The sequence below is a fragment of the Aythya marila genome, assembly GCF_965140915.1.
Source record: "Aythya marila genome assembly, chromosome: Z".
Classification (NCBI taxonomy): Eukaryota; Metazoa; Chordata; class Aves; order Anseriformes; family Anatidae; genus Aythya; species Aythya marila.
Window position 1 is genome coordinate 39008903 of NC_139080.1, and position 72089 is coordinate 39080991.

General features: G+C 36.5%; 1 protein-coding gene and 1 long non-coding RNA gene across 3 annotated transcripts; one reads left to right on the forward strand and one right to left on the reverse strand.

Annotated features, from left to right (window-relative positions):
- Positions 1-14898: 14898 nt before the first annotated feature.
- On the reverse strand, positions 14899-35758 carry ANXA1 (annexin A1). Of its 2 annotated transcripts, none has more exons than XM_082783869.1 (13): positions 35689-35758; positions 30939-31017; positions 28369-28462; positions 27520-27614; positions 24097-24210; positions 23393-23483; positions 22167-22246; positions 21163-21219; positions 19649-19742; positions 18968-19063; positions 18132-18190; positions 16155-16277; positions 14899-15291 (listed from the first exon to the last, which is right to left on the reverse strand). In XM_082783869.1, exons 2-13 carry the CDS (start codon positions 31002-31004, stop codon positions 15235-15237), a joined length of 1026 nt encoding a protein of 341 aa, XP_082639995.1. In that variant the 5' UTR covers positions 31005-31017; positions 35689-35758; the 3' UTR covers positions 14899-15234. The 2 variants fall into 2 exon arrangements, with proteins under 2 accessions (XP_082639995.1, XP_082639994.1); XM_082783868.1 differs by lacking the exon at positions 35689-35758 and adding an exon at positions 34739-34848.
- A 31140-nt stretch (positions 35759-66898) lies between these two features.
- Positions 66899-70181, forward strand: LOC309889741. Its single transcript, XR_014319314.1, has 3 exons — positions 66899-66996; positions 69615-69675; positions 70093-70181. It is a non-coding gene; the product is annotated as an uncharacterized lncRNA (long non-coding RNA).
- The last annotated feature ends 1908 nt before the right edge of the window (positions 70182-72089 follow it).

Sequence of the window (72089 nt, forward strand, 5' to 3'; positions counted from 1 at the left end):
TACTTAGCAGTTGAAAATTAATTGTCTTTATGAATCACCATTGCATTAGGAAAAACAAACAAACAAACAAAACAAAACAAACAAACAAACAAAAAACAGCTGCTTTGAAAGAGCAGGTAGAATTTGAGATGGTGGAGAAGGTCTGAGGTCACTTTTTTTGTTGGCGGTGGTGGTGGTGTTTTTTTTTTTTCTCCTTTTTTTTCTTTCAGTGGATGATCTATCATGATACATTGTTTTAACATACAAGAGCATGTGAGATATTATATTTCACACAATATCTCAAAACATATTACAAATAGTTATATTGACTTTCTCACCAATGGAAAATTAAAAAAAATATATATATATGTTTGTCTTACGAGTGTTTTGAATCACCATATCAACTTTCTTTTGTTGTTCTGTTTTTTGTTTTGTTTTGTTTTGTTTTGTTTTTTCCTTCTGGGTCACTTTTACATATATAGAAAAGCAGACTTATAATGCAGCACAACTTTCTCTGAAGGGCACTACATATTATCTGTGGTCTTTTCTGGCATCCATTTGTCTTAAGCCTGCCTTCAAGAACATGCCCTCAAGAACAAGTTGTAGAAAGACAGAGATCCCTCCTAGTGGTTCTTGTATCCATTAGGTCATGTTTTATTTTTATTTTATTTTATTTTATTTTATTTTATTTTATTTTATTTTATTTTATTTTATTTTATTTTATTTTATTTTATTTTATTTTATTTTATTTTATTTTCCTCAAAAGAGAAAACAAATATCATCAGATGCATTTCATAAGTAATGATATTCAGTATCCTCATCTTGTTCATTTGTTGCCTCAGCTAAAAGACCATAGAGTTAAGGTTCTTAGCTAGAGGGACAGAATTAAATGAAAATGAATTTGGAACATTTTCTCTATTCATTAACACCTGCTGAATGAGTTATGGAAGTAGTCATATTTCTTGAGCAGCAAAATATTTAAAAAATGGTAAGACAGCTGTTGCCTCTAGAGTGTTTGTATGCAACAGAAATTAGCTCTTTAAATCTGACTTGATTTCTGGAAGTTGCTTCCCTGGAAGAAGCATGTAAATGTAAAGTCTGGGCACGATAACTGTGTAAAGAGGATTTGTGGAGAATTTCTCATGGATCCAGAAACAAATAGTAAATACATAGCCCTTGTCTGGAAAATAGCTTCAAATGGCTTCAGCACATGCTCCTAACTTGTCATCAGAACTACCATTTGGTTTGAAAAAGTATGAAGTGAAAGAGGAAGGTGAAACACACACCAACAGCCATTCTGGTCTCTTCTTAGTAATTGCATTTCCCTGTGGCATTGGCTTTAGCTGCTCCATTCTTTAGCAGGACTAAAGAGCATGCATTGTCGAGCATTTGTATTTTCTGGATTTGAGTGTGTCCTCATGTTTCCATGAAAACTTCCAATAAAATGAAAGCCATATATAAAATTCTTACATCATAAGGCAAGAAATGTTCTAAATTGTTTCATCACTAAAATAGTGAGATCTTTTAAAGTATGTTTATGAAGGCTGATGAAGGCCAATGCTCTGGGCTGGTGAGACATGTCTACTGGGGAAGTAAGGCTGACCAAACATGTTCTTTCAGATGTATCTTTGTGAACGTTTCCTTCCTGTGTTAAACGACAATGACCAGTCATTTCAGGGATGCAATTTGTACTGTGCAGTTATTGGAATAAATACAGCATGTACATACATCCTAAGATATATTATCTAAACATCTTGATACAGTGCTGTTGTGTTCATGTCTCAGTTTATTGGAATTGTTTATTTCAATGTAGGAAACCAGCAAACTGTGCTGGGAATACTTGATAATACTCATTAAACTGAACACTGTACTTTCAGTTCTGACAAGATAGTATTACTTGGAAAAAAATAGTATTGGGAAAAAAAAAAAAAAAAACACAACAACTACAAATAAACAAGCAAAAAAAAAGAATAAATAATAATAATAATAATAAAACATGTAAGGAAAAACATTCATTTATATTTTACTTAAAACTTCTCAGCCTTCTTGCTATTGGGATCAGTAACTGTGTACAAACAAGAGTCCATGAAGATCATTGACAACCTTGTGCTCTTATTAATGATTTTTGTCTGGTGAAGCATTTAAAAATTTCCAGGGTCTAAAAGTCATTTCACCTATCTGTACCTTATTAGGTCTAACCAAAGGGGATGCATGTGGCAACTTGAGACTATAACAAGGATAGCTCCTGTCACTTTTATTGAAAGTGTTAGTCTGGGCTTGTAATTTAGGACTGCTTTTTGAACCCTAGACTGATCTCATATTTCTATTTGGTGTTCCTGATTGAAAGCATTTATATTGATATGTACCTGACAAGCTTTTCATCACAGGTCAGGCTCACCACAGTGGGTCAGGCGCATGTAACTGTTAGACAAAATCACTTTGGTAGTCTCCACAATATCCTCAAAAGGCTATTGAAAGCTGTGATGCTGGATGCAGCTGCCCTTCTATTAAGCTGTGGCTGCTGTAAAGAGCATGTCACTCTACCTGCATCCTGCTTGTTTCCACCAGCAGTCCACCACAGTATTGACTGTGAGTGCTATATATATATATAAACACATCTAGGAATTCCAGTGTATCTTGCACATGTCATGAAGGAAAGAGGTTACCTACTCCAGTAAAAGTGCCAGAAAAATAGCAATGGGAAGAGAATGCCTTCAGCCATATTTATTGTTGTTTAGTGCCTTGTTTACATACACAGAGCAGATGTTCCTTGTTTTAAAGTGCCTAAAATACAGTGTAAAGAGCTCTTGGTGTCACAATGGTGGTGGGTGGCAGGCAGGAACAAGAAATTCCTGTTTTGAACTTGATCAATTCTTTCCAACCATAGACAAAAGCATGTAGGCATGTTTAGTCAGAGTGAGAACAGTTTAAACGAATACTAGTAAGGTATTTGCATTTCTTTTCCAAGTGTGCACATTTGTGTGGCAGCGAGAAACTCAGTTTCAGAATCACAATCATACTTTCTAACAATACATTTTAGATTCCATAATACAGGTACTTCAAGCAATAAATAAATACATAAATATAATTACATTTAATTGAATAAAATAGAGATTTAAATGTGTTTGGTTAAAATAAAAGTTCATTTAGCATGAAATGTATATTACTGTGTTTTTTAGCTTGCCTTTTTCCTCTTCCTCTACTCCCCCCCCCCTTTTTTTTTTAAATATCAAATATATCAGATGACTTAGTTCTTGTTGGAACTTTTAAACTGTAATGGTTGTTCTGATTGAGTTTGCAAGTATCTGATGAAAATGTGTAAATCAGCTACCTCAAAATTTGAATCTTCCTTTTAATTGTAGAAGAATGGTACATACACAGAAGACTTGTTTTTATATAATATAAACGTGCAAAGTAAAATTATTTTGTTGTATGTCTGTGACAGGCAGCCCAGAGTTCATGGCTCTAGAAAAGCAGATAGCTATTTAAAAGAATCATAAACTATATATAGTGTGGGAAGCAGCAGAAAAACGTTACTTTTCCTGGTTCATAACTATTGATTGACAGATATTTCTGAGGTAGTTTTTATCCACTCTTTGTTTAGCCTGTATATGAGATTCTTAGTGAAGCTCTTGTCTTGCAGGACCTAGACTTTCCAATGACAGCAACTATCTCGTGTATGATTTTAATTGTGAAAATCATATGACTACTTAACTTTGTTATACAGGTGATTAATGGCCCTCCAGGCTGGTTAATATAAGCAATAAAATGAGGCAAATGAAAAATAAATAAATAAATAAATCCCTAAACAGGTAGAACTAATGAGAATTTAAAAATAACTTCGTATGTACAAGTTATAATTTCTTAATAATATTATTAAGAATAAGAAGTAATTAATTTTAATAAATAATGGAGAATAAGAAGTAAATAATGAATACTTAATAAATAATAACCTAACTAAAATTTAATAATTTAATTTTCCATATTATCTTTCTGTAATTTCATGTTTTCCATGTGTAGTACAATGAACATCATAAAAGAGTACCAAAAATTACTGGAAAATATGTGAATATGTTCAGTGAAAATATGTCTGATTTGAACAAGTCTTTGATTCTCAGCAAGTCACTAGTGCTGACAACGTTATTTCTTATATAGTATCAGTATTTAGTCTTCACTTCATACAATTACCGATTAGATATAACAAGCTAGATTTTCACTTCCAGGAGAACAGCTTTGTTAGCTTAAGAGTTTCCTTAAAGAAAGTGCATAAAGTGAATTCTTGGCCGGTAAAAATCTACAGAAAAAAGATCTTTTCATTGTCTGGAAAGAAAAACAAACAAACAAACAAACAAACACATATTTGTGTCATAAGTTCATCACAGGATCCAGACAGCTCTAATAGATATGTTTGACAAACGTCATGTATTTGAAAGACAATTTTCACCCTGGCACAGAATTAAACTCAGATGTGCAGAATTTTGCAGTTAGAAATATTTGTAGTTTTCTCTATTTTGTATGCATATTTTAAGGCTTTAGGGGGTGCATGACATTGTGCCTTAAAAAAAAACTATTTGTATTCACATGACTCAACACCAGCTGAAAGGTTCAGCCTGAATGTAAAGCTCACAATTTATTTACCCATAAGACAAAGGAGAAACTTTGAAATTAAAATGCATTATGACTTCTCATGATACAGATCATCTTCTTATGTCATTTCCTGTGATTTTTTAAGTGACTGCACCTGGCAAGGGAGGAGAGGTATACAAGTGTAGAACAGCAGAATGAAATAGAAAAAGCAAGTTGTGGTGATGTAAAAATTAGTATCCAAGGACAATATTTTCCTTACGGATTAATGACCAACTGGTGGATACTAGTCAATAATGACAGGTAATTCCTGTTTGTCTATCTTTTATCTGTCTGCTTCTTTTGTAAGTGTGTATACACTGTGCCCTCATGCACTTAGTTCATTATAAAACATGGAATCAGGCAGGAGCAATATACTATTTATGGCAAGCACTGAAGAAACAGATTTGAAAAGAAAAATATGACCTAATAGTAGAAAGATCTGGCTGATTATGTGTCACTATAGTGTTTGCATTTCCAAAGGAAATGTTAAACAAATGCAGAAGGGGAAACAAAACTTTGCTGTATAACTGCCAGCTTTGCAGTATGATAGCAGAAAAACAAGTCTATGTGGCAAAACAAGGTGAGGAATAACAGAATGAAAATCATATAAAAGAAGTAAGGAAGAAGGAGGGCAAGACAGAAAACATATAGTTGCTAATGAAAGTCCTAGAGAAAGGACTTCAGAGAGAGAGGGTGAACAGGCAAAGATGAAAAGTGCCAGTTACTGTCAAAGTAAGAAGATCAGCAAGAAATCTGCAGCATGAAACAAAACAAATGACTGGTCTTTCAGCTAAGTGAGAGAGTGAAGCCAGAGCTGCAAGACAGGTGAAGAGATGAGACTGAAGATTTATGATAGTCATCAGCGTGAAAGGTGAAGTCCTCAGAGAGAAACATAGAAGACTCCAATGATAAAGAGAGATCCAGAAGCCGATGTCTGAATGGAAGGCTAACATAAGGAGGGCAAACAGACATACAGCAGTAAGATGTCAGTGAAGTACAGTCAAAAGCAGAAATGTCTTTCATAAAATGAAAAAGACTGAAAAAGGGGGAGAAGGAATAGAATTAAAAGGGGAATGGACACTAGGTTAGAAGCACTTGATTTTGATTCAGAGTGGGAAGGGGGAAGAGGTAGAAGGATTCTTCATGTGAAAGTGGCTTTAGAGACAGTGCTGGAGGAAAGGATAAGGGTTTCTACTATGGAAAGAGGTTGACAAAATGAGAAAACTAACTTCCAAGAAAGGAGTAAACATGCTAGAGATATCAATAAATGGAGGGAAAGAAAAAAGGAGAGAGGTATGACATTAGAAACCAAAGCAGCATGGATACTACCATAGGGGAAAACAAGATTTTTAATGTGAAATCTGGATTTGCACTGGATTTCTGCTCCAACACCTCCAGGCTTTGGCTTCTCCTCCCATATCCCTATGTGAGAAGGAAAAATCCATAAATTCAGGGGGAAGGGAAGGAAAAGGGCAAATAAAACAAGTAAAGCAAGGCAGAAGGCAAGAGGAAGGCAAGGGGAAAGGCAAGGGCAGGGGCAAGGCAAGGAAGTCCTACTGGGATGACTGATGGAATAAGAGATGTTTTGATGGAAGAGAGAAGAATGATGAAGAATTGTGAAAGCCAGAGGGGAACTGTAAATGAACATTTCCACAAACAATTCACAGATTAAAAAAAATAATAATAATAATTAAGTTAAATCATAAGTATTTTTTCCAGTAAAACAGAGAAAAGAATAGAGACAAGTAGACACAAGGGGAGCAAATGCTAGCTGTGAAGCCAACAGGATGACAGGTGGAAGAGAAGAAATAGTCTACCTCATGAGGACAAAAACATGTAAAAACACGTCAAACAGTGCAGCAGCATTGGACTAAGGATATGGAAACAGGAGTGAAACAGGTCTGAAACTGGGATGCAGGGGAAAAAAAAAAAAAAAAAAAAAAAAAAAAGTGGAGGGGTGGTATTTGAGAAACTCCTAAAGCATTAGACTATATTTATGTTGATTATCTGCTGCACTGCTGCCTGGACCTGGCATTTACCACATCTTGAAACCCAGATGCCTGGAAAACCTAGCAGTGCTTCCATGCAAATCAGCTGGGCATAAAGTTGGCAAAGAAACACATATTGATCTTCAAGTGTTGGCATAGGTGTATTTATTACACAGCAGTTCTTCTAAGGACTACTTAAAAACACAAGCACAACTATGAGAGGAAATCCAAGGACAAGTACACAAGGGAGTGGATGGCACTGTTCTGTGACAGCATATTTCTATGTTTAGGGTATTTTTTTTCATTCAAATTTGAGGTTAGATAACATTTTCCTACCAGTAGTTTGTATATATAACACTTCTCATGTTACCAACAACCAAAACTCTTTCACTAACAATAGTAAATTAAATCCAAACCTTCATGCATCTCTACCAGTAGCATAGCATTCAAAGATGTACTGCTAAATATGCTTCTCAACAATCAGACATTAATACTGCCCTATATCTACCACTTTATTACATTAATTGATCATTTTCATTTATAAGCTAGAAATGAAATGCAGCATCAGACCTCTAATTTCAATTCTTTTGAATTCACAATGAATCATGAAAAATAGGAAAGTGCATGACTGTCAAACACATATTCATACTTTTTCTCTCTCTCTCTAAATGCACATTTTACAGTTACACATTAGAAAAGCACCTAAACAAAAATACAGGAACCTGCAAAAATAATTCTCCTAACCATTATGGAGGAAAGTGATATTAAAAGTGATGTATATGTTTTTACACTGAAAAATACAATGCATTTTTGTTGATGAAGAAATTCATATTTCTACTTTGTACTTTTCTAATTAAACCGTTATAATAAAATATTGCAGAACAGCATTGTCAATACCATTTTTTATTCTATTATGACTGGAAAAAAAATATGTGACATAGAAAAATCAGATGTCCTTATAAATATACTTTGCATGAAAATGGCAGAACAAAATATGGAAGACTTCTAGATGTCCATGAAAATAAAACCTGGTGATATATTTTAAATCAGTTCTGCAAGCATTCTCTGATATATTGCCAAATGGTCACTGAATTAAATAATCTAGACAGATTACTAGAGGTCTTCTATTTTTAGGGATCCGTCTGGTATTGTAGCAATTGCAGCTGATCGGATTACTTCTATATCCTAGCTATGTAAAATGCATTGATGCTGCATGAGAAACCTGCACTACAGCACAGTAGTTATAATGTCAGGCCTACACAGGGAAGCACACATCCTGACTTTCAAACAGCTTTGCTTAATAATTAGTTCATAACAACGTATGTCATTCCTTAATTGGACTTTATCTTGTGGTATCATATTTAATGGAAGGACTGAGAATACGAGGTACTGCAAAAGAGGATCCCTAACATTCTAAGCAAAATCCAAGTGGAGACTTAAAGAAAAAAAAAAAAAAACAACAACAACAACAACAAAAAAACATATATATATATATATATATATATATATATATATATATATAAAGCAAACTCTTTTTTGGGGGGGAGGGGTTAGGAAAAGAGTCGTTCTTCTGCAAGTGTCAACAGCTACATCTAGTGGTTTTAGAAAGTATAGACAGTATCTCCTACATAGAAACTAATTTAGGACAGCATTTTCATATTCTGCATTAAGTGAAAAAGTAAAAATAATCTCTAGAGGTATGAAATTAACAGTACAGATGCTCTCGTGAAAGTACTTCACTCTCTTTCTATTTTTTTTAATTATTTTTTATTTTTTGGAATATATCTTGTGTGAACTACTCTATGGAGACAGGTGTCTTTAACATTGTGTGTTTTGAATTGTGTATTTGTAGGCATTTAATAAAGTGTATTTGTGCATTTTCCTCACTAAAATGCTAAATATATATATATATATATATATATATATGAAAATAGTTTGAAATTATATATTCCAAACTCTAAAATTTACATTTTGCAGAGTGGAATTAAGAAAGTTTGAGTGATATTGCATGTCTTCGTATCTGCATTTGGTAGAGAGAATCAGACCTGATTAATGTACCATAGGTAAAAACAAAAAACAAACAAAAATGAAACCCTCCCATTTTCCAAAAGGCCAAGTATCATGGTTTATACTTTCTAGAAGCTAATGACATTGTCTTCAGTCAAAAAGAAAACAACTTTTTCATACACTGTCACATATTGATAATTTCAAATAATGCAAAAAAAAATCTATCAATTTCCCCCAAGACTTTTCTGAAGAACAGAGTACTGTTTGCAAGAATAATAAATAATTTATGGTGTTTTTCATATGTGCTTATCTTTTAGAATAAACAAGTCTGGAAGTGAAACAGATTGTAAATCAGAAACATTTATCTGTAAACAACTTCACACTAACTGAAATGTAAGACACACAGAAAAATAAATTTTAAAAAATCTTCTCATCCTCATAATTAAAAATGAATTCACAAACAAAATGTTAAGCAACCGTCTTTGTTTTGTCCATAAAATAACAAAAATAGCAGAAGATATTTTCAATGTAGTTGGACTTTTTGAAGTCAGATGTAGCCTCCCAAAAAACTTTTAAGAAATTTAAATCATCAATATTAAGAAATTGAAATCGTCTAGAACCAGTAGCCAGGTTCTAGAATAGATTAGAATATGGTAAGAGATTGGGGGCGGGAGAGTGGTAATTGCTGAACTTTTAAATCAGATAAAATTGAGCAGTAAGCAGTTCAAGCCTTCTATTAATTCAACAATTTACATTCATCACTTATTTAGAAAAAAAAAATCAAATGGAAATTTATATGCATATAAATTAAATTATATATATATGTACATAGATAGATAGATATTTTTACATATGTAATGGTCCACAATCATTTAATGTACTTAAGAAGGAAAGAACATCAGGAATCTAAAATAAGCACTGAACATTTAATTGCATATGCAGGTTATTCTCACTGGAGTCATATAAATGAGTATTTGACAATATTAAATCACTGCAGCTGTTCAGGAAGCCTACTCTGCTATCACAGTTAACAATTTAATAAAAATCTCAACATAGTATGAAAAAAAAGAACAAACAAGATCTAATTTCTGCCCTGCTTTATCAGAAATAATCCAGAATTACCCTGATATACAAATGTGTAAAACATAGAAAAGAAAGTAATGCTAAAGATGGTGACGGTCACTTTTTCTATCTATGGTCACGCCTTCTGTAATATCTCAGTTCATCACAATGTTTGTTTAGCCTGACTATACTTGGACGTCCTGAAAGAAGAGACTTTAACAGATGGAACGGCAAGACACTGAAAAATTAAAGGTCAGATTTTCAAAAAACTTTTTTAGTATATATTATTCCAATGATTGTTCTGAAAAGAAGCAAAAAACTGAATGCAAATGGTAACTGAAAACATTTTACACAAGTCAAAAAGGATGGAAAAACAGTTTAATTTCCAAAAACTGTTAGATGTCTTTGTCTCCTTACACTCAGCAAGCACTCAGAGATGCTTAGCTGTATCACTTTGCCAGAGGACATTCTGCTATAGTAACTATTGGATGTCTGTCCTTATTCTGTGTCACGCAAATCTAAATCTACTGAATAATGATCTCATAAACATCTCAGCCTCCTGTGTCTTATGCAAACTGCAGAAAAACAGGCCATGGTAAGTCTCTCTCAAGTGTGGGACTTCCTGTAAGCAATCATTTTTCCTCTTCAGAAATAGAACTACAAATGTTTAGCACAAATTTTAGTCTATGTTCTGAGGTAGTTCTGTACATCTCTATAACAGTTCTATATTTAGTGCTATTTCCTTTTTTCCCTTTCTTTCCATTTGAAACCAGAACTCTTAAAAAAAAAAAAAAAAAAAAAAAAAAAAAGTCCCATTTTCCACCTTTTTCCACATTAATCATCAGGCCTTGTCATTGCAATGACGTGGAAAGCATTACCTCCTCTTGTTTGAGCATTCGTTCTCAAATTACACACAAGGTGGCACCAGAGGTCAAAATTTTGGAAACATGTCTGAAAAGTCCAGGCCTTTTCTAACATCCTCCAAATTTAATAATCGTTTCTTCAGGGCAAAATCGAAGGAATCACGAAAGCATTAACAATGAAGTAGAAACAAGAAACCTGTCCCGACTGATGCCGAAGGTTGCCAATCAAAACAAAACAAAATAGTAATAAGCTAAACGTTACATGTTTTGCATTTCCAGTGTAATTTATCAAACAATAATAAAAGAAATATCACTATCTGAAGGAATGATTTTCCAATAATTTCTAACAGATTAAAAATACCATTCTTTTAAGAATTTTTTCCCCATCCTGCATACCTGGAGATTGGGAGGGGGGGTTGGGAGTCATCTACATGATTACTATGTAGTTCCACATTTACAGTGTTTTCACACTTATAGGCTACCACCTATATATATAGGTGTATATACCACATATATATATATATGTGGTATACCACCTATACCACAGCAATGAGAAAATTCATATTTCAACCCAATTTTTGTTTCTCTTTTCTCTTTTTTTTTTTTTTTTTGGCACTCCTTGGCCTGTCTTCCACAAATTATGTGAACAAAGAAGCTTTCTCATGCATTTCAGGATGGACTTTTCTGAAATGTATTTACATAATATATTTTCTTTTGAATTCAGCTCTCGCCTCTACTTCATAAGTTTTAAGTAGCTGGACAGTCATTCACCATGAAGAGGCTTAGCCACCATTCCCTCAGAAGTCTTGGGTGAATGCAAAAAGCGCAAAGTTACTGCAATTCTAATACATGTTTTTCTGAGAAATCATGTCTGATTCTCTTTGAAACACAACCTCTATTATCCCCTGTTGATGCTAGATTAAAGGTTTCTATATTTTAATGAGTGACTTTCCCCACCTCAGTAGAGGTATTATAAAGTTCACGTGCTGTGTTTCACTAACATAGTGGTGTAAATTTAGGCACGCTAGTTACACCTGAGTGAGCTTTCTTCTAGACAACCTGAGTATTGCACAGTTCCTTACAGTCTAAATGTGCTTAACTTAGTGTGGTGGATTTTTGTTTAGTTTTGAGAGAATTTTGGAAAGACTTTAAAATATCTTTTTATTTTCTCATTTTTCCTGGTACCAGAACTTCATTTCTAATATTGATTGGAAAAAGAGTGGCAGAAAACATGCAAACATCCCTCCTTGGTAGAATTCTATGGACTAATCCCACACCTGAAGCTCACTACAGAGAAAATTATAGTATCATAGAATCGTAGTATGCCCTGGGTTGGAAGGGACCTCAAAGATCATGTAGTTCCAATGCCCCTGCCATAAGCAGGGGCACCACCTACTAGATCAAGCTGACCATGTCCTCATACAACTTGGTCTTGAACACCTCCAGGGATGGGACATGCACAGCTTCTCTGGACAACCTTTTCCAGTGCTTCACCACCCTCTGAGTGAAAAAATTTCCTTCTAACCTCTAATCTAAATCTCCCCTTTTACTTTAAAATCAATCCCCTTCATCCTGTCAATATATGATTGAGCAAAGAGTTGTTCCCCATCCTTTTTTATATAAGCCCCCTTCAAGTACTGAAAAGTTGCAATGAGTTCACCCCAGAGCCTTCTTTTCTCCAGGCTGAACAGCCCCAACTCTCTCAGCCTATCTTCACAGGAGAGGTGCTGCCATCTTTGTGGCCCTCCTCTGGACCCATTTTAACAGTTCCACATCCTTCTTGTGCTGAGGGCCCAGACCTGGATGCAGCACTACTAGTGGGGCCCCACAAGGGCTGAGTAGAAGGGGACAATCATGTCTCTCAACCTGCTGGCCACTCCTCTTTTAATGTAGACCAGGATGTAGTTCATCTTCTGGGCTGCAAGCACTCTAAGAAGCAAATTTCTTACTGGAGTCTTTAGGATTTATATTTCAGACTCCTCTGCAGAGATTTTGTTACATTTTGTCTTTTGATAGGCAGAAAGACAAGAGCAATAACCTCCATCTACTTTTCTTCAGCATGAACCCACCTGCTTCAAGAAATATTCTGACTAAAATGAATTATGTTTAATGGTTCTGTTAATTGGTCTTTTAATGCTCTTACTAATTTTCATAGAAAATATTGCCTTATATATGCTTGCGCATTTACTGTTTTATCTATGCTTGCTTGTGCAGCTTTGGACCGGGATTGTCCTTACTTAACCACTTAGCCTCTTAGGTGTTGCTATACAGAAAAAAAAAAAAAAAAGTATTATTTTATTTTGAGAAATATCCTCCTCCCACTCCCATTCTGCCTATCAAGGAGCCCTCTGGCAATGACATGAGTGGTGTAATCACTCTGTTCTGCAAGTATTAACCTAAGTTCTATATTTTGCAGTACTTAAAAAAAAAAAAAAAAAAAAAAAAAAAGACTTTAACAGCTGGCTGCAAATTTCCACTGTTAATAAGAAAGGGTAGAAATACATCTGATTCCTTATTGACACCCAACTCTACAGACCTCCAGAAATCAGTCCTCTTCAACACAAGCAGCATTTTGCAGAAATAGGTACAAACTAAATACAATCAAAATGGTGCCACCCTTGCCTCTGTTAGGAATACATATATAATTCTAGTGAAATATCCTACAATTAGGGGAGCTATTGGAATGCAGTAATATACTGTTATAATATCCTTCTCTTACCCAGTCCAGAAAAATTCATACTTATGTTACAAACATTTTCCTATTAATAACATGTTTGCCTATCTCCTCATTTAAGCTAAATGAGAATTCCAGGTGCTCACTTGTTCACATTTGGAAGTTGAGCAGTAAGGCTGGACTCTCAAAAAGAACATACTGCTTATAAGCCCCTCTTGAACTCAGCAAAAAGAGAATGGAAAGAGTTCATTTACCATAAAAATTATTTTCTTATCATTCCTTAAATTTTAATTTGGAGCAATTGTTAAAGATATTCTGTAAGTTTTTGTTGTTTTGGTTTTGGCACATTTTTGCTTCTTTTGGCTTCCCTGGTGAATATATATACTTACTGGGGAAAAACGAAAAAAAAAAAAAAAAGAAAAAAAAAAGAGAGAGAGAGAGAAATCTTTCCTATGCTGACGAAATCAGATTCTTTCCTTCTGCATAGCTGCAACACATGTAAATTTCAAAACAACTGAAATTTGAATAAAGAGTTTCCCCCCTTAGGCCTAATAATTTACTTCTTACAAGTTAACTATTTATGACCCATCCACAGCCTACAAGCTTGCTCTGTTTTCTGGGGTGGGAATATTGAATTCTCTGGACATCTGCCTCTTGAGAAAATGCCTATATTGCTAGTGCCACACTCAAATTATACTTTTTTTTTTTTTTTTTTTTTTTTCCTGAAGCTTGTCAGTTAATAAAACAGATGTCACAGAACATGTGTTTTACATACGTCTGCTTTTTTTTCCTGCTTTCATTGATGACTATTGTATTTATTTCCCATGAACTACTTTGGGCTGAATCTCTTTTACTTATCCTAAGATAAGTAAAAGAATAATCAACAGAGTGAACTACAGTAGTGCATGTAATATTTAGCATAGGTAAAAAATCCAGCCTGTGCAAAGCACATGGTTTCTATCTAGCTCTAGTCATTCCAATGGTTCTTGTAGAATAAGACTTCACCTTCTCTAGACAACAAGGTCTATTTCTTGGACCACTCCAATATGAACTGAAGAATGCCTGCAATGTTTAACAGAAATTAGCCAAGATGACCTCTGATATCCCAATAGCTTAACATGTTGTTCAAATGAGTAAGTGGAGGGCACCCTAACAATGTCTGTCAATGGTTGTATGAAGTGAAGAACCAACAACTATGCTTAATTCTACTACTGCACCTGGGGGTCTGCACTTCATTTATACAGGGTCTGGAACAACTGGAACAGTAATAGAAATCAGAAAATAGAGGTATTGAGAGCAGTTTTCTTCATTTTGGACAGATACAAAAATGCACACAAATCATCAGAGAAATAAAAAAAGAAAAAAAAGTCCTACATGGGCTATGAGGCTATGATGCTTTTTTTTTTCCCCCCTATATATGTAATAATAGAATTAATAACTCTAATTTAAATAAAAAAGAACAAGCCAGAGATATCATTAGCTGTTTCATATTGTTGACATTTTGAACATGTCATCTTTAGCTATTTTTCTAACATCCAATGTATATAAACTCTGGCTGATGTGAAATGGAAAGCCAGAGTTTCAGCTAGATTATGTGATACAGTTACATTCTTTTTTTCACTATTTAAATATTTCAGATTTTTCTTTCATTTACTGTGTATAGACAATTTGATGTTAATTGCAGAAAAGCAATGCAGGATGTACAAAGTTTCACAAAGTCTAATTTTATTTTTTAAAATTTATTTAATTTTCTTAGATGAAAACTTGTTTCATGATTAATCAAGCAAATAGAAACTTCAAAGCATTCATTGACTTTGGATAAATAATGGTAAAAAGATTATATTCATGCCATACAGAATAAAGATATTGAAAAAATACATTCCAGGTTCCAGGTTTTCTGCATAATACATGTAGACTAAATACCATTCCAGAGAAACCTCACTGTGTAAAGCCTGTATTTTATATAGACAGCTGAATCAAATATGAAGACCTTCAGCAACAGGGCTTGAGTGCATCATAGGAACATGAAACTTATTTAATCACTTCCACACAAAGCCACCAGGATGTTTTCATAATCCCCTTTGAGTTCATCCTGTCAATTTAAGTGAAAAGAGCACAATTGTTAGGATAATGGTGTCAAATCAATTTCAATAAGCATTCAATATACATTTACTAAACATTGGTCCTTCACCAAAATAAATGGTCATGGCAGAAAAAATGATTTTTAGAAACTAACTGAAAAAGCAGCTAACTGAAAAAGCAGCAGGTACATGCAAAACTCAAAAAGGTACTTTAGTACATTTAGAGATTATGTTTCTGCTCTAAGGTAGATTTTTTTTTAGTTATCTACTAGCTTCCACAAAGGTGATCTGAAGGTCTGGCTTTTTTCTAATAGCTCACTGGTTTCAATTTTCTAGAAGAATGCATTAGGTGGCTTGTCCCTTTCAAGAAAATATTTTGTTAGTTTATCTCATTTTCCTAAGTGACCTAAAAAGTAGGACAAATAAAAGCCAAGTTTACAAGGTATTTGTAGGAGTAACTCAAACATTAAAAAACAAAAGCCAGATGGAGCAAATATCTGTCAGACAGCTGTCAGTGCAACCATCTTCATTCTCTCACTAATGTACCTGCTAATGCTTAAGCACAGGAACTTGGGGATAGTCTCCATTCTTGGCATTTACTTTAAGATGACATTCTGAGACAACTACGAATCAACTATGCTAAATGTAGCAAAAATGCTACAGCTTTTGTGACAAAAAACATTCCCCTATAAAATAAATTAGTTCTACCAGCATGACACCTTGAGTTCTCACTGAAAACTTGAGTTACTCAACTACAATTCATTATTCAGGATGAACTGGTGACTGAGGAGCAGAAGAGTTAACAAAGCCTTACTGGCCTTCCTAAAACATCTAGTTGTTTTCCACTTCATTGTTAACTTCAGCGAAAACCTACCATAATGGCTTGGCGAAGAGAGATACCATACAGATTCTTATAATAGGCTTTGATCTCATTCATGTCTACTTCATGGCGTGAAACCATGATTCTGATGAGCTGTTTGTGCTGTGTCCCAAGGCCCTGTTAAAAGTAGTAAACAAACAAACAAAAATTGAGGCTACTTAAGTCATTGAAAGATCTTCCTCTATCAAAGTTCTTTGTACTGATTCATCAGACTTCTTTGTACTAACCCCCTTCTGGTCCCCTATGAGGACAAATTCAGTTGCAACTGGCTGTTTCCAATCCTGGATTTCTTTTTGCGGTTTCATAAAAATTGGCAGGTTGTTCACTGTGATTGCTGAACACCAGGGAAAACCTAAATTTCACTGTTGTTTGTTTGATTTTTTTTATTGTCCTGCAATGAGCTACTTTTTCATAATGAGCATATTCAGTTTACATGGCAAGATTTTGGTAGTGGGAGAGCTGCAGAGGTGACCGCTGCGTGAAGAGACAAGCAACTGCTGCATGTTACAGAAGGGCCAGTTTCAGCTTACTCCAACGGGGACCTACCGCTGGCCAGAGTTGATTCAACAGATATTGTTTGTGTCTCTGGGACAGCGGATTTCAAAAAAAAAAGGGAAATAAAAACTGCTGCACAACAGCAGCTGGGAGAGAGGAGTGAGAACCAGCCCTGCAGACACTTGCAGACAATGCAGAAGGAAAGGAAGGAGATTTTCCAGGTGCCAAAGAAAAAGTTCCCCTGCAGCCTGTGGAGAGGCCCCTGCTGGAGCAGGCTGTCCCCCTTCAGCCCATGGGTCCCACATGGAGCAGATCTCCATGCTGCAGCCCCCCCGTGGATGGAGGAGCCCCCGGTGGAACAGGTGGATGCGGCCTGGAGGAGGCTGCAGCCCATGGAGAGCCCCCACAAGATCAGGCCCTGGGCTGGAGCTGCAGCCCGCAGAGAGGAGCCCACGCAGGAGCAGGGAGTCTGGGGAGAGCTGCTGCCCACCCATGGGGGACCCATGCTGGAGCAGTTTGCTCCTGGATCCTGTGGTACAGAGCCATGTGGGAGCAGTTCTTGAAGAGCTGCTGCCTCTGGGCAGCCACTGCAGGCTCATTTCGGGAAGGATGGCATCCCGTGGGAGGGACCCCAAGGGGAGCAGGGGCAGAGAGTGACTGGGAAAGAGCAGCGGAGACAAAGCATTAGGGACTGACCGCAACCCCCATTCCCTATTAACCTGCAAAACTCAGGGGGAGGAGGTAGAAGAGGGTGGATGGAGGGGGAAGGTGTTTTTAGTTTTAGTTCTTACTGCTAGCTTGTTAGTAATAAGTAATAAATTATATTAATGCACTGAGTCCGTTTTGCCCATGATGATAACTGTAGAGTGATCTCCCTGTCCTTATCTCAGCTCCTGAGCCCTTTTCATCACATTTTCTCCCCTTCCTCTCTGAGGAGGTAGAGAGAGAGCAGTGTGGTGGAGTTCAGCTGCCCAGCTCGGTAAAACCACCACAAGTCACTCAGTACAGCTCCTAAACAAGTGACAGAAGTTAATGTAAATTTCTGCATACTATGTGATTTCATGAGTTCTCACCACCTCAGTCAGCTCAGATTTCAAATTTGCCTGCAGTTTTGTATGGGCTTTTACAAGGTTCTCATCCCAGTCTGTAAGTGCCTTCCTATTTACTTTTTTGTCAATATTTTAATGGTTTCATTAATATGAAAAGGTTCAGTTAGCTTTCTGTCACTACAAAGAGCATAATGTATATACATGTATGTGGATGGACAGGCACTTTCCCAAAAACTCTATAATAAATAGACAGGTCTTTCTATGGAAGGAAACAGTAGTTTCAAAGGAATGAAGGGGAGGAAAGAGAGAAATGAATTGGATTTCCTTCTGCAGTCCTTTTCATCACACAAAGTTCTTATTCTAGCCTAATTTGTTATTTTTCAGCTCATAAAGCACACTCTGTTCTCAAGTTCTTTCTTGAGGTTACCTTCATTGCCAAGTGGAGTTTTTCAGCAAAGAAAGCTGGCTTGCTTGTGGCACACTTCACTGTAATGAAACAATGAGATAAAGTCACACCTGTTAAAAATGTAACAAATAACAAAAGGCAAAAATCTGGAAAGAAAACACTGCAGAATAAGTCTCAGTGTTCCTACCAACATATCCTATTTATCTATTTCTCTATTACCTATCTTAAAAATATGGGAGAAGTAGCTGTTCCTTTCTTCTCTTTATTCAGTAGGCAATTCAGTCAGGGGAGAATACTCTAGTTACTGTAAAGACAAGACTGTACTCTCTAGTCCACTGCCATAAAATTGAGAATGATGTCACAGTTCCCAAGCAGAAAAATGTGAAAGTATTCGTGACCTCTACAGCAGATCTGGTAGTTATGATCTGACATATTTTAGCCAAGTTATGCTGTGTACTTGCCTACCATACCTGATACTAAGAGGGAACTGGTGAGTCTCTTTTTATCCAAAGTATACTTGACTGCAATACAAAAGTGAAAAGCAAAGATAGGGGTCTGGCTCCTGATTCTATCCTTGACAACACGGATGGCTCACCTTATTCTCACCTTACAAGGAACGGTCACTTTAAGGGTCTTAAGATACATCTTTATCATGAACATTAAAATAATATTTTCTCGAACACCGCAAGAGGAAATTTATTATATTTTTAATAATCTTACATCAGAACTGTTTTGCTTCTCAGTGAAGCAAAAAAGACCAGAATGTTGTCCTGTTAGAAAAAGTATTACAGAACTAAAAAGGTAGTTTTTCATACAGTTAACATATATACTAGGTTACTAGTTGTATAACCACTTACCAAGGGCAGTCAGGCAGTTCTCAATATCACCTTTCAGCTCCAAATCTAATACCTTATTCATGTCATGCTTGCTGTATTTGGTGTACTTCTGAAAGACTAAGCAAGAGAAGAAAATTCAGTGAAGAGTGATGGAAACATAGTATTCTCCCCGCATTTTTTTTCCCTACTCTGTCCCTGCTGCTGTGGCAGTGCACACACATGGCAGGCTATCTTTCTCATTTTCTTCAGCTAGCACAGTGTAGTAAAGAAAAGCAGTACTGTATGGAGTGATGGTATTGGCATAAGGAACAGACCCATGCTAGGATGGTGGGGCTCAATTTCCATTAACAGGGAAATAGTAGTACAGTTACTCCACTGGAAGCTATAGCATAAGGTGGTATCTCCCGTGCAGGGCAAACTGGTAGAGGAGCAAGACCATGTTGAGGAGTATTCAGAACCACACTGATTCATTGGCCTTGTTACCAGCGGCATTGTGAGACTTCATAGTAACAGTTCTGTTAACAACTTACCTGACACTGACACTTCACTAGTGTGGAGAGAACAGCAAAGTGGCCAACTGTGTGCTTAGGTCAGCATGCACAATGACCTCTGTAGCAGTCACATCTTGGAAATGTATATAATCTCTGAGCAAGCCATATTCAAATACAATTCCAGTGAGGAACAAAGTTTCACCCAGCCTACCTCTTCGGAGATGAGGGTAGCTTCTTGCAGTAAGAACAGTAACAAACACATTAATATCCGTTCCTTTCCTTCTCTCTCCTGCTTCATATAAGGCCTGTCATAAAAGAAAAAATAATAATAATAGTCAAGTTATCATCTGTATAGCAAAACACAAATAGAAGTACCTGAGACTCCTTGCCAAAGGTAGGTCACTGCTTGTCAGTAAAGAACTCTAAACCTTGACACAACCTGTAACAAGACACACAACTCTACACAGCCTCAAAATAACTCTAGGTGTACCAAGTAATACTTCATATTTCACTTACAGCATAATAGTACCAAGGGAGCACTGTACAGCTAAAAATAATATTTTTAGGCATTCTTGAATGAAGCTATTTTTTATGTATCTTCATATAGTATACATGGGAGCATAGGACTGGCAGGCTTATTGGCTTACCTTAGACCAAAAAAAAACACAATTCCAATATTAACTAGACAAATGTGAAGGAGAAGCTTATGTACCAGGTATTTCTTGTCTTTCCAAGAGTAACTTGAATAGAAAGTAAGAACCCCATCAATTTTGTTACTTTCCCTACCTTCTCAAACCTTTGTAAAAGTAATAATTAAAGATCTCCATGCTACAGCAAAAAAAGATCTAACATCCTTTCTAGGTGTTGGCAGTGAAGGTCTTTGGACCCAGGGAAACTGAACTGAGCTTAGACACAATATTGATTTACTAGCCTTTCATATCTATGTTTGATGACAAAACTAAACCTCTTATGTCACAGGAATAAAAATAGAATTGTTAAATGTCTTTTTCTCTGTTGGATTTAAAACAATAATTTAAAGTGAAAACTCAGGACAGACTGTTAAGGTTTACCAACACCTTAACAAAAATCCTACACAAATAGCAGAAGAAACAAGGGAAAAATCAGTTGCTTTTCTTAGAATCACTTAGAAAATGAATGTGGTGTTTACCAAATTCTCTTGAAAGGTATGACACTGAAACGCATTAGCTACAACCAACATACTGAATGGTTTACACTGGTCAACATAGGGTATCTGTTTCTGCACAATCACTAGTATAAATTTGTCCCTCAATTCAAGAACTGTATTTATTTTAAACAAACAGATTGAATCTAAGTTCTCCTGTTCCTGACCTCTACTTCAAATAGTAGAAGAGGGTTTGAAGCATTTTTGAAGTTGACTATTAGCATAAAAATTCCATTTCTTTCAGTGACCAAATAGTTCATGTGAACTTTGGAAAACATTATCTCCTCAGAAAAAGATTGTGTACATACACACTAATTGCCCCCCACCGTGTTCCCATGTCCTCCCATTCCCATGTCCCTATTGCCTCCCATGTCCCCATGACCTCAAAAAGATTATGTATATATACGTAATTGTATGTAATGTACAATTGTCTGTCATCTGAAATGTGCAAGATCCAGGTAGGTGAAACAGCACATTCACAGCCAGTCAGAGTTTGTAATAAAGTCAAATGAAGATCTGCAGGGTGCTAAGTATGGTCTTACTCTGGCATCACTATCAGCAAGCTCATCATTCACATGAGGATCTTCAGATCGGTCAGCCTACATAAATCAAATTAAAAAAAAAATAATAACCGATGTTACTCACAATCATACAGTTCACCAAAATTGAGTATTTTAGAGATCTGGCCTTCCACACTTATACATAGCTTAATACAGAATTGCAGACAAATACAGTTATATTAATTATTCTGTGGATAAAGCTGATGCATTTGTTAATTGATCAGAGCTCACATTTCTAGGGCCATCAAAGTATTTCTGAAGTTATACATTAAAATCCAGGGTTTCTTAATGTGAAGTTAAAGTCTTGGAAGCTATGATGTGCTCCCTGGTGAATAAACTCAATAAACTTCTTTCAAGGTGATTTGAAAGCAAAACTAAAAATAAAAACTATGCACATTGATATATCAAAAAAAATCCAATGTGCACATACAAACTGCATACAAATGTACTCAGCAGAGATGGAATAAAATATTAATGTATGTTAAAAAGGGTATTTTTACTTCTCAGCTCCAGTGTTTCAGCTGAACTGCTTTTGAGCAGTTCACAAAACACTTTGTCCACTTGCTAACTCCATGCCACTATCTACCTTACTACAAGAAACATATCTTAAGAAGTAGCCAAAATGTTTCTCTACATGTAAGCATTTCTTCTTTATACATTTGCAGTCAATTGACATTCCAGTTGTTTTCTTTTCAAGTGCTTTAAGACTGTTAGACACATAAAGACACATAAAAAAAGTCTTAAGAACCTAACTGGTAAACAGTAACAAATACCATTGCCTTTAAAAAAATGTTTTTGAGATAAATCTCATTATAGCTTGCTTAAGATATGGTCTAACGTAAGTAAGTAAAAAACAGTGCTAGGAAATAAATAATCCTAAAATTCTTATTTACTGTATGACTTCAACATAATCTTGAAGATTATTTAACATAATATTGTTTTTTAATTACTGATAACCTCACCGAAAATGTTTAAGCACAGCATACCTTGGCTAGAGCAACTAAAGCCTTCTGAAAGTCTCCAGATGTGTCAGAGATGATGTCTTGTGTCAGATCTCTCTTCAGTACTGAAATCAAATGAAAAAGGACTCATAATTCTTTTCTAAATTATCAGTTATATCATTTTTTCAGTCTTTTCTAAATTTCCAACTTAGTAGTAGAATGCCTAGTAGAATTGTACTTTTCTCTAATTTAGTTTTGCAAGAATGGGTACTTTTTCAACGTGTCTTCTAATCCCTGAGATGTGCTGAGAAATCTGAGGATTAATCCAAAATCTGCTGAAAAAGTTGTTCTTAAAAGTTGTATGGGTGGAAAAGTCTTGAGCTTTGAGTCTCAAGCAAAAGTCTTGTTTGTGAAATAGAGAAAAAGAAAAAAAAAAGTTTGAAATTTTGTGAGTCATTAGTCTTTCGTTCTTATTTTTGGCTGTTTTGTTCAGTCCTAAAACTCTTCCGGAAAAAAAAAAATAAAAATCAAACTACTATTCAAACTAATCAAACTTCTAACTGATTGGAAATCTCTTCCGAAAGTTAACTCTTAATCCCATAAAGCATAAATTAATTAGATAACACTGACTGACTGCAGTACTCTCCTTATATGAGAAATGCTATTATATTTTAGTTATTTCTAAATTGCTATTATATTTTAGTTATTTCTTCAAAGATCTTCTACTTCAGTTCGCTGGTTGTTCCTAATCTTGAAGTTATCTGTGTTGCTACAAGTAAACTTTTGACAAAGTCAAAAGAGCTCAGATAGGGCTTGGCAATGGGGGCAGCAAAGCAGCTGGATTTTGCTTTTAACTAAATCTAAATGCTTTCTAAACCTATTCCAAAAAATATTCACAGCTCTGGTTGGAATTGTGAGTCACTTCCTAGTGCAGCAGGATCTATGTAAGTCAGAAACGATCAGTATGACCTCCCTTTCCTACACCTCTTTCAGCTTTTCATGAAGCTTTACTTGCTTCCTAAAATGTCATCTCAGCTCCTTAAATTTAGAAGTAAGGCTGTAAGAGTAATGTGTTTGCTATGGAGTTTTGAAAAGACATGTACAATTCACACTAGATTCTTTTTCACCAGGAGTTAAGTTTGCATGGATCTATTCACTACAGGTGCTTGAAAAAAAAATCACAGGAACAAAGAAATGAATCACTGGAGGACAGGGTTTGGCTATCGTCCAATGTTTCATGCCATTAATACTTCTTTCCCACTCTGAGTTACCTTCTTTGTAGTATCTGCTGGCTTCTCTGATCTCTCTGTTGTTTCTTGAGGCCAGAATCTCAATTAAAGTATCTTCATCAGTTCCAAGGCCCTGTTAAAAATGATTTAAAAAAAAAAAAAAAGTTAGTTAATACAGCAAACTTAAAATTTACAACTGAAATAAGGTGAGAGTCATGGACAAGACTTTGAAGATGTCATACGAAACAGACAGAAAAAGGAAGAACGTTTTGCTTTCACCTGATATAATTATTTCAGAATTCATGTTTGCAGCATTTAGTGTCACTCTGGCACCCAACAAAAATATGAAGTGACCAAGCAACATACATAGAAGATAGGAATAAGAATTACGAAGAAAAATACATCTTTCCTTTTCTATTTTCTCTTAAATAAACGCATATGTAAACACTATGGCTTTCTAGCACTACATCTGCAAATAACCTCCAATTTTCAGAAGGCAGAGAGCTCTTTCTCATGTAAGAATAGCATTGGCAATCCATCTCCTTCAACCCTGAAATTCAACAGAGATTGCTGAGTCTTGTTCTTAGTAGCTGGTTCTGGATAACCACTACTGTTTTATTTTAATAAATAGGGAAAAAATAATATAATACATGAGCTTAAAAAAATTAAGTCCAGTGTCATTTAAAGAATCTGAGATTTATATACTTCTCTTTACTAAAGTTCCTCTCAGAAGATTTTTGACTTACTTTCATAGAGGCCCTTAATTCTTCAGCATCAAACTGAGCTGGAGTTTTAAGTAGAGCCACGGCAACATCTTCCAGGTGGCCTTTCAGAACCTTTTTCAGGTCTTCTTCCAGACTCTATGAAGAAGAAGGAAGAGTCATACACTCTGTGTCCTGGTTTCAGCTGGAATAGTTTTCCTCATAGTGGCTATTATGGTGCTGTGTTTTGGACTTAAGATCATAGAATCATAGAATCATAGAATATCCTGAGTTGGAAGGGACCCTTAAGGATCATCAAGTCCAACTCTTGACACCGCATGAGAATAACACTGTTAACACACTGATGTTTTAGTTATTGCAGAGACATGGTTACACCATAGTATCACAGAATCGTCTAAGTTGGAAGAAATCTCCAAGATCACCTCGTCCAACCTCTGACCTAACACTAACAAGTCCTCCACTAAACCATATCACTAAGTTCTACATCTAAACGTCTTTTAAAGACCTCCAGGAAAGGTGACTCTACCACTTCCCTGGGCAGCCATTCCAATGTCTATAAACCCTTCCTAGTTCTTCCTAATATCCAACATAAACCTCCCCTGGTGCAACTTTAGCCCATTCCCCCTCGTCCTGTCGCCAGATAATAGACCAACCACCACCTCGCTACAGCCTCCTTTAAGGTACCTAGAGAGAGCAATAAGGTCACCCCTGAGCCTCCTCTTCTCCAGCCTAAACAATCTCAGCTTCCTCAGCTGCTCCTCGTAGGACTTGTTCTCCAGACCCCTCACCAGCTTCGTTGCCCTTCTCTGGACTCGCTCAAGCACCTCGATGTCCTTCTTGTAGTGAGGGGCCCAAAACTGAACACAGTACTCAAGATGCGGCCTCACCAGAGCTGAGTAAAGGGGGACGATCACTTCCCTAGATCTGCTGGCCACACTGCTTTTTATACAAGCTAGGATGCTGTTGGCCTTCTTGGCCACCTGAGCACACTGCTGGCTCATACTCAGCCAACTATCAACCAGGACTCACAGGTCCTTCTCTGTCAGGCAGCTTTCTCATCTTCCAGCCTGCTTGGGGTTGTTGTGCCCCAGGTGCAGGACCCAGCACTTGGCCTTGTTGAACTTCATACAGTTGGCCTCAGCCCATTAGTCCAGCCTATCCAGATCCTCCTGCCCTCAAGCAGATCGACACACGCACCTAACTTCCTAACTTGGTGTCATCTGCAAACTTACTGAGGGTGCACTCTATCCCCTCATCCAGATCATCGATAAAGATATTAAAGAGGACTGGCCCCAGTCCACACCACTAGTGACTGGCCTCCAGCCGGCCTCCAGCTGGACCGTGTCAAGGACTTTTCAGCTTCTCATAATACACTGCCAGTGAAGAGACTGGGGGTGCAAAAGAAGATGGGAGGGAACAGAACCAGGACAGCTGGCCCAAACTTACCAAAGGAATATCCCGTACTGTATTATGTCATGCTGAACAATAAAACTGAGGGAAGTTGGCTAGGAGCACTACCACTGCTTAAGGAGTGTCTGGGCATCAGTTATTGGTGGTGAGCAATCTCACTGTGCATATTTTTTGGTGTTTTACTTCATTATTATTATTATTTTCATTTCCTTTTCTGCTTTATTAAGCTGTCTTTATCTCAACCTTTTTTTCTGATTCTCTTTTTCATCCCACTAAGGGAGAATGAGCAAACAGCTGAGTGGTGCTTAGCTGCCTGCTAGGATAAACCACAACACCCTGTAAGCTGGCAAAAAGATAAAAACTGCTGTTCAGGTACAGTCCAAAAACGAAGCCTAATGAAGCCAAGAATGACATTAGCCTTCTTAGCAGTAAGTGCACACTGCTGACTTACATTCAACTTCTTGTCCACCAGGACCCCCTGGTCCTTTTCTGCACAGCTGCTTTCCAGCTGGGTGGCCTGGTACCTGCAGTTGTTCCTCCCCATGTGCAGGAGTTTGCACTTCTTACTGAACTTCATGAAGTTCTTGTCAGCCCTGTTCACCCATTTACTGCATCAGAAGGCGGCTCAAAATAGGCTGCTTAATTCTCAAGAGAAGGTAACACTGTACTGCTGTTATGATAATTGAATGGCTTAAATGCACTTTATATATAACCTTATTTATTAGAAAATAAATATTAAAAAATAAAAAAGAAAAAAAAATGCAATGGAAATGCTGTGGATATACTGTAATAACACCCTATATAAATCTGCAAGACCTGAAGTTATAATCTGGATTATATTCTAATTTGACTAACATTTAGGTGTTTTTTTTTAATTAAGATTTTTTAATTATTTTTAGTTTAAAAAATAATTTCTGATTTATTCTTCCTCCTATTAGTAAATGTTCAGTACTGTATTTTGGTACAGTGAAGAGATACAGCTGTGTTCTTCACCAAATGCATGTCTAGGTAATTGCTGTAGGGGCGAGAAGATCAGTTTGCTTGGTCAGGATACCTAGGATAACTAATGAGATTATTTCAGAATCAAGAACTATGTTAGGAGTTAGGTCTCCTGCTTTTGACGGGAAGCCAACCGCCAGGGGGTCTAATGATATAACAGCATTAGCCTTCTTGTGCCTTTGAAGTTAAATTTTAATTTAGGACTTGAAAAAAAATATAATTGCGACACTGGAGCTTCCTCTGTGGGAGGACAGAGCTGTGAGAATCACAAGTGAGTTTCCTTATCAAAAACAGGAAATCCAGCCTAAAATGAGACATTAGACTTGTTTTCTTTCTTGCCCTTTAAAGGCACTTAAAATTACAAAGCCAGAAACTATAGGGAATCATTTCCCAAGGAGCAAAGGCTCATGAACTCTGGTATGTCAACTGTGCAGTTATAATTTCAGTTTAGAGTTACAGGTTGAACTAGAGAAAATTTTCTACAAGAAAAGGTGAAGGGCAATTAAAACGTCTTGAAGAAATATGCAGCAATTTCTAAACTTTTCAGGTTCAGGGACTAGCAGTTTTACCATTCAGAATTAGAATTTCACTGCTTCCTGTACACCTGTCCCCATTAGCATTGCTATAGTTGTGAAACAGCATTATTGTCCTACTTTCTGTCTTATATTCTATCTGGACAAAAAGATTTGTTTAGGTGTCCCCAAAGCCTCTTACTCTATTCCTCTCTTTTCCTCAACAGCCTGTCTCCCAGTGAAATTTCTGCATTCCCAGTGATCTTCTGGGCATTCAAAAACCCAGACAGATAGAATTTTGAAAGTTTTCTTTTTATTTCAAAATAAAATGCCACTGCATTCAAGAGATTATCTCAGGATACTACTATATTCAGGATACTACTACTACAGTAGTTTTCATAAACTACAGGTGACAGAATCACTATAATCTTCTGTTCTAGAAAGCTAAAGCTGAATGTACCATAAAACCCAGGAGCAACATTGCTATTTCAGATGCACAATTAAGATTGGCTTGGATATACTATACCTTCCCTTTAGCCTGCTGATAGGCAGCTTTAATCTGCTGACGCTGAGCATTTGTTCTTTTAGTCAAGATGTCAATAATGGTGGCTTCATCCACACCTACAAATCACCAAACAGTGTAATAGTGAATACATTGAAAATATAGTGATCTCTAGTGCATCATTTAACAAATTTTATTATTTGCATTGTGGCAGATTTTGAATGCTTGACATATCAAATTTTAACCAAAACTGTTATCATCTATAGACTTAAAATTAGTGATGCAGTGAAGAAACCAATAGGTTCCCATAGAACACAGAAACATGTTTCTACAGTATAATAAAGTCTCAAAGTGTGTATAATAAAATCTCAAAGTGCAGTACGTACACTACAGAATAACTAAGTGTATAGACAATGAGACAGCATAGTCAACCTAGCAAGTCAAAGTGAAAAGGGTTTCTAAGTACAAAGTGCCAAATGTGAAATTCATTAAATAGATAAATTTAAAGGAGCATACACTCCATTATCAGGATATTCACTACTTCTCGAATAGATTCTATGGAAATCAAATAAAAAAGACTTAGTATGGTATATTTTTTTATTCTCTAGAAACCAAATTTTTACAACCATTCCTTCAACAAAATCAATAAATTTAATGTAGTATTAAGGTCTGAAATTGTAATACAATGTCAGAATAACAAAGAGTATAGATTCTTTAACAAGTGGCATAATTAAATGTCTTGCCAGGCTTTTTAAAGCTGAGGTACCTCTCCTGTTTTCCATTGCCTCTGGCTCCGATACACTTTTCAGGTTATTCTTAAAATTTCCCAAGGAATAATTCTAATATAGTATGTTAAATATTTACTCCTCTTACCTTTTACCGTAATAGCTTTGTCCAAAGCAGCAACATCAGCTGATGGATCAAAGTTTGGGTATGACTGTACTGAATGACCACCTTTTGAACTTTTCTGTAGAAGGAATGATAAATAAATAAATAAATGCTATTTTCAAAGTATATTTATGCAAAGAAGAAGTTTCATATGCCTAAGTAAGCCATGTATTTGGAATTGACTATTATGGGTCTCTCAAAGAATAAATACTTGTTTTCTAACTACAGACAGCTAAACAGGCCCAGTACAGTATTAGTATTAGATCTATACCTTTCACACTTCTATTAAACAAAACGTACCTATTTTACACCCCTATTTGTCCAAGTAAATTAGATGCCACAGGAAAGTATTTCTCTCTCAAACCATATTTAAATCCTGAAGGTGCTTCCAGTAAAGTGCTAGTGATTTTCTTGCTCATCTTATACAAATTGATCGTGCATTATATCAAGTGAATTCTCAGCTACTTTACATATTTAATGTTACAAGTGCTTCAGTGCAAGATCTTGGAGAAAAGTTCAAGCCCGACACTACAAGGAGGCGGAGAACTATTACTCAACTTCTTTGAAACATAAGATATAAAACACACTTTCTTTAGCATTAGCTATTAGACAATAGTGAATTCTATGGTGAATCCACTCCTTTATGTTGGACACTCTCTAGGCAATGTCTGAAGTACTCTGGTAATAACTGGGGATGATAAATTCCACTACATCAACAATTACGTGGTTTGCCCTAAGCCAACATATGTGTTGATGTGACTAATCAATTTGCTGGTAGAGCCTGTAACACCACATTACTATCTCTAATGCCTTCTTCTCATTACCTTCTTCTATAGAACCTATAAAATGCCTTGAGATTCTCGGAGCAAATATTTATAATAAAGCTCCCTTTGGTACGATATGGTTGAGATTTTTTTTTGCAACAAAAGTGAAGTTTAACTAAACTTTTTTTTTTTTTTAGAATCAACTATAGTATTTTATCTTACCTTCGAGAACTCACTATTTTATTTATTTATTTAATCTTTTGCATGTACAAGACAGACAAATGGCAAGGTCTTATGGATATGTTTCACATACAGCATTCTGTATTGAATACTTGCATACCTGTAATGTCTGCTGGCTAAATAAGTCGGAGTTTTCTTAGAGCAGACTGTGTATTTATAAGTAGTGTCTTGTTTAATTCAAAGAAAAAAAAATCAGCGTGACCCGTGTAGCAAGCCAAGAGCTAAACAGGATGAGTTTAGTGTGTGTTTCTCAGGCATGCCAGGTTTAGTCTGTATACTGCTTTCCATTACAAACTTATCTACTACCTAAACAAAAACCTGTCTGTGACTTCCATAACTGGAATGGCTAAGGACCATGGGATTGCATGGGAAAAGAGATAAGGGATGGTGGATACAAAGTTTTATACATGAAATACTGTGTAGTGAAAATTACAAAATATACAGAGATCTACAGCAGAAAACTTTATTTACTGAAATTCCAAAGTTCTATTTTTTCAGAATTAAAGTTGCTTTAAAGATTTCCAGTGATTTTACAGTGTGCTACTTTGCCTTTGCTGACACTAATTTCAGTATCTTAATCAACTTAATTATTAAAAAGACTTTCCACATCTATTCCAATAACTCTTCTTACTGATCACCATGAGTCTTCCTTCTAATCAGTATAAACACTGATCATCTGAGATTTTTTACTACATACAGTGACTCTTCCCACATACTTTCGTCTTCTAATACAAATCATAGAATGGTTTAGGTTGGAAGGGATCTTAGGGATCTTTAAGGATCATCTAGTTCTAACCCCCCTAACACAGGCAGGGACACCTCCCACTAGACGAGGTTGCCCCTTCAACCTGGCCTTGAACACATTCAGATCTTCTCTAGGAAACATGTTTCAGTGCCTCACCACCCTCATACTAAACAATTTCTTCCTTATACCTAACCTAAATCTACCCTCTTTTAGTTTAAAGCCAGTAGTCCTTGTTTTATCACTGCACTCCCTGACAAAGAGTCCCTCCCCAATGGCTTTCTTGTAGGCCCCACTTAGGTACTGGAAGACAACTATAAGGTCTTCCCAGAGCCTCCTCTTCTCCAGACTGAATAAGAAATATACTAGTTACTTTAGTTCCTCCTTTACATTCCAGCGCTCCAACACATGGCTTCTTGTATCTCAGTCTAAGCATCCTTCTCAAATACATTATCTGAACAGGTTCTTACAGATTTGCATACTGTACATCAGATTACTACTTTAAAGAGGAAGACTTGAGTGAATCAATGCCTGGCCAGTAGGAATGACAATTTCATTGCAGCACTAGTTCGGCCTGAAACTGATATATACACATTACAGTATTTTTTAATCTGATACTAGATTTACTAGTTTATAAGAGCATATCAGATGATATGATGCAATAAAATTGGTTTCCAGTTTTAATCACCTGGATTTTTGCAACAGCTTTTCTGCCTTTCTGTGAAAGATGTGGGGTGGCCTATTGCTTTAAACACTCCTAAATCCACTAGAAAATAAATAAAATGATCTCAACAGGTGATTACACTTACAATACATTCCTGCTCCTGATTATCCATGAACCATGCCTGCTTCAGGAATTCCGATACCATAGCCATGTTGACAGAGAATCTGTGAAGAGATGCATCAAGTTTTTTTTTTATCATTTTAATCACCAATGAAATTCAAGGTTTCCCATTCATAAAACCCTTTCTCTTTAACTGTGACAATCGGGGCCATTTCCCAAATAGTAATTGACTTGTACTACTGGAAGCTGGCAACTTTTATGTTTGGCAGTTGGCTGCTCAACCATACACACTTAAACGACTTTTGGAAATTTCAGATTAGAAATAAAGCAGTAAACTAATTGGATTTTATATGTATTTGGTATGGCAATACCTAAGCATTAACACTGACTTTCAAAGGGATGTTACCAGAAACAAATTAAATATCTTTCCCCATTTTTAAGGTATTATGTATGTAAATTTAGCTTACTGACTACTTGATTCTTTTCAAATTCAGTGGTAAATAACTCTTCCTATCTGATCATCTTCCAAGGTTGGAGCTCTTGTGTGTTAAGGCAAATGATATTCCCTTTTTAAATACACTCCTGTGTAGTTTCTTCCAATAGCTCTTTCTTAAGAAAGATGAGTAAAAGCAGTCTCACATATACTGGTCCTTATTTCTTACATATTTCCCCCAATTTCTACAAAATAATGGACTTTTACCCCCCCCTTTTTTTTTTTTCTTTTCATCACTAGAAATGAAAATGAAAAATATTTTGGCATAAGATACCATGCAGAATAAGAAAAAAAAAGATCAATGGTGATGTGACTTGACAAAATAAATAGGTTGCTTCACAATGACCTCGGTATCAAGAATATTGTCTCCTAGTGGGAACAGTGTGGGAACTGTTCCTAGGAACAGCTCATAGAACTAGGAAACATATTTTATCAAATAAAGTATTTTTTGGTCTGTTCAAAATGGATGTTTTTTCATCAAAACATATTTGTCCATAGGACACTTTAGGGAAGGCTTGTTTTTAAAGCATACATATAAACAATAAGCTAAATGTTCTTGGTTAAACTGCTGTCTTTGAAGAACAGTTCACATATCGAGCATGAAGAGCCAAAGTGCTATTTGCAATGGTGTGCATTTTAATCTAATATAAAGATCATATCCACAAAATAAAAATAAACAATGCTTATGTTGCAAACACATTTACCTTATTTATGCCTTTTAGTCCACAGGAACAGTAATGAGCAGTATTTAAATCAACACACTCCTAGGACAAAGCAACGTGTCTGTAACCTAGCTGCTGTTATCCTCACAGAAAAACTGCACAAAGTACTTCCAGGTGTGACTGCCAACAAAGAAGCAGGTCCTCCAGTCCTCTTCAAGCTTTCAGCCCAGCTCCACCCTTTCCTCCTCTCTCCAAGTTGGATACACCTACATTCTCTCTTCCCCAGAGAACTCTTTGCTTCTCTACACTTCTTGTATCCCTGAGGGCATGAAATTCATGGAAAACTTGAACCTGACTCTGAATCTGTGTTTATGTTACCTAAAGCAAGTGTCAATTTGGCAAATGATGGTCAGAATATTGTGTAAGGACCAACTTTTAAGCACATCATTTACTGATTTACTGAGGATCAGAAAGCATACTTATGTTGCTCTTCAATAAAATATAATGAAATAAAATAAATCAGGCTGTTACGGTGACTCCTGTACTACCCTTGTATTGGCAGCTAAAGTAAGTGAGGCCATATGAATTGATGTCGTATTTGAAATTCTGCTGCATTTTTTAACAGCACACACAAAGGCCATGTGAAAAAGAATAAAATATGTTAGTCTCCATATGAGACTGAGACCTGTTTACCTAGTTACCTGCCCTGATGTGTACAGATCTGTATGCCTCCAATAGATTCACAGTGTCTCCCTGTTTAAAGCTACAAAACAAGATTCACACCAGTAGATCTGAGAAGAGGTGGGACCAAAACTGCATTTTGGCTTCTAGAGTAAAATATTTCAGAAATAAAGTTAGAGCTGGGTCCAGAGAAAACTGTTAATATCTGCATTTCTTCTGTCTGCCCACCCCACTCCAGTTCCAGGGGTTTTGATGCTCATTGGGATAACTATAGTAGAAGGCTTCTAGTCTACATTAAATTGGGTTTATTAAGTCTCTAAGCCTTTATGCCTGACATAATTTAAATTACAAATACAGTAAAATAATTTTGCATAAAATAAAATAAAATAAAACCTTTATTTTTGCTTTTATTTAAACAAAGATACTTTGACAGTTTGACCATATATTTCCATTTTGTAATCAAACAACATAATTTCAAAAGAAGCCAAAGTGGGCAACGGCTCTTGAAACAGCTAAAGACCTGACTTTGCTTGCATTGTCTCAGAAAGTTAAGAAACCTATTTACACACAAAATTGTTTGCCTGCTTTATAAGAATCTATGGGTAACTTTAAGGGGGAGAGGTGAGAGATGGGAGGAGAAGAGGGAGAAAGAAGAAGACGGAGGCCTGGAATTGAGGAAGACAGCGCTTTTACAGAGTAGAGGTTTTTACCAGAGCTTTGACTCTAAAATGCTAACAGCTCATGTAAGCAAAGCCTACATCCAGGACGGATACATTCAAAGTATTATTTTACTTCAGTAAGAAAAAAGTTTTAAAGAACCACTGATCTGACTGTTTAACTGAAAACCCAGTTAAAAAAAGATCATGTATTTAAAATGTGCTTGATTAAAAAAAAAAAAAAAAAAAAAAGAAAAGTTTTCTGTGCATCTTACCATTCCCAGCTGGAATGATTAACATTTAATTGGAATGCAAAATCAAGCAGTGATCCAGACTGAAAGGCCTAGCTCTTCCTTCACAAGAGTTACTGCAATGTTGTTTTCAGACTGGCTCCCAGTCCCCAGAATTGGGCAGACTCCAATTACCGAAAGTTTTGAGTAAATATGCAGTATCTTTAAAAATATTTTAAGGCAAACATTTACACACCTGCCTTACATTTAACCATAAGCTCTATCTGATATATTATCTCTGGTCCCGTCTTTGCAGGTGGCTTGAACAGTGAGATTGAGTGCACCCGCCGCAAATTTGCCAGATGACACCAAGCTATCTGGTGTGGTCAACATGTTTGAGGAATGGGACAGCATCCACAGGGACCTGCACAGGCTTGAGAGGTGCACCTCTGTGGACATCATGAAGTTCTGTAAGGTCTTGCACTTGGGCTCAGACAATCCTAAACATAAATACAGGCTGGGCAAAATATGCATTGAGAGCATCACTGTTGAACAGGACCCAGGAGCATTGATGATCCTTAAGGGTCCCTTCCAACTCAGGATATTCTATGATTCTATGATTCTATTATTCTAATGAGAAGCCCAACATGCACCAGCAATGTGCACTTGCAGCCCAGAAAGCCTGCCAAATCCTGCACTTCCAAAAAAGTACAGATTTTGTACTTTTTTGACCTGCCAGCAGGTCAAGGGAGGTGATTCTCCCCCTCTACTCTGCTCTTGTGAGACCCCACTTAGAGCACTGCATTCAGCCCTGGGGCCCCAAGCACATGAAGGACATGGACCTGTTATAGTAAGTCCCGATGATGAAGATGATCAAAGGTCTGGAGTGCCTCTCCTGTGAAGACAGGCTGAGGGAGTTGGGGTTGTTCAGCCTGGATAAGAGAAGGCTCCAGCGACACCTTATAGCTGCCTTCCAATACCTAAATGGGGCTTAAAGGAAAGTTGGGGAGGGACTCTGTGAGAGAGTACTGTGATAGAACAATTAATGGTTTTAAACTAAAAGAGGGTAGATTTAGATTAGATATAAAGAATAAATTATTTACTCTGAGAGGCACTGGAACATATGGTTCAGAGAAGCTGTGGATCCTCCATCCCTGGAAGTGTCCCAGCTCAGACTGATTGGGGCATTCAGCAAGCTGGTCCAGTTGAAGGTATCCCTGTCCATGGCAAGGCAGTTGGAATTAGATGATCTTTAAGAGCCCTTCCAACCCAAGCCATTCTATGATTCTATGATTCTGTGGTTTCTGTCCAACGCTAGTTACCAAGATCTTGATATAAATTGAGGCCATTAAACTGTATCGGAAAAGCAGACAGTAGACATAAAACAGTAATTTCCTTTATAGTAGGGAAGTCTACTGAATACAAAGGAAACATGAGAAAGAAAAACAACTTTACCAAAAAAAATTAAATGGAAAGTATTACCAGAACAAACCTCAAATGCTAGAGCCCTTACTTATGCCACATTTAGCCAAAGTTCTGCGTTATGGGTTAAGAGCATGGGGTTGCTCTTATGTCCCTTAGATTACTTTGCCTCATTTTCATCACTGTTTGAGTAAAGATTCCTCTACTGTTCAAAAGCAGCAAGCTTGTTGAAATAACAGCTGCTTTTTCTTTAGTTTCTGTGAACAGCACATTTGTTTTCCAGTAACTTCAGTTTTGCTGCAGATACAAAGCAAAAGCATTGGAACAGCCAAATCTAAATAAGTCTACTTTATTTAAGCTACTTTTCTGCAACCTATTGTGTAAAGAGGAAAAGAATGAGGAAAAAAAAAAAAAAAAAAAAGTAAAAATAAAAATGAAGTGATTGTCCAGGACCTTCTGTGTACATTATCCACGTTAAAATGAAAAGAATTTCTTCTGCCCACACCCATCTTTCTCTGTGCCAGCAAATCCAACCCACAGAAAATTACAACAGATCACATGAAAAACATACTGTGCAATTCTTAAAGTTTGTCAGGTCTAGGGAGAGCAATTAAGAACTACAAAAACCTACCTTCCTTTTCACAAATACTAGTCCTCAGGATGGCACAGTCAGGATAAGAAAGCAGAGAGCTGGCAATGCTTTTATAGTGTTGTGCAGGAGGCCCCACCTAGCAACCCAAGTGTTTCCACAGCCACAACAACTGGCTGCTCTTTGCTAGCAGCTAAATTTGGGTGCTCTCCAAAACACGGAACCACAGAAAAAAAGAAAAAAAAAAAAAAAAGAAAGAAAAAAAAAAGTCATTGTGAAACTATGTACTGGAGACAGAAGGAGCACATTTCAGAAGGAAAAAGATGACTAATGGTCAGTCTTTGGTAGCTGTTCTCCCCTAGCCTACTACATCCCTCACTGTAGTAAATTAATTTAAATCTTTCAGGATCATAAGATTAACATGTTAAATAGAAAAATCAAATTTGAGTTACTCCCTTCACATTTTGACATGTCTGATACAACTCTGAAGTGAACATACTAAGATACCTCATTCCTCAGTGAAACTTTGAAAGAAAAAAAGTGGAGAAGAGTTGATGTAAGTCTGACTCTTCACTGACCTTGATGGCTATGAGCTCTGTTTCTTATGCCCGTGAATTCAGGACAGAAGTGGTCCAGGAATAAGACACCTCTGAAACTGAATATGTATACAGTCTATCAAAATGGGGTTTTGTTTGTTGGTTTGTGTGTTGTTTTCTATTTATGGAAACAAAGCACCTGGAAGCAGGCAGGATTAACAGAAGGGCAAAAATTTACACATATAATTTAAAAGAGGTTGAAACATTCAGATTACACCCTGAAGTTCAAAGTGGAAGTAGTTTGCACAAGATGAGGGAGTTTGCCAGCCTGCCAGAAGCGGTTTTCTGCAAGCACTTCCTCACCATGTTGGCCCGACACATTTCCAGAGCACAGCACCATGCAGCATGTCACTAACATCTCAGATTAGCCCAGAACATGTCAGTGAAGAAATACCAGTTCCTGAAACAGAAATATTTGCAGCTAGCAGCTTGACCTCCCAGCTGCCTGTCGCTTTACTTTCTGCTGATCTGGATCTGCTGCAACACACAGATACCTTCAGAATGTAGAAGCATAGCTGATCTGCCACTGATAAACATGCATGATCATGAAGGAGGAAGGGGAACAGGCTGCTAGATAGCATGAGAGAGGACACCAGCAAATTCCTTAAATAGATCACTTCATTGCAACATTTTCATAAATCACACATATTGCACACTTGTTAAAAAATAGCTCATTCTAGATCTGTAGAAACCGTCAGGGCCCTGAGCTTGTTCTCCCTGAGGGGTTTCATTGCAGGGTCTCAAGGCCAGCTCAGGATCAGTGTGGCTGGGGCCCCCTATCCACTGCGGGCCATGGCAGAGCCCCCTGCAATGCTCTGGGAGGCAGTGGCCAGGCCCAGCACAGCCCTGGGAGCCGTTTTCCACAGCCACTGGGAAAGTGGTCCAGCTTGCAGCCCTGCCTGAGCCACATACCCAGTGCTTCACAGCCAGGCTGGGACTGGGCCTGGGCCTTCTCCCTTCTGCGGACGAATACCTCCAACTCCCTCCAACTCCAGGGAAGTGCTTAGGACTGGGGCTGCCCTGGTGCCTCCTGGGGTGGTAGACAGGACAAGCTCCAGGGCCTTGTTCTGCCACCCCCATGGGGATCCGCCAGCATCACAGCCCACACGAAGTCCCCAGTCCCCCATCTCTCTGACAATATTTGTCCTGTGCACATTTCTTTTTTTTTTTTTTTTTTTTTTTTTTCCCTCCACAATTCACATGTTACTTGACAAGGTTATTTCAGATATTTTCAGTATCGTGAGTAATTGAAGGGGTCCAGAAGCTGACAGTGAGCTGACAGTGATCCTGTGAGCAAACTGTCAAGTTGCTTTTCACTTTGTTTATTTAATTATGAACTGTGAGGGTCAAATTACTCCTACCCTCCTGACATTCTGCATGTCAGTACGAGGCTGACAGTCTTACTTCACCGGTTTCAGATGTTAGCCAAAACTTCTATTTAAACTCTTTTTTTTTTTTTTTTTTTTTTCTGGGAACATTTGCTTTGTCTATTAATGAGCATAGACAACTGCAATATGTATACACTGAAAAACTGTAAATTTGTGTGCATCCTGAGTGTTCTTAACCGAGTATTTTGAAGTACTGAAATAATCTAGAAAGCTGTTTTACTATGGTGGTTTTACCTTGCTGGGCAGCTGAACTACACCAGAAATGCTCTTTAACCCCCCTCCTTCAGACAAAGAGCTTGAGAAGAAATTATGCTGGAAAGGAAAAACAAACAAACAAAAAAAAACCCTTACAGGTTGAGATAACAATAATTTCATTAAAGGGAAAAGGAGGAGGAAAAAAAAAAAAAGTCCATGCAGAAGCACAGAGAGAGATGCCATCAAAGAGTGATGTTCGGACACATCCCCTGTGTAGTAATTGTTTGGAATGACAGCTGTCTCCATAAGGAGAGCTTCCCCACCTCACCCTTTTATTGCTGAGTGTGACACCACATGGTATGGACTATCCCTTTGGTTGGTTTATTTCAGCTGCCCTGATGATGTCTCCTCCCCACCTCTTGCCCATCACCAGCCTGCTGTTTCTTTGAGGGGGTGAGGGTGGGGCAGTCGTGGTGCTGTGCCAGTATTGCTCAGCAGCAGACACAACACTGATGTGATACCAGCACTGTTCTAGCTACAAGTACAGAGCAAGAGCACAGCACTGTATGAGTTGCTGCAGGGAAAGTTAACTCCATCCCAGTCAGACCCAGTACACTTACATAGGCTTGCAGCCTCTTTATAAGCTGTTGGCATTCTATAAGTAAACAAATTAAAACAAACATTTACTTCAGGCCTGCAAGAGTAGGAAGTAGTATGTCACAAGTACATAGTAAGACACACCTTCCAGGTCAACTCTTTTGTAATATTTTTTTCTGAATAATCAGACTATTGTCCTACTTTCATTACGGTAGTTTTTCACGCTTTTCTGTATAGTCTATCAGGCATATGTTTCTACTTTGAGAGTGATCTGACGTGAAGGCATTTTGCTCCTATTCTTTCTGGAGCTGTTTGCATGAGCTTTTTTGACTTTTTAGTGGGTGGAGATGTTGACTCATTGCTTCCTGAAGTTTCAGTGAGTCACCATCTGAGAGCTAGGGACTTTTATTGTACAAAACGCTTACACTTCAAAAATGCAATTTAATTGGAGGGAGCTTTACCATTTATTGTTAATATTTTTACAGTAAGTCCATCATTTGTTTCACAAAGCTGTAACTGTTTATGCAGATCTTCGGGACCTTGTATTGTTTATTCAGAAGTAGAAAAACATGCAACTACTGGCATGGTATAAATAAGACACAAATTTTCCTTACTTTTGCACTTAGTATGACACATCTCTGATTCTTCTAGTATCACTAATTTGATGTTATAGTCAACCTGCTATTGACTATTGCTGTTCAGAGAAATGGAAATGTATGTAGTAAAAATAAAGCAGAAATATATTCACTTTTGGTCACTGCCAAATTTGGCATTTTGAAATATTTCTTGAGGCTGACAATAACAGCAGATGGACTTTCTTCAAGTTATTCATCCTCCACAAGATGATAGCACAATCACTCAAGAATTGTTGGAGGTTGGGAGAAGGAGCAACAGACCATCTATTTCAGTGGCAAATACCTCCCCTGCTCTAGTGCCTGTTCTGTCTGGAATGCCTTAACTTAAAGAACTTAAGTTTGAGTTATTCTACCAGCACTCTGCTAAATGATCCCATTTTTTCTAGTGTTGTGGTTTAGACAGCTAAGCACCACACAGCTGTTTGCTTACCCCTCCCCCTAGTGGGAAGGGAGACAAAATAAGAAAATAATAATAAATATAATATTATTAGTAATTAATGATTATTAATAAATTATTATTATTATTATTAAAACAATAAAAAATAAAAGCTTCTAGGTTGAGACAAAGACAGTTTAATAGGACAGAAAATGAACAATAATAACAACAAGAACAATAATAATAGTAATAATGTTAACATGTACAAAGCCAACTGCTGACAGACGTCCAGCCCATCCCTGAGCAGCAGCTCCCTTCCTCCTTGTCCTCCCCTTTTTCCCCTTGCAGCACACAAAACTCAAAAGTCTTTGATTTAGAAAAAGCACTGCTCTGCAGCAATTAAAACATCGGTGTGTTATCAACATTATTCTCATCCTAAACACAAAACACAGAACCATACCAGCTACTATGTGAAAGTTAACTGTCCTAGCTGAAGCCATTATAACTAGTGACCTACAAATTAACCATGAGATACTTATCTCATCTGTTTATCTATCTTGATAATCTTGATATCTATCTAATTACCCCTGAGATGTTTATCTATCTGTTTAGAAAGTGAAAATTGATGCTAACAAAATGCATTGTACTGAAGTAGTATTATCTTCCAGGACCTCCTCAGTGTACTGAGTCAGACATAAAGTCATAAAATAGAGCTCTGCCTATTACCCACAAGATCAGTCATCCATTTTGAGCAAATTGGTAATAAGTCAAGGCCAACTGGAATCTGCTTCCCTCATGTTTTACACCTTGTGATTTCATTTGTCCACAGTAACTTTTATCCATATCCTAAAGAGCTGAGGAGATACATAATGCTCCACTTCCTTAGACATCAAGGGCCTACAGGGCAACCAGCTGCACCCACATTTCAAGTAGTTGGTACAGTGATATAGATTATATAAATCCAAGAATGTGTAAGTCACTGCTGTATGAGTTACAGCAGTCCTACTGAAGGCAGTAATACTTCCAACATGACATTATAGTGCAAACTCAGTGCTTCTTTAATTAATACATATTTACAAATTCCTGTACAAATTCCTGTTTTTTGAAGCAAATCTCAATTACATTTTTCAAAAAACATGCATTCTGAAGTAGTGTCTTCTTCTATCTTCATCTATTATTTTGATATTGTAACAGATTAGATTTCAGTTTTAGAGAAAGCTGCTAGATTTTTATTTTATTTTATTTTATTTTATTTTATTTTATTTTATTTTATTTTATTTTATTTTATTTTATTTTATTTTATTTTATTTTATTTTATTTTATTACCATTATTATTATTTATTAAATACTTTTTGACAAATCCGTTTGAAGCTGGGCTGTGATCATGGGTATCCCCATGTAAAAGGGGATATGTAATAGTCTGGGCAGTACAGAGTTTCAAATCTAGACACAATAGTTTCATAATTAAAGAAAAAAAATGTATAAGACATGAATCAGAGTATTTCTTATGACTTATCTGTTGAAGGATTTAATACCTTAAAGTGGAAAACCATTTTCTTATGGTAGACCACAGATCCAGAAGACACAAAATTTGAGTTGTCCCCTACCTAAAGACAAAACAATACTTCATGCTTTACTAGAAACCCCCAGAGTAGCTACATGTGAAGTGATACCATCATTTTAGGAATTAAAAGTCCCACTCAAATTAAATGAGCTAGAGGGTTGTCACTCATTTTAATGGACACAGGAATTATTTTAGGGATGCAGATTGAGAAACACTTCCAGAAGCTTTTTGGACTTGTCAGATTGCCTTCCAGTCATAAGCCCTGACTCCACTGTGGTTGTGTGCCAGAGTAACTTACATGAGAAAAATCCGGACTTTCTAGGAAGGCTCTAGGAAAAAAAGCTTTGGAAATCTTGGTTACACAAATCCTTCTCCAAATCACAGTACAGCAAAACAGACCTGTATGATAATGAAGTTTTGACAAATATAGGAATTCACTGAGGAGAATATAACTTGGCACAAATGCAGTGGGAAGTACCAAGTAGACTAGGCAAAAAAGTTGAAACACGAGCTTTTTACTGTCTTATGCAGTCTATAATGCCTATCATGGGGGTAGGTCTGTCATAATAACAGACATGACATTGAAGAAAAGGAAGCACAAATGACAGAGCTTTAAGCAACTGAGCAATATATGACTACTGTAGAAAGCTCAATGGTCTTAATGGAAAAAAAGAAAGTTTTATTAAAAAGACCTGGTGATCCTACAAGAGGGTAATTGAACAATGTCTTCTAACGAGACCAAGAAGCAGGGTGAGCAGTGCTCTGTATCTCAAGAGAGTTTCAACCCTAGTACGAAATTGTGTTATTTTAACATTTCAAAAAAATAAGAGACAACACTAGCAAAACGTTAATGAATAGGTGAACTGCCTGTGGTATTTCCTCATGTAAGTTAGATTTATCTGTCTAGTGTTTTAAAGCTTATTTGTAATTCTAATATCGATTTGGTCATCCAAAGTAGCTTCACATCTACCATTTTTAGGTTCACATTTTCCTTTAAAGAAAATTAATGCATGAGACATTTCCAAAGATCCAATAAGCAAACACAAGCCATTCCACTTTTGGTCGTTTCTGTATGTCAAAATGAATTCTAGTTAGTAGATCTATTGACAAAAACCACCATACAAGTTAAATCAAATAAAACAAAACAAAACAAAAACGAACAAAAAATACACTTATCTTACTCCCTAACTACTGTGAGAAGTGAAAATCATATTCTGAAACTTCAGTATCATCTGAGTCAGGCTGAGACCTGTTTGGAGTGGCACAGCCCTGGCTTGGCTCTTACTACCACACAGGAACAGGAATGACATGATCAATGAATAATAGTAAATTATGTTTTGTTCATTGTCTACGTTCAGGGTGTGATAAGAACAGTCAGAAAAAATGTTGAGGACACTAGATATTCCATTTTATTTTGAAATACCTGAGCCTAACTATTCCCATTATTAATGGAAGATTGTTGTTTGTAGGAAAAATTTATCCAAGACAGCTTGAGTATTATTGTTTCACAGAATAGCTTACATGCCAAAAATGTGAAATGTCTCTGCAGAACAAACAGAACTCATTTCACAATTAGTCACTGACTTTAAAACTGATTTGCTTCAACAAAATGTTAGAATAGTTTCATCTCAGAAACAAAGGTACAGATAAGCAAAGGTACAGATAAAGAATAGTCTAAACCACAGTATTCCATGTGAAGATGTGCTTTTCTGGTCACCTCCATTTTACATTTTTTCACATAAATTTAAGGATGATCCATGTTGATTTTCAGAAGAAAAAAAAAAAAAATATATATATATATATATATGTATATACACACATATATGCGTACATATGCATATATACATGTATATGTATATATATGCAGTAGGGAAGTAGGGATATTGTTCCATATCTCTGTACTTGGAGATTGAACAGCAATTGCTCACTGAGTTTTCAGAATAAACAAAGAACCAAACAAACAAACAAACAAATCATCTGTTTTCATGTTTCAGTTTTACTCTAGATGGGGTTGCTTGGGAAGAAATACCACATAGAACACAATGGATGACACAGTGTAAGTCATAATTATTCATGAAAAATATTAAAGGGGTTAGGCTTGTTGCTATTTGGAATAGAAGAAACTTCAAGGCATGTTTGTATTTGCTGTACTTTGTTTCATTATAGAACTGCCTAAAGGTACATAATTCAGAGTTTGATTTGCACCTGAATTCCCTCAAAATGGAAAGTTGCATATGTGACATTTCAGATGTGGCTCAGTTGTACTATGAAGTAGATTTATCTCTTTAGCTGCTATAAGTCTAAAGAATGAAAATGATTGGAAATATACAAAGTGGCATGTGAGTTTCTTAGCCTTAGATTTTTTTTTTTCTCATAATTTAGCACAAAATATTATTGACAACAAAATACCAGTGGCAAGAATTAAATATTGAGTCTCAAGAAGACAGTGAATTAGGGAAAACATGGTGGAATTGATCACTGAAGAGATTTTATGACAAGCAACTTAAATTTAAAACACACAGAGAAGGTTTGGTCCTCTGAGGTAAAGTTTAGTGATCCTATCCTAAAATAGAATTAGGAAGAACACAGGTAAGAAAAAAGTATTGAAAGGCATGAAAAGTGTTAAGTTATCTATGGCCCAACTGACCTGTTTTATTGTGTTTGTTTAATAGCTAGGAGAGTCAAGGCCTAGTTCAGGACTAACGCTATCATAGTCCCTGAAAAAAAAAAAAAAAAGAGATTATAATGAGTATTGAAAAATTTAAGTTGAAGACTAACATAACATGATTAAAAATATTCTAGAGTTAAATCTTTTTCTATTCAGTAGTTTCTAAAAATATGATAAGGCAAAAACAAGTTCATATTTTTTATGAGGTTACAATTTTGGAAAGTCAGAGAGTTTCAATTGTTCAGAAGGTTACTTTCCTTGTGTCCTTTCTCCTTTCCCTCTTTCCCTCCCCTCTTTCCTCCCCCCTACCTCCAAGAGACCAAAGAGGGGATTAGAAAAGGCACCATTAGAAAAGACACCATTCTCTTTTTGTTTTCATAAAAAAAAAAAAAAAAAAAAAAAGTTAATTTCATATAAAGAAAGGACTTTCCCAAATAAGCTTGTTACCTACATGTAGGTCCCATATAGTGTTTTATTCCTCACATGCCAGCAATATATTCAAAATAGCACTTCAGGGTAACTAGTAAATTATAGTCAATTAATTCACTTTTGATTATTTGGAAGAAGATTCCTAACAAAACTGCCTCAAAAACAAAACAAAACAAAAAACAGTGAAACTGCTTGTTGAGTGTATGACATTAAACACTCTCCACACACCCCTTTTAAACTAAAGGCAAAGTCTAAAAGCAAGTCTAAAGGCAAGCTCCCATTTATAATCCTTTTTGACATAAGGGTGGGGTACAGAACAATAGCAGCAAAGTAAAAATCCTTAGTCTCACCTGACTAAGATGGATCAGAGCAATCTGCAAACAGTTTATTGTGTATTTGCTTTTGCAACTGCTGAGTAGTATTTTCTTCTACCAGTTCCCGCAGCTGTTTTTATTAGTACAATACAAAAATTGATATAAGAACATATCATAAATTGTGGGCCTGGGTTATTCCAAGAGAACAGCACATTTGACCTATTGGTCAAAAGAACCTGCCAGCTTCATTAGCTGAGGCACTTCTCAGCATAATAGTATTAACAACGATAAATGTGTTTTACCTTTAATTAGAAGAGAGGGGAGAGGGCAATACGCTTCTATGAAGCAATTCTCCAGATCGGGGAAAAATTTGTTCTGATGTAATAACTGTTGCATTTGTAAGCATTTAATAACTCTGTTTATGTGAAATCAGGGCTGAAATTGCATGAAACAACCCTTGTACCTTTACATGTTTCATCACTACTGGAAATGTAGCAAGAGTATCATATTTCACTTTTTTTTTTTTTTTTTCCCTACTGAAACAAGGAAATGTGGCATTTGTAAAGTAACAAAACACTTCTAATCTTATGATTATTTCTGCTTTCATGTATATGCATCTTTATATTTTTTCAGTGATAGTTAAGTCTTATACAACATTGAGTTTCGTCTAGTTTTGGTCTCCTATTAATGCAGACATTAGCCACAGGAAACAGTGAGAAGAAACCTGATCCATATTTCACATTTTGCTTTCTTCAGGTATCTTGTTTCCTAGTGAAGCTCTTACATTTTTATAGATTAAATATTTATGCACATGGTGTGGGAGGCTGACAGAAAATACCAGATGTTAACTCTCTCCTCTGTGGAAACATTGGCCCTGAGAAACAGACTAATTACAATGGATGAAGGTAATTTTGTTTTTTGGAAATAATGCTTATTTAGTTTAAAATATATACATATATAAATATATACTTATGTATATATTTTTATATATATATATATTTGGCATACAACTCATGAAAATTGAAGGGGGGAGCCAGGCATCCTTTTTTTTTACAAAACAGAGTATAAACAGGCTAACCTTCTTAGCAGTAAATAGAAGGAAGTAAAGAACCCATTGTTATGTAGATAGCCACAAGTATCATCTACTGTTCTTGTGGTTATATATCCATATGTGGATGAGTATAGTTTTGAATAAACCTGATATTTTTTAAAAATCTGTCTTTCTAAACTAGGAATGCATATGTTCTAATGCTAGTGACTAGTTGGAATGTTGTATACTTGTCTTCATAAAGCTTAATGAAGTAAAAAAATTGACAGTCTCCTATGTAAAGCTGCTCTGGAATCTACAAATATTTTGTGAATTTTTAGTTAAAAAAAAAAAAAAAAAAGGATTTAATTTTCACATCTCAAGAAGTCACTGAGTATTATTTCAGCCACTACAAGTGACTACGTGTCCTCATGGGTATGTACTGTGTCTCTATTTAGGCATGTTGTTTTAAGAAAAACAAACCTAGAAAATGAACAGAAACTACTGGAGAAGAGACTGATCAAAGGGCAGGACTAACAGCAGTGGCTTCTTATGAAGACTGAAAAATGGGTTTGGTAGTCCTAACAATAAAAAAAGCCATTAAGTTCTTGCTCGGAAAAGTTTGTTAAGAAATCAAAATTCTTCAGTTGGTTTGTAGAACAAGTAATGAACTTAATTCTACGTGAAAATACTTTCAGTTGGACAGTGAGCGAAAAACATACTAACTAAAAGGAGATTTAATACAAGATTAGAAAAGTGGTTTAAGTATAGCTAGTCCTACTTTATTTTCTAAAATGCATCTTATTTAAGAGTATTTTCTTTTTACATTTGCTCAGCTTCTCCACTTTCAGCTGTTTATTTCTCCCCTGAAATAGCAATTCCATGTTTGCTGGAAAAGAAACAAACAAACAAACAAAAATTTACAAAGAAAATAATTTTACCAGAGGATTTTGTCTCAAAGAAGAACATGACAACAAAAGAACAAAATAGTCAATATACACTTTTTCAATTCTTGTGTTGTTTCTACTAGATTTTTGGGAGACTATATGTATCCTAGTCATGACATTAAAATTGTCATTAAATAGCACCATTGGCATTAAATCGCAACCTTTTTTTTCTTTTTACTTTTTTTTTTTTTATGAAATATCTCATAGAAAATACTATTGTGAGTGTTCAAACATTAGTTGACTTTGGGCATTCAGTTTTTTTGATACATACTCTGAAGCAACCATATTCTGGTGTTACCAGGTAACTAAGGTTGAGCCTCAAAAATTAAAATGTCCAGTAACAACTGTCATTTTTAATTTGGAACTTTTATTGCAAATTTGTTTATGAGTATAAAAAAGTGAAAACAGAAGGCAAGATTATATGAGTTCTTTTCAAGGGTGTGTAATTAAAGAATATGTGAACATCTATGCCTATAAAGAAAGCAGGACTGTTTGCCTTGCCCCACCTTAGGGAGCAGGCTGATGAAAAACTGGGTGAGGGAAAGAGGAGGAAGATTTGTGGCTTTTTCTCTGTAACTTGAAGATCTTGTCCATCAGTCATGATGGAACAGTCTGTTCTTATGTAATATTAAAGAACATAGTTGAACCTTTCCCACCTATATTAGCAAAAATATTTTGTTCTCAGATATAAAATACACTTCTCAAGCATAAGACAATTCAAATGCGTTAATAAAATTAAAATTAAAGGCATATTGCCATGATTTAAAGACGAAGAACACTCCATTCATTAGTCAGGCATTGAGATTTGCTTGTATTCTCAGGAAGATGACTAATAAGTGAGCAAAAACTAGAAATACATGGAAATATCACATCTAACCAATATGAATGGGATAAATATGAATGTCTATAAATAAACATAAAAATATATGTTATTTGTTAGGATATGTAGATTCTTAGCTTTACTCCAGTAACTCTTCTTTACGCCAATTTACTTTTATAGTGTAATTCAATAATTTTGTTATTAATTTATCTGTACCCTTCTCTCATACCATAAACTCTGAGAATAACATGTTAAACACCACTGATTGTCAACTCTGTTAGGCAATACCATTGGGCAAGGCTGTTGCTTAAGGCAGAGTAACCTGAGAATGATAGAGAAAAATATGTGGTTTGACCAGAATGGATAAGCAGAAATTTGCATAATGTATTTTTGTCTGGGTAGTAGCTTATAACAATGTACACAAACCTGTAAAATACTATCAGAAGCTCCTTTTCAATTTACTTTCAGCGGATGAGATGGGATTATAAGAAAGATTGTTCCCATGGAATGAAAACCTATTGATACATGAATCTTCAGTTTAGCTATACCAAATATGAATTTATATAATTACAAAGTAACTGGAGTCATTGTTATAACTTCAGGTTTTAATTCTGTAGAACAGGCTGATATCCATCTGTTGCAGTGCTCAGTGAGAAAGAAGGACCATACTAGTTTGTAAAACCACCCACTCCATAGTATGAGAAGCATATGAGAAGCAGACACTATTCCATCCATAATCAAGAGGAGAGTCCCTAAATGGCCCTTTTCCAACCACCCCACTATGCTGACTGTTGCAACTACATTCTGGTGCTTGACTGCTTGTAGGAGTGATCAGCAGCTGCAATAAAAATGACAATTTCTGCTTCATTGTAAGCAACAAAGAGGAACAATTATTGTCTTGATTATCTGTGCCCATTTGTTCTGGACATAGTGAGACCTGTTATTCTGTACCCACATCAAGTTTCATAACTTATTTTCCAGTTATTATAGGTGGAAAATGTATTTCTGCCCAAGTCAAAGGAGTTGTCTTTTTCTTTGGCTATAGTTCTTCTATTAAGCCTCATTTAAAAGATATTGCCATCAGTGCTTAAAATTCTCTCCCTGCCCTTCCTCGTCTTGCACCAGAGCACAGAGGGTGAGACAGGTTATGTTCAACTTTTTGATGTCCTTATAAGAAAGCCTAACATATGTGCCTGCTTTATAGATTACATTGAACAGCAGAGAGCCTCAGCATCTGTGAAACAGTCCTGTAGCAAGAAACATTCAAGAATATTACTCTAACAGGCCTTCTACACTAAGTTATTAAAACAATATTTGCTTTATATAATTTATATACTCTTCTGACAGCGCAACCAACTTTTTTGTTTGTTTGTATGTTTTTCTTTATTTTATTAGATATGTACTGCTACTTTCTTTAAAATAAAAGGGTAAAATTAGAGGTATTACAGACAACACAGGGGTGGGGCTGTTCATCAGATTTCTGCTCCTTGGAAATCACAGATTTCAGAAATTACTGTGAATGTTAAAAATCACTTCACAAATTCACTTGATGAAAATCAAAACATTCTATATTTTGACATATACGAAGTGTCATGCAATGAAACACATGAGAAATACAACAAATATTTATTTTCTGTCTTCTTTTTCTGCCATATCCTACTGCATTTATTGCACAGAGAAATTAATCTGGGCGAGGTTTATTATGATCAAATAGTAAGATACCAAACTATTTCACTCTGTACATTATTGATTTAAATATTGCATTTTCAGAGGGAAGGACAGATATCATATGTTCCTGGTTGACCTTTCCACCCCTTTGCATCATCCTTTCTCTGTTGTCAGGATCATCTCTCAGTAGGATAAGCTGTGTCTTGTGCTCCAGCAGTTCTAAGATACGTAACACACTTTCATAACTTGCAATTTAAATGAATGGCATATTTGATGATTTACAAGGATTCAGAGCCCTGGTCTGGATTGACTCTGAATGTCACCTGAAGCAAAGGAGAACTCTGATTTTGAAAGTACAGGGTCACCTTACCTGTTTCTCTGTATCTCATTTGATACAGCATACAACATTGATAGCACAATTAGCATTATAATAAAAAGATTCATTAGAAATTGCTCTGCAGGGAACCTCTGGAGAAGCAAGCCTATACATCTACAAGACAGCTTTTACTTTTTAATGTCCCAAGAATTTCTATTGTATTTTATTTATAGTTATTTTAATTTAAAAGGAGTTGAATTAGTTAATACTGTTGATGTAGTTAGTCTGCGTAACACATCCCAAGCTGCAGACTGAATACTGAGACATTATATTAAAACTAGTTCAAGATGTAAAAGAAAAGCATAACTAACCTCTGGAATAAATAAATAAATAAATAAATAAATAAATAAATAAATAAATAAATAAAAAGACTGTTTCAGAATATGTGATCTTTTTGTTTGTTTGTTTCTTTTCCTGTTTTGCATTTGTGTTTGTTGCTTGGACTTTTTTTTTTTTTTTTTTAATATATATACTTTTGTTTAGATCAGCACTCATATTCTGAAGAAAGTATCCCACTTTCATTACTATCCTGGTTCTGGAAGAAGAAGAGAAATTTTGCATCTCCTGCTGCTAAAAGTCAAAGCAGAACAGGTAATTTTATCATCTTTAATCTACATATATTCACACACACACCAAATGGTTAGAAAATTACTAAAAGGAATGTGCCATCATTATAATGAAGGTGTTGGGTTATATTAATTATCTGCCAACTGTTTTACGTAATTAGAAGCATAGCCTGAGAAAAAGATGACAAATTGTCACAGAATTACAGAACCATGGAATTTTGGGTTGGACATTAAAGATTTTCAATCACCCTGCAATGGGCAGGGACACTTACCACTAGACTGGATTGCCCAAAACCCCATGCAACCTGGCCTTAAACACCTCCAGGGATGGGGCATCCACAGCTTCTCTGGACAACCTGTTTCAGTAGTACCTCACCACCCTCTGAGTGAAGAATTTCCTTCTAACCTCTACTCTAAATCTACCCTCTTTCATTTTAAAATCATAACCTCTAGTCCTAGCACTACACACTTCGATGAAGAGTCCCTCCCCAGCTTTCCTGTAGGCCCCCTTTAGGTATTGGAAAGCCACACGGTATTTCTGACACAAGCCAGGGTGACGCTGGCCTTCTCATCCATATGAGCACACTGCTGGCTCATATTCAGACGGCTATCCACCAATATCCCCAGATCCCTTTCTGACTGGCAGGTCTCCAGCCACTCTTCCCCCAGCCTGTAGCATTGCCTGGAGTTGTTGCATCCAAAGTGCAGCACCTGGCACTCAGCCTTGTTTAGCCTGTCCTATTTGGTTGATGTTCTGAAAAGCTCCTTTCAGCAGATCCAGTTTAAAGCCCATTTGCTCTAATTGCAGATAGTGAGCAGGACTGGATAGGATAGGATAGGATAGGATAGGATAGGATAGGATAGGATAGGATAGGATAGGATAGGATAGGATAGGATAGGATAGGATAGGATAGGATAGGATAGGATAGGATAGGATGGCATGGCATGGCATGGCATGGCATGGCATGGCATGGCAAGACAGAACAGAACAGAATAGAATAGTTTGGTTGGAAGGGACCGTCAAAGATCAAGTCCAATTGCCTGATTGTTCAATTATCAAAATAATCAAAATAAATATCAAAAAATAATCAAAAGTTAAACCTTGTTAATGAGGGCATTACACAAATGCTTCTTGAACACTGGTATGCATGGGTCATCAACCAGCTTGTTAGAAAGTCTGTTCCAGTGTTTGACCACCCACACAGTAAACAAATGTTTCCTAGTATCTAGTCTGAACCTCCCTGGCACAGCTTTCTGCTATTTCTGCAAGCCCTGTCATTAGTTACTTGGGAGCAGAGAACAGCACCCCCATCTCCACTTTCCCTCCTTAGGAAGTTACAGAGAGCAGAGACCCATGGTGTCACCTCTCAGCTTTCTCTTCTTGAGACTGGACAAGCCAAATGTCCTCAGCTTCTCCTCACAAGACATGTACCCCAGCCCTTTTACCATCTTTGTTGCCCTCCACCCCCCCCCCCACACACACATCCCCCCAGTTTCTTTCAAGTACCCTAACCCCTTATTTATATTGTGGAGACCAGTACACATGCAACTGAAAACACCATGTTAGACCAGACTGGAAATCTTTAATAAGCCACAAAAATTGGATAGAAGGTTGGGATCTCTTGCCTCTTAGAGTGGAGGCAGTGTGACTGAGCAAACAGTATGTATCTGATATTTGAAACATTATTGACACAGTCTTAAAAAAAAAGAAAAAAGAAAAAAGAAATCTGTTCTGTCCTAACTGAACTGAGCTCCAAGGATTCAGGCAAATTTTCAATCAAAATTCTTTGTTTTATATATATATTTCAACATGTGAGTGACAGGAAAAGAAAATAATAATAATAATAACAATAATAAAAGAGCATTACTATAACTGTGACATATTAATTGTTATTTTCAGACATGACCTTATACTGACACTAGCTGGCATATTGCCATTGCAATAGACCGTCTTTGAGACTAGAAGACTAACAGTGTAACTCACTACTGTTTTTCTTTCTAATGTTTTACTACATACTACAACAGTCCTTTGTCCAGTTGGTTTTGTGTGCCAGCCCAACCTTCGTGTGTTATGGCCAGAAAATAGTGTTAGTTTCCAAGCACTGTGCAGCTTGCTTGGAAAATTCTAACACTGGATGAAGTAGTATGTGTTTTGGTGACTAAGTCTGTGTTCTTAAAAGCTCAACTTGCAGCAACTAGTCAGCCTAGGTGCGTCCCTAGGGAGTTTTGGGACAGAACAAGAACATACCTGCCACCTATATGAACATTAGTAATAACATTGCAATAGCTTGACAACTGTAAATAACACACTTGTTAAACACATAGCTCCACCTTTCCCTGCGGTTGGTTTGAGAACTAACAATTTGGGTAAACAAATGGGTTTGCCATTTTGCAAATCTGTGAAACCAAATCTGAATATGTACTAGTAAAGAAACAATACTTGCTTCACTTTTCATTTCTTTCCTTTCTCAAAGATGAAATTCAGGAACACTGAGGGCTTTTTTAGGTCTGACACTGCAGTGAACAGATGTAATCAATTCAAAATATAATCCTCAAATCAGACAGAAGGGCAAAACCTATATGTTTGCTCTGATCCACTTTCAAAAAAATCACCTAGGTTCACTGCTAAACTGACTGACACTTTATAGTATTTTTATCCTAAACTCAGTTTGGATTGTGATCTTACAAAACTGTTATTGTTTCGTGACATCAGCTCTTCAACCTCTTAGCTGAATACCTCCTCCTAGTGTTTTACTGCCAACCATCACTTCAACTGTTTTTCCAGATGCATGGCTACGAACAGTTACCCCTTCGTGCTCTTGTGTTCCTGAAGATCAAGTAAGAAGTGAACCTCACCCTAAACCACAGAGCACCATTCACTCATCTGTTCCTCTCCCGGGCATTGTTATGGATTTTTCAGGGGAGATACAAGAACATCCTTCATGTGTGATTAAAAGTGTAATGCTTGAAGAGACACCTGAGCAGGGTGAGCAGTGCTTTTTGACTTTCAGATTGAAAGCGTACTGTTTTCCACAAAAGGGCAGCCTGGTACTCCATTATTATACTGTAGTCTCTTAACAGCAGAACTGAATAAATGTTATAGCTCATCTTGCATCATCAGTGCCAGCACAGGATGAACGCAGGTGACTGTGAGTATGGTCTAGATGTGAGAGTTTCTCTCATGATACATCATATAGGTCATGGAACTTGTTCTTCAGGGCCTCATATACTGTAGATGCCTATTGGCCCATTAAAACCAAAGTTAGCAGGAGAACAGAACTAAATGTATTATGTGTTCTGTATCTGTAACTTCTACAACAAGGTGTGTAACTTATCAGACTCTCTAAAAACTATCAAAAAATACAGTTGCAGTTATTCAGAAATAACGTCTGCCTAGTCTGTGCCATGTAGACTATGACAGCTATGGTTAAATGTTTGGGAATTACACTTATAAAATTACCTAGGTAATGTGTAAAAATAAGGTGTTTTTGCCAAAGAATAAACAACAAGAAGAAAAAACTGGGATTTTCCTTTGAGGAAGGTAAATATTATACCTAGGGATAGAGATCTCATAGAGTACTGTGTCATTTGAAGCACAAAAATGTGAAAATTCAGCAGGACTGGGAGTCTTTCGCCAAGACAAAGACAAAAGCCATGATTTTTAGCATTCATGAGTTAACTTGTGGATATTTCCTGTGGACTACTGTAGGCTGAAGGGGAACTTTCTAGTCATTTCATCAAATGCTATAGCAAACTCCTATTTTTTATTTTTTTTTTCCCATTAGGAAACAACCCAATATATCTGATTTCCATTAAGGGTTTCAAGATTAACCTTTATGCTAGGCAGTAAAATAGAACCTATAATCTTGGCCTGCAACCATTGATGTTCTAGTGGCTGATTTTGCCAAAAGTGGGATTATGCAAAGTGGACGTTTTTTTCAAAAATAACTGTGGTTTCACTGTGGTTCAAAGAAAGCCAAATATGAATCAAAATATAGATCTGATATCTCAAAGCCCTTTCAGAAATAATTATTCTCTATATAATTTGACATGCACATTCTATACTGACATAATTCACAGAATAGAACCTTATACATATATATATATAAAATAATGTACATAAAATATAATGATGTGATTAATGAGTTTAAGAATAACTTGAGCTAATGGTACTCTTCTTCTCCACACATTTATACAGTTACATATTTTAAAATCATCAAAACCAGGCTTTGGAAAACAAGACTTTAATGCTTGTATGGGAATAGAATCTGGTGATTCTACCTAGAAGCTGAATAAACAGTAAAAAAAAAAAAAAAAAAAAAAAAAAAAACAGTTTTAAAACAGTACATTCTGTAACAATGTGCCTAATAAAAATAAAGTGAATAGACTGTAAAAAAAAAAAAAAAAAAAAAAAAAGATTGTAAAACTTAAAAATAAAAAATCGCTGTACTAGAGGTGAATGAATTTTGCTTTAGAAACTCAGAAAATGTAGCTCTACATCTAAACTTCACCATTGGCCAAAAATCCTTATTTTCTGATAATTCTTTCACCCTATTTAAATAGTCAGAAGACTCCTTTAAGATGCTATTCTCATTTTTACACCAGAACACTTGGAGATGATGCTCATGTTGTGGGTTTTTTGTTTGTTTGTTTGTTTGTTTTATTTTGTTTTGTTTTGGTTGCTTGGTTGCTTGGTTGCTTTTCTCTCAGAAGGAGCTTTGCATGCATGTAATCACTATAGTACTTACTAACAAGTCTGGGTTATGTATAACTCCTCCAATAATGTGTATAAACACACACACACACACACACACACACACGTAGAATCACAGAATGGTCGAGGTTGGAAGACATCTCTGAAGATCATCTAATCTGCCCCCACCCCTCCACCAAGCGGGATCACACAGAGCACATTGTGCAGGATGGCATCCAGGCAGGTTTTGAATATCTCCAGAAAAGGAAACACCACAGCCTCTCTGGGCAACCTGTTCCAGTGCTCTGTAACCCTAACAGTGCTCCCTCATATTCAGCTGGAATTTCCTGTGCTTCAATTTGTGTCCGTTGCCTCTTGTCCTGCTTCTGGGCACAACTGAAAAGACCACCATCATCCTCTCGGCATCCTCCCTTCATATATATCTCATATATATATACACATTAATACTTAATTTCAAAGATATTGGGAAAAATCCAATATTTTGTTTTTTTGACAGAAGCTGAGAGCCAAGTCTGGAGGGCACACTTAATTTCAGTCTATCTCTATTTTCTGGATCAGATACAAATATTCAAATCTCAAACATATATTGCATCCTTGTTCTTTTTGTAGTTGTCTTAATGATTCCCTGATCTCCAAATCTTTGCTATCAATTTTACTCATTCAAAATTCTATTGGTCCCAACAGAATAAGCATATACCATATTTGAATCCAATTATTTAATCAAGAGAATGATTAGATGATTGCAATGATTAGATGATTTTTATTTGATTTAAAATTTATTTTTTTACAGATGAGGAGGGAAAATTTTGGCTGCACAAAGTCGGAATGAGTATAAACAAGTGGTCACTACTGAATTCCCTGATTGGATGGAGTGAAAACAGACCTCTAGAAAAAGGTATATTTGTATAGTAAATATTATTCTTATTTTCTTGATCACATACTATGTTACATAAGTGTAGAGTTGTTTTTTTTTTTTTGTGTGTGTGTGTGTGTGTGTGTGCTTTTTTCGGGAGATTTTTTTTTTCCTGTTTCCTTTATGTGAGCTTAGAATTCTGAATCCAACCAAATAGCTTGGATTTATACAAGTTACCATTTTAAGTAATCAGAACCCAATCTCTTTTGACCTTACACATCTTTCAGTTAATTATTATATTTAGACAAGGATTATGGTACTCAATAATTTCCTAATAAGAAGTTAATTATTGTGTTAAGCCAGTCAGAGATGTCTGATCTGATTTTTTATTTATTTTATTTTATTTTATTTTATTTTATTTTATTTTATTTTATTTTATTTTATTTTATTTTATTTTTTTTTATTTTTTTTAATTTTTTTTTATTTTTTATCTTACTGTGATCTAAAATGAGTCTTTCAAAATAACTTTTAAAGGTAGTTGTGAATGAGGCTTTAAAGTGTCCTATTCTTAGCTGTGATAAAAATTAGTTTTATTAAGAGGTAGCACTTTTCTGCATAATTTTTTATTTAAGTTTTCATTTGTAGCTTTGGTATAAGTATTTAGCATCAGACAGTAGTAATTGTCAGACAATATAACTATGTATAATGCTGTCCACAAGTCAAAGCTAACAAGTCAGAGTTTCTAAAACTCCTTTCCCAAGGATCTGTTCTATGCAAAAATTTTAGAATATAATATGTAGATCTTTATTTGCTGTGCATTTTAATTCTAGCTGCTAGATATAACATCCAGTTCCTTACTTCCAGTCAATGAAGTCATTTTTGTTATAAAACAGATCATCGAAATACATCTGAAATTTGTTCTGATGCTGACCACAAACTGACAGAGCTTGAAGAATGCAAAACCGAAGAAGTGCCATATATTCCATACAAATTAGCTACATGTTATATCATCAAGGTAAAAAGCAAAACAAAGCATATATATATATATATATATAAGATATATATATATAAGATATATATATATTTATATATATATAAAACAGTGTGAATGAATAATTTGCCATCTTAGGCAATGTCCTGGTTTCAGCTAGAATAGAGTTAATTTTCCTCCTAGTAGCTGGCAGGGTGCTATTATTTGGATTAGGATTAGAAGAGTGTTGATAACACACTGATGTGTGTTGTTGCAGAGCAATACTCACTTTACCTGGTAAAACTGCCCCTGACTGGGAACTACTACTACTAATAATGTGTACGAAACAAGTGATGCACAATATAATTGCTCACCACCCGCTGACCAATGACCAGCCTATCCCTGAGCAGCTGGCCCCCCCATCCTGGCCAGCCACCCTATATATTGTTTAGCATGATGTCAGATAATACGGAATACCCCTTTGGCCAGTTTGGGTCCACTGTCCTGGGTCTGTCCCCTCCCAGCTCCTGCTGCACCCCCAGCCTGACTGCTGGCAGGACAGAGTGAGAGGCTGAAAAGTCCTTGGCTTGGTGTAAGCACTGCTCTGCAACAATTAAAACATCAGTGTGTTATCAACACTCTTCTCATCCTAATTCAAAACATAGCACTCTACCAGCTATTAGGAGGAAAATTATTCTAGCTGAAACCAGGACTTATATAATCAGATACTGAGTTGCTTAAATTTGAGTGTTTCTGGTAGGTGTTTGAGGGTACAAAACAAAACAACACACTTGTAACTGGAGGATTGAGAAAACCCATGTCTTCCTGTATGTTTCTCATTGATCCTGGATTGCTAAAAGTAACTTTTGACTTGCTGTGTGAAGTTTTGTTGCAATTTCAGCATTTCTGGTACCATTAGTAAAAAGCTCACTTGCCTGATAAGGCCTGCTGATTGTTATCCATTATTGACTTTTCATGTTGGCAACAATAAAGTAGCAGAGAATTCCAAGGGCAATCAAAGAGGACTTCAGGGCCTTGGGGTGAGTGGTTAAAGGATCAGAGGCAAAGGTTGTGTTTTCTTCTTTTCTTCCAGTAACTGAAAAATATCGAACACGTAGACCCAGCCTGATGAATACATGTCTCTAAGGTGGATGCCAGTGGCAGAATTTTAGGTTTCTCAATCATGGGATGGTCTACACAATGCCAGGCCTACTGATGCCTGCTGGGGAGCATCTTTCTCAGAACGGAAAAAGGGTATTCGTGAAGAAGTTAACAGGGCTGATAGATAGAGCTTTAAACTAGATTTGAAGAGAGAAAGAGGTAAAAACTTGGGCTTGCAAGTGATAAGCTATGGAAGGCATGGCAAAATTTGATGGACTCCATAGTAGTAAGATCCTGCAGTCTGCTCCACTAGGTGTTAGGTACAATGAAGAACACTTTAATGTTTCTACACCAAGGCACACAGCATGAGGAACAAGCAAGAGGATCTAGAAGTCTTAGCTCAGTACCAGATATACAACATCATTGGCATGAGAAAAATGTGATGGGAACAGTCCTGTGACTGGCATGTTACAATGAGTGGTTATAGGCTCTTCAGAAGGCATAGGCAAGGTAGGCAAGGTGGAGAAGAAGGTGTCACTGCATGTAATGGAGGGTCTGTATCTGCACAGAGCTTGCAGTTGATGATGACACAATTGAGAACTTTTGAGTAATAATTGAGACAAGCAAATAATGCAGATGTTGTTGTGGGTTCCTACTATAAGGCACTCAATGAGGATGACAACACCAAGGAATTAAAGAACTCTAGATCAGCCACTCTTGTCCTTTTGGATTAATTCAGCTTGCTATATGTTAACTGGGAATACCACACAGCTAATACAAATGGGTCCATGAGATTCCTAAAGCACCTTGATGATAACTTCTTGGTACAGGTACTAAGGGAGCCAATTAGGAAGGGTGTTCTCCTAGGTAAGTTTCTTGTAAACAGAGCAGATCTTGTGGATGAAATGGTGACTGGTGGCTGTTTTGGCAATAGTGACCGTGAAGTAGTTGAATTTAAAATCTTTGGTGACAGGAGGAAAATGTCAGTACCACCAATGCCACCAAAATGTCAGTACTTGGCATGAGGAGAGCAGAATTCATGTTGCTCAATGAACTAGCTAGTAAAGTCTCCTGTGAAACTCTTTTTGAAGTTGTTAGTGCTGATGCCTCTTTAAGAACCACCTTGTAAGAGTACAGGAACAGGCAATTCCAAAATGTTGGAAATCAAGCAGGTGGGGCTGAAGATTGGCTTTGTTTAGCAGGGATCTTCTAGAGCTTAGTCAGAAAAAGAAAGTGTATGGCCACTGGAAGTGAGGTTGGGCAAGATGTAAGGACTTGTGAAATGCTGTTGACTATTCACATTGTAGGGAGAAAATCCATGTGGCCAAAACTCAATTAGAGTTGAAGATGACCAGTACTGTGGGGGAAAATAAAAAGGACCTTTTAAAGGATGTTAACATCAAAAGGAGATGCATCCCCTTTGGTCCATATTGGACCACTGTTGGTCCAATACTTGATGAGGATGGTCACCTCACAAATGGAGATATACACAAAGCAGAGATGTTTAATGACTTCACTTCCTTTGTTTTCAACACTGAAGATGGTCCCTGGGAGCCCCAGAGCCCTGACTTAGAGAACTGTGACTGCAGTAATGATAAACTCTCAGACAACTCCAAACGTGGGATTTGCTGCTCCAGCTGGATGCATAAATCTATGGAGACCAATGGGATTCACCCCAAGTTACTCTGAGGGCTGACTGATGTCATTTTGAGAGCTCTCTCAATTATTTTTCAATGGTCTTGGGAATCCAGAGAGGTCCCAGTCCACTAGAAGCTGGCAAATGTTGTCTAAGCTTTCAAGACAGGTGAGAAAGAAGACCGTGGTAACTACAGGCCTGTCAGTCTACTTCAGTGCCTGGAAAAATTGTTGAGAAGATTATTCTGGGAGTTACTGCAAAACACCCAAAAGACAATGGAACCATTCGTCTCAGCCAGTACATGTTCAAAAGGGAAAAGCCCTGTTTAATGAACTTCATTTCCCTTTATGACAAGGTTACCCACCTAACTGATCAAGGAAAACCAGTTGATCTAATTGTTTTGACTTTCAGCAAAGCTTTTTATACTGTTTATCACGGTATCCTTCTAGATGAAACATCTAGCATACAGCAAGGCAAATACATAATATGGTGGGTGAAAAATTGGCTGATGGGTAAGGCTTAGTTATAAATAGAAGAATTATAGTAAATGGGGTTACATCAGGCTGGCAGCCAGTGAGTAGTAGGGTTTTGCAGGATTCCATTTTGGAGTCAGTTCTCTTCTGTGTTTTCATAAATGACTTCTGTAGGAAGAACTACTTCTAGTCTGCAGGACTCAAATGTATACTAAGTTTGTACTCTATACTAAAATGGGAAGAGCTGTTGACTCCTTCAGAGATCAACAGAGTCCTTGCAGAGCGATCTTAGCAAATTAGAGGGATGGACAGTCACCAACTGCATGAAATTTAACAAGAGCAAGTGCTAGATTCTGCACCTTGGAAGGGGCAACCCCTGTATACACTGGGGTATGAGAGGCTGGAGAGCAGACACACAAAAAGGGATCTGGGGGTTATGGTTGGCAGCAAGTTGAACATCAGCCATTAGTGTGCCCTGGCAGCCAAAATGGTCAACCATACCCTACAGTGCATCAGACACAGCACTGCTAGCTAGTCAAGTGAAGGGATTGTCTACTCTGCACTAGTGCAGCCTCATCTTAAGTACAGTGTACAGTTTTGGGTGCCACAATGTAAGACATAAAACTATCAGAGTGTCCAAGGGAAGGCTATGAAGATAGTGAAGAGTTTAGAGGGGAAGATGTATGAAGAGCAGCTGAGGTCACACTTGGTTTGTTCAGCCCATAGGAGACAGGCTCACTGGAACAGGCTTCCCAGGGTCATAGTCAAGGCACCAAGCCTGTCAGAGTTTATGAAGCATTCGGACTATGCTCTCAGTCATATGGTCTGAATTTTTGGGTAGACCTGTGTGGAGTCAGGAGTTGGACTCAATGATCCTTGTGAGTCCCCTTCTTGCTCAGGATATTCTGTGATTCTGTGAGACTGAGGAGAGGCCTCACGGAGGCCTTCAGCTTCCTCACAAGGGGAGTAGAGGGGCAGGCACTCAGCTCTGCTCTCTGGGGATAGCAACAGGACCCATGGGAACAGCATGGAGCTATGATGGGGGAGGTTAAGGTTGGATGTTAGGAAATGGTTCTTCTCTGATAAGGTCAGGCACTGGAACAGGCTCCTTGGGTAAGTGGTTATGGGACTGAGAAAACTGGAGTTAAGAAGCATCTGGACAACACTTTAGACATATGGTTTGATTTTTTGGTGGCCCTGTGTGGAGCCAGGAGTTGTACTCAATGATCTGGAGTTGTACTCAACCTGTGCTTGCTGCTTCCCTAAAGTGCCTGTATACCAATGCACAAATCACCAAGGGAACTTGTGCTCAACCAACCTCGTTGCCTTCTATGATGACATCATCAGATGGGTAGATGGGGGGAGATCAGTGGATGTCATCTACCTTGACATTAGCAAGGCTTTTGTTACTGTCTTTCATGACATCCTGCTAGCAAAGCTGCGAAAGCGTGGGATAAGTGAGTGGACAGTAAGGTGGGTTGAGAACTGGCTGACTGGCTGAGCTCAGACAGTGATGATCGGCGCACAGAGTCCAGCTGGAGACCTGTACAGGCAGTGTTCCCCAGGGTTTGGTGCTGGTCTTGCTCAACATCTTCATCGACGACCTTGATGAGGGAATAGTGTCCATCTTCAGCAAGTATGCCAATGATACAAAGCTGGGAAGCGCAGCTGACAGACCAGAAGGCTGTGCTGCCATTTAGCAAGACCTGGACAAGCTGGAGAGCTGCACAGGAAGAAACCAAAGTTTAACAAGAGCAAGTGTAGAGTCCTGCATGTGGGAAGGAACAATTGCACGTATCAGTACAGGCTGGGGTATGACCTGCTGGAGAGGAGCTCTGTAGAGAAGGACCTGGGGGTCCAGGTGGACGACAGGTCGAACATGAGGATTGTGCCATGGCTGGCCAATGGGATCCTGACATGAATTAAAAGAAGTGCAGCCAGGAGGCCAAGGAAGATGATCCTCCCCCTCTTCTCTGCCCTGGTCAGGCCTCACCTGGAGTACTGTATCCAGCTCTGGACTCCCCGGTACAAAGAAGACAGGGATCTTCTGCAAAGAGTGCAGCAGAGGGCCGCAAAGATGATACAGGGCCTGGAGCATCTCCGCTGTGAGGAAAGCCTGAGAGACCTGGGTCTGTTCAGCCTTGAGAAGAGAATACTGAGAGGGGATCTCATCAATGTTTACAAGTATCTTAAGTGTGGGAGACAGGGATTTGGCCAACCTCTTTTCAGTGATTTGTGGGGACAGGGCAAGGGACAATGGCCACAAAATGGAGCACAGAAAGTTCTGCACCAACATGTGAAAGAACTTCTTCACAGTGAGGTTGATGGAGCACTCGAACAGGCTGCCCAGGGAGGTTGTTGAGTCTCCTTGTCTGGAGATATTCAAGGCCCATTTAGACACCTACCTGGGCAGCCTGCTCTAGGGAACCTGCTTTGGCAGGGGGTTTGGACCCAATGATCTCTTGAGGTCCCTTCCAACCCCTAAAATTCTGTGATTCTGTGATCTTTGTGAGTCCTTGACCAACTTGGGATATTCAATGATTCTGTTTCTAATAGCTAGTATTACTTTACATTTTCTCCTTAGACAGTTTATTTTATAATATACAATATGTGTATGTATACGTATGCTTGTATGTATATATACATTCCTGTTTCATTAGTTTTTCTACTAGACTTTCTTCTATTTTTATTCTTTTGTTTTGTATCAAAAAATATCTGTGGTGATTTCTGTGGTACAGGCTACAGACCTTTGGAGCTAGCTATTACAAATGAGTTAAAATACCTGGAGCAATGTAGTCAACATGACTCAGAACTCTTTGTGTGATAAGAGCAATAAAGTTGTCTGAATCTTTTCTAGAATAGGTTTTTCTTGTCTCTGAATATTTTAATTGTGTCTTTTTAAAATTCTTCTACTTCTGCAATACTCATTTTGGTGAGGAGTAAGACAGTATTTTGTAATACTACGTTTCTTCTGCTTCTTTATATTGTTTGAGTTGTGACAGTGTCATACTGTAGAGATTTTTCACTCCAAAACTAATTGCTTGTAAATCCTCATAAAGATTTGATCTGTCATTGTGGAATGATGTTACCCAACTCAACCATTTAAAATCACGCATCAGCCTCCTCTAAAAATCTTTATTTTTAGAGATTTTTCTGTTCAGTTTCGTTTGGTCTGAGCTGCTGTCAGAAGAAGCTGGATCATATTAAACTTAAAACAAGAATATCTCTGGAAAAGCTCTCAATTTTTTATAATTTACACAAATTAATGCTCATTATTGCTGTGATTCATCCTGTAGTATCTGTCAAGACTCATTTAAAATGCAACTAGTATCAGTGTTGTGTAATTTGACATTGCACCTACAAGACAAGGATGCAAAAAGAAAAGTAGACAGCCAGAGTGTCTGCACTGATGTGGGAAATAGTGGAATTTTCCTTTTGTGACTATTATGAGTTGGATTAGAAACAGAATGAATAAAACTGAGTCACTAAGAGTCTTGATGCAATGTTAAGCTTAAGTGACTCATTTTCAAACAAAGAGAAAGGTCACTTTGTCAGTCTTTGGTGTATGTATCAGTTTTTGGTATTGAGAAATGCCTGTAGTGAATCCTGAAATTATATCGATTTTGCAGTTTTTCAGATAAAAAACCAAACAAACAAAAAAGAAAAAAATAAACAAACAAAAACAGCCACCTGCAATATGCAATCAAGTATGTGTGCAATGTGTTATCTAACTCATAAATGTAAAAATGTAATCTCTTTTATTATTATTATTATTATTATTATTATTATTATTATTATTATTATTATTATTATTATTATTATTATTTCTAGTAGTAAGCTTCACAATGCAGTTTTTCCTTTTCAAGAACTTTAGAATAATTGTAATGACTGTCTTCTGTACTCAGTTCAGATCACTACAATAGACACAAAGAGGTGAAGTTGTAGTACTAGAACCAGAAAATCCATATTAAGTGAATAAATGTACAAATATTTATTCAGTAACGTAACATAATTTCTAATTTTTGAAACCTCAAAATTTTGATCTGCAGTCCAAACTATTTATCTGTTTTGAAATCAGGCTTGTACAGTATCTGTCACTTTGAGAAATGTACATCATAATTCTTTGATGATTGGAGTTCATCTCTAGTGCTATGCATTGATTATTTCTTTCATCCTCTGCAGATTGTAAAAGACATGCAGGAAATGAAAAGCAAACACCTGAAGATAATCAGACAACTGGAAAATACAAAGAAGGAAAACCAAAGCAAGGTAATTATTCTGGAGCATTTCCATTGTTGTGTCATATCATTAGTCAAAGTGACACAGGAGGATTAAATCTACTTCATTCACATTTGAATCTTCATTCAGCAACCCATTGCATCATTTCTCCAGAAATAATATCAATCTGTCAATGTATTTTATTTTACAGCTTTGTGAAATATGGTCTTATTTTCACCTATGTCTACTTCATTCGATTTATGTATTTATTGTACCCTTTCCCATTCTTAATATTTAGACTGGCACATTTGCAGAGATTTTCCAAACTTTATTGTTACTGAAGTTTCCAGTTAAATGTCACCTTCATCTGTACCATCAACCTGTAATGCCTGTCTTCATTGCTAAAGTGAAAAGTTTTTCATTCTTCTTCTCTGTGGATATATTGTCTTTTATTTTGCACTTTTCTTCCTTTCTTTTTCCATTTAGAATGAATAGGCCCACTCTTTGGTTAGCTTGGTGTATGACAATTTTCCTGAAGTTAATTAAGCTAATGAGCCCAGTAAAGATAAATCGAATGGCAAAATAAATAAATAAATAAAACATTAAAAAAGGAAAGAAACAATCCACAAACAAAACAATATACGGCATAGCATTATACAAATAGAACACAGTCATTTCCAAAATATGGATAGGATTGTTGCCTTCTCTTTGAATCTTCATCCTGGCTGATGCATAAAACAATGCTCAAATGATTGCTTCTGTCAGCACATCTACACAGATCTGCACAGATCTTTCAGTGTTTTTCTTTTTTTTTTTTTTTTTTTTCTGTATTTTGTCAGTATAGCTCAGAAAATAGCAGAGTCCCTTCACCTGTAATCCCCCTCAACATTACAGTGAGGATCCATAGATTCCAGGCCTATGACCACAGCCCCACAGTGATAGGCTTTTCCTAGAGGAAGCATTTTTACATTCCATTAGTCAGTAACTCTCCCCCAAGTCAAAATTACACGCATCTTTGTGTACATTGTGCTGAAACCTTTTTCTTCATCCATTGCCTCATCTTTGATTCATCCCATCATTCTTCTCCAACCCAGCGCAAATCAGCCACTTAGTTCCTAGTTAGATGCATGTTTTTCATACAAATAAATTTTTTTCTACCTAGGCAGAACACAAAGGGAAGAGATTTTATTTTATTTTTTACTTATCTTATTTATTTATTTATTTGTGGAACCTCCAAGGGAAAATGAGTAAAATCTTTGGACTGTAAAGCAAATTTGAGTGTTCCCTGGATGCAGTGTACAATTGCTTAGTATTCTTTTGATGAGTAATAAATCTTCATTGCTTTCTCAAGTTATCACATATGCACAAACTGCAATACATGAAAATCCAACACCATGCTTCACTAGGAATATCACCTTCATGCAGTCACATCATATACATTCAATTGATTTTGTAGGTTACTAGGGGCAGAGAAGGACAGAAACAGTTAGAAAACAGGAAGAACATAGACAAACAGTGTGCAAAAATTGCCTCTTGGGCACAGATGCAAACACAGGAACCGTAATGAACTTTTTTTTTTTTTTCTTTTTCTTTTTTTTCTTTTTTTTTTATTCACAGAACCTCTTTTTTATGGCTTCTGTAATGTGCTATAAATTAAATCTTTGAAAGTGAAGTCATTCCTAGGAGCACTGGAAATATCCATGCTTTTTAATATTTCTGATTTGCTTGTATTTCTCATACAATTTTATTGCCTTAATTAGATGGGTTCTTTTGTTAAGAGTTATTTTCTGTACTGCTTGTATTAACATACTTCACAGTTTTTATTTTCTGATAAAAGCTAAATTTGTTTAAAATTGCTTAGCCAACCCTAAAATGAATTGATTGTGGCCTGCTCTGAGAAAGGCTGATTTCTTCTGGAAGAAAGGGGCGGGCAGGGGCGTTAACAAGGAGTGAGGGAGAAAGGGAGGGAGAAAGAGAGGGAGGAAGGGAGGGAGGAGGGGGGAGGAAAGAAGGAGGGGGGAGAGGGAGAAGGAAAAGAGGGGGGAAGGGAGTGAGGGGGGAAGGGAGTGAGGAAGAGGGGGGGACAGAGGAGGGAGGAGGGAAGCGGGTGGGGGCGAGGGAGGAGGGAGGTACCAGGGCGGGGAGAGAGCTGGAGAGAATGTCATCAACAAGAAATTCCTGTGACCAACAAGAAATATTGCAGGCAACAAAACACATTTGAGAAAGAGAACTAATATTTAGCTGTTATGGAAAATGTTACTTTATCATGCCTAGCTTTTATGTTTAAACTAATTTTTTCAATTATATTTTGTAACATAGGAGCAGTCTATAACTACTATAAAGAAACTTTATGGTGACAAAATAAGGAGTTTGAAATCCCAGCTGGAAGCTTACCATGAACTGATGAACAAGAACAGTACACATTGGCAAAATACTGTTAAGGTAAATAAGAAGTACAGTTTTGACATGGGGATAAAAGCAACACGAAGTTCCAGGTATTGCAGAAAGGGGTTATATAAGTCATGGTTTCTTCTTAGGGACAGTCAACTGAAGACACACATTTTGTGAAATTACTGCAAAACCATTACTGTCTCCTTCTAGAGGGCAGTTAAGCTTTACACAGTGTTTTCAGAACAGTTTTCATATCTTGACTTTCCTGATTAAAATTCAGTGTGAGGTTCTCTCATATTGTCTGTGCTTAGACACTTTTAAATAGCTATGTTTTTATGAAACAGAAGGGTAAAGATATTCACTGAATATTTACGATATCTAATGCTTTTCTCTTGATAAACACACACTAAGGTTTATTTTCCTAAATATTTATTTTCCTCCTTGTATTCTGCTACCAATGAAAAATTTCTGCCTGTCCCAGCCTTTAAGAAGTGTCTGTAGAATCAAACTACCCCTGCTTGCATTTGTTTTGTAAATTGGTCAATTTTTATTTATTTATTTTTTATTTTGCAAAATCCCCAGGACTTAACAGGATAGTCCAAATAATGTTTCAACATATATAGAAAAATAAAAGCAACCAAACTAAAAAATAAATCAAAAACAACAGCAACAAAACTAAAGGTCTTTTTGAATAATGAAACTTATAATTGTGATCTCTTTTTCTACTACCTTCAGAGCCTGAGGGAAAGAAACAGACAACTGAGCCAAGACAAAGAAGATCTTATTCACCAAATGAAGCAACAAACAGAAAAATGGGAAGAACAACAGGTAAAAAAATAAATAAATAAATAAAATTTTTTTTGGTTCTATTTCAATTTGTTCTTATTCCATTTCACAGTTAGTGCTGTTCCCAAGAACCTAAGTGACCCTGAAAACCACATTGTCTGCCTTTAGATACGTACATCTAAGTCAGCTAAGATTAAACTGCTAGACACCTGTCTTGTTTTAGAGAATCCAAGTGATTTTGGGGACATTAGACACCAGTGAAGAAGACTTTTCTTTTTTTTTTGGCATACTATGTTATTTTTCCACTAAAAATTGTGATTGTCATTTCTCTGTCTTTTTTCACTTCATGTCTTTTGAAAAATTGTAAAACCACAGTAAAGCTTTTTTTTTTTTTTTTAATTTTAATTTAGTGAATGAACAATATTACAATATTCCAATGCAGCTGGTTGACCTGTGCTCCAAAAATAACTTGAGTGGTATTACCAAGGAAAAATAGACATCATTAAAGTTCCTCAAGTTTTGCAATATTTCTTTCTGATAATGCAAATTCTGTTTGCTAAATATCTGAGATGGCTGCAGGCACAGAAAAAGTGTATAGATAGAAGCAAATGTTGAGAGAGTAGGCATTGTACTGGGTTAAAATGAGTGTTTCCATCCTTTTCATCTTGGCCAAACTGTTTTGCAGCCACGTTGGCAGACAGTTTTGTAACGCTTAAACTTTGTTCTGTATTTCTGTATAGAATCATTATCGGGTGTTCATGACAGAAATACTTTAATATATATATATATACTGCAAGATCATAACAATTCTGTTACACTCATTTTTTCATTGTAATGATTCTTTTACTGGAGAGAGGGAGGGAAGAAGGCAGAGACAGAGAGGGGAAGAATAAAAGGGAAGTTTCTTCTTACAGAATCACAGAATCACAGAATTTTCTAGGTTGGAAGAGACCTCAAGGTCATCGAGTCCAACCTCCAACCTAACGCTAACAGCCCTCCACTAAACCATATCCCTAAGCTCTACATCTAAACGTCTTTTGAAGACTTCCAAGGATGGTGACTCCACCACTTCCCTGGGCAGCCTGTTCCAATGCCTCACAACCCTTTCAGTGAAGAAGTTCTTCCTAACATCTAGCCTAAAACTCCCCTGGCCTTACAGAGAAGGAGAAGGAGGAGAAGGAAAAGGAAGAGGAGGAGGACTGAAAGACCTATTTAATTAGGGAATATCTTAAGGCTGTAACACCACACACTGCCATGAATCGTAGAGTTCAACAGAGAATGCCTTTGTTTTTAGTTCTGAAAGGCAAACAAAGTTATGTTTTATTTAACAGTCATGGAGTGCTCACTGTTATGTACTGTTCAATAAAAGGCTATATGTTTAAAGAATAAAATAGATTGCTACGGCTAATATCAGAAATTCTATTCCAGTCTGCTCTCAGGACTGAAGCCCAAATGCATGTTCAAATTATGTACTTTATTCCAGTTGTTTTTCCTCTAACATGAAATTTTCAGCATGGGCTACAAAATACTAGCAGTTCCAGTTTGGCAGCACGCACAGTGAAAAAGCACAGCCTTCTGAATATTCCAGTGTGTAGTCCTTCCCTAAATCTACTTGCAGATGTTTGTCTGTGGAAATAATCTCTACTGGTTTTCCTTTTAGTAGTTGTATTGAAAAAGTTTTGTCCAGTTTGACCTGCTAGTTTTTTAGTGATGGCTTGTCAGAATTGCTCTCCTCAGATTTACCTATAGAATCCCCCTTCTGATGTTAAAGTTATTTCAGGTTCACCATAAATTCTGAAATTCTTATGACTGAAAAAAAAAAAATAAAGATTTAATTTTATTATATATTTTATTTTATTTTTATTACAGATAGTCTGTGAACATGGTTTAGATATTGTCTGTTATTTTCTGAATAGAGTTCTGTTTTACATATAATATGTACAAGTCTTTCTGTAACCAGCCAATTTTCATTTTACTGGTATCATATATTCAGGATCATCTTAACAAACCACTGAAGGGAAAAAAAAAAAAAAAAAAAGAGTCTCGAAGTCAGATTGTCTCTCATTTATGAAATTGAATGCAGGTTTCTGTAGCATTTCAGAGTGAAGGTCTCAAACAGGAGTGTTTGTTTAGTAATGCAGCACCATCTTCTGATTACATTCTGCATAGCACCAGTATTTAAAGTTGTTTGTTTGCTTGTTTTTCATACATTTCTAACAATATCTACCACAATATTGCCTTATTTCCAATTGACTAACAGTGAAATAAACAAACAAACAAACACTGTGTGGCCAGAGGCTTTTTCTTTTCTATAGGTTCAAGAGTCTTTCAATGTAAATTTTATCACATTTTTCATTCTGGTAATGTGGGAAGGTGCTATTATAAACATAAAACATTTTGATACGGGCTGTTGCAAAAATGTCAGTGCTTGAGAAGTATCTGTTTTACTTCTGTGTTCTTTTGTTCATTTTTGTTTGTTTTGTTATATGTTTTGTTTTTGTTTTTCCTAGCAATAAATACATGTACACAACAACTAATTTAGTTAGGTTGTGATTATCAGTGGCAACATTAATTCACCATGTTTAACATATTGTCATCAAGGAAACACAACAAAATTTGGTAACACTGCTTTTCTTCTCTCATCCTTTCTTGTCTTGCAGGTCTCCATTCTAGAAAATCTGTCAAAAAAAATAAACCATCTTTATACCCAGCACACATTGAGTGAGTTTCATATTTTGGACACAAAATTTCTTTATATGCCTTATTTCTTTCCTGTTTTTCTTACTTTGTAGTGTATGCTATCTGAAGTTAATATAAGCATTTCATTGCAATAATGTGTTTCAGATCAAATTATGGAAGAACGTTGGAGCTAGAATTGATGTCTGTAATGACTCCAAACTCCTTAGCATAAGTCAGCAGCACTTATTTCAGTCAGCAGCAGTTTTGAGTAGGCTTATTTCAACATTTGAGTAGAATTCTGTAATATAATTCTTGATTATTATAATTTATTTGTGCATTGTAAATTCTTAATTTATGCTAGGAATTAATTTACCCCAGTGAAACAATATTCTAGCAAATGTGTAGTTGTAGAAATGCTCAAGTTTTTCTTACCTGTTTTCTCTATTATTTTCAATACAGCTTTGCGGGGACTTCACACCATCAGTCTATATGTGGAGAGAGTGCGTGACCTCATGAATTTCCAGATAAAAATTCTTCAACAAAAGTCTGAAAAGACAGAAGGAGAAAAAGCCGATGTGCCAGTGATTTTAAAATTAAAGGCAGAACAAGTGAGAACAAAAATGGAAATTAAACTGGTTTGGTTTAACATTGTTCCAATTGTTTCAAAGGCAATCAGGTTGACTCTCCCTAGCAAAGGCTGAAGGAAACCAAGGGTCTAACTGATAGTAAAACACATGGGCCTTGTAAAATATATGTTCCTTGAGAATGATACATTGGTGATTAATGATTAAAATAGCACAGTAATGAAGTCTGATTCTTCTGGAACAAGATAGTGTTCTGTTGTCTTTATAATCATGTAAATTTTGCTACAAAATCTTTTAAAGACCTACTACTTTGAATTACAAAATCAATATGCTAAGCATTGGAACTAAGTAACTTTTCCTTTTTTAGCATTTCTCCATTTTTTCTCTCACTTGCTTATTAAAATCTTGGAAATTTCATTGAAAGGAGAAAATATCTAGATCCTGGCTTAGTGTTTAAGAAATATCTTTTTTGCTTCCCAGGCAGCTGATGAAGAGAAGCCTGAATGTTTAATGGAAACAGAACCTCTTTGGCAAGCACACATCATGTTGCAAAAGATACAGGAATCTCTACAGAAACAAGGGAGAGAAGTCAGTGAGACCCTAGAAAGTGAAAGAAGATACTACAAAGCAATGAAACCTCAAATCAAGATGCTAATATTCTTGAAAGATCTTGCCAAGAAGGTAAGAACTCAGTGATAACAAAAATGAAAAATGATTTGCTGAGTTTTCTAAAATTGGAAAAAATTATCTTACATAGAAAAAATTATCTTACATACTGTGGTGCTTTCACCCTAATGGACAGATAAACTCCAGCACAATGAATCTCTCAGTCATCCTCTTTGAAGGAAGAGGGAAAGAAAAAATACAATGTGGGTTAAAAAAAAAAAAAAAAAAAAGGGCTCACAGGTTGATTAAAAGAATAAGTAAGGAAAAAATAAGAAAAGATACAAGTAAAGGTTGTATGGAAGCAAAGAGAGGAAAAACAATTATTCTATTTCCCGTTGATGAGTGAAGATCAGCTATGTTTTGGGAAACAGGGCCTCTATACACAGCATGGTTGTTCAGGAGGACATACATTTTCATAATGAAAGCCTCTCCCCTTCTCCTTCCCCTTTCCTAGCTTTTATTGCTGAGTGTAACATCCTATGATATGGAATACCTCTTTGGTAGATTTAGCAGCCCTGAAAATGTCCCCTCCCCATCTCTTGCCCCATCACCCAGTCTCCTGGCTTTGGGTGGAGAGGGGAAGTTGGAGAGAGTCTTGATGCACTGATCAACAAGGCATTGGTGAGATATCAGTGCTGTTCTAGCTGTAAGTACAGAGCACAGCTCTATATGGACTGTTGTGGGGAAAATTTAACTCCATCCCTGGCAGAGCCAGTACATACACGTTTATTCAAAGGTTAAGTTGAAATTTTCAGAATTACACATGGAAATAATGAAAGCTAACTCCTCACTGAAAGTCAGCCTATGGAAAACTGATTAGACCAACTTGCATTTTTTTTATTGAGCATTATTTTAAAAGATAAATTAGTGAAGCTTGAAAATGGCACCATGAAAAAATCATGGTTTTCTGTCCTTGTTGTCTAAATATCATGAACTGCAAACAGATATGCATGCTTTGCAGAAAATGTAATCTAATTTTTCATCCATGGTAGGTTCACACCATGTATTGTGATGTCCCTGAGGCACAACAGTATATCAGCCAGCTTATCAGAAAGAACGAGAATGAAAGGGCTGACTGGAAAGAAGCCTTTAATAATGCTCAGGCTGACATTCTGTCCTATGAAGTATTTTATGGAAATGAACTCATGGATGAGAAAAGGTATATTGGATAGTTAATAAAGTAGAGAAAGAAATAATAATGAAAAG

What these genes read in the sequence shown, in the direction of transcription:
- ANXA1 (XM_082783868.1), bottom strand. Translation starts at nt 34,758, where the DNA reads ATGTTCCAGTGCCTCTCAGA. An exon ending in ATCAGCAGGCTAAAGGGAAG is followed by an intron (nt 24,211 to 27,519) that starts GTATAGTATATC and finishes TCTTCTTCATAG; the next exon opens with AGTCTGGAAGAAGACCTGAA. An exon ending in TTGCTGATAGTGATGCCAGA is followed by an intron (nt 19,743 to 21,162) that starts GTAAGACCATAC and finishes CTTTTATGACAG; the next exon opens with GCCTTATATGAAGCAGGAGA.